At 37.3% G+C, this 72,089-nt stretch overlaps 2 protein-coding genes and 1 long non-coding RNA gene across 5 annotated transcripts in view; 2 read left to right on the top strand and 1 right to left on the bottom strand.

Annotated features, from left to right (window-relative positions):
* The window catches only part of LOC126585107 (protein CASPARIAN STRIP INTEGRITY FACTOR 1-like), a 1,701-nt gene extending 560 nt beyond the window's left edge, over nt 1-1,141 (top strand). Inside the window, exons 2-3 of the mRNA XM_050249498.1 lie at nt 507-562; nt 701-1,141. Coding sequence (XP_050105455.1) covers nt 507-562; nt 701-841 — 197 coding nt within the window. The 3' untranslated portion in view covers nt 842-1,141. The remainder of the gene's footprint in view (nt 1-506; nt 563-700) is intronic.
* Nucleotides 1,142-39,542: 38,401 nt separating this feature from the next.
* LOC126585108 (uncharacterized) lies at nt 39,543-41,307 on the bottom strand. Its single transcript, XR_007610312.1, has 2 exons — nt 41,151-41,307; nt 39,543-40,830 (listed from the first exon to the last, which is right to left on the bottom strand). It is a non-coding gene; the product is annotated as an uncharacterized LOC126585108 (long non-coding RNA).
* A 12,494-nt stretch (nt 41,308-53,801) lies between these two features.
* On the top strand, nt 53,802-58,311 carry LOC126585102 (uncharacterized). 3 transcript variants are annotated; one of them, XM_050249495.1, is made up of 7 exons: nt 53,802-54,014; nt 54,770-55,204; nt 55,407-55,511; nt 55,624-55,686; nt 56,627-56,673; nt 56,782-57,755; nt 58,014-58,311. In XM_050249495.1, exons 2-6 carry the CDS (start codon nt 54,889-54,891, stop codon nt 57,730-57,732), a joined length of 1,482 nt encoding a protein of 493 aa, XP_050105452.1. In that variant the 5' UTR covers nt 53,802-54,014; nt 54,770-54,888; the 3' UTR covers nt 57,733-57,755; nt 58,014-58,311. The 3 variants fall into 3 exon arrangements, with proteins under 3 accessions (XP_050105452.1, XP_050105450.1, XP_050105451.1); XM_050249493.1 differs by lacking the exon at nt 55,407-55,511 and having other exon boundaries at nt 53,815-54,014; XM_050249494.1 differs by lacking the exons at nt 55,407-55,511; nt 55,624-55,686 and having other exon boundaries at nt 53,850-54,014.
* Nucleotides 58,312-72,089: the final 13,778 nt, after the last annotated feature.

Raw genomic sequence — 72,089 nt, 5'->3', positions numbered from 1 at the left:
CTTTGCTTGATACTTATTACGTCAGAGCAGATCATGCAGAAGCATATAAATAAAGTAACTACTATAGTTTTCATAAACTTCCACTCTTTTGATTCTTCTAGGAATATTGTGCAACAAGATATTAATTTATGCAAAAGAAAGAATTTCACTTTGCTTGATACTTATTACGTTAGAGCAGATCATGCAGAAGCATATAAATAAGGGAACTTTAACAAAAAGTTCCAGATATTATTCACTTTAACGAAAAATCACATTTTTTTACTAAAAAATCAATCTTGATACTATTCACTTTACCCTTTATTTTGTCCTTAACGTTAAAACTCAAAGTTTTCAAGCATTTTTCATTAGTTTTCCTTATAAATAAAGTAACTATTATAGTTTTCATAAACTTCTACTCTTCTTTGATTCTTCTAGGAATATTGTGCAACAAGATAATAATTTATGCAAAAGAAAGAATTTCACCCTTACTAATCATAATGTGCATGATATGAGAACTGCATTTGCAGGTCGAAAATCGAAGTTTGTCAACAAGTTGGCCAAAGAAGTGGATGCAAACACAGAGGTTTGTAACTAGAAAGGCTTCAGAAATTCTGGTGTTTATGATCTCCTCCTTCTTCTTCCTCCTAATTAATTAGTATTACTTGTGTAAATTTATAAGTGTTGCATCTGACTCACGCCTTATCCGATTTTCACGTGGTAGGAAATGCTAGGGAAGCCATTGAACCACGAAGAAGTAGCTAGAATCCATGAAAGGCTTCTTAGATCTAACACCAAAGACTATGGACGATATGATCCAGCACCTGCTCTTGTTAAGCCTCCTTTCAAGCTCATTCCCAACTGAGATGATCGTGATGGCTTAGCGTTTTAGCCTTCGGCGTTTGCAGTCGGATTAGTGACTTAATTATATTAATTAAATAAATGAAGTAGCTTCTGTGTACCCACTACTATAAAAGAAATCCTAGCTAGTGTAATTATGTGAGATATATATAGACATATATACTAAGTTTTGAAGTGTAATATTGTATTTTAATTAAGTCATAAGAAGAATGATGTTTTATGTGTGTAGGGCATTTATTTTCACCTATATATGTCTGCGTGAACTGAATTATGACCAATCTATATGTGTAATTCTGGGAACTCATCTCCTCTTGCAGTTCTTTGTTTTGTTTGGAGTTATTCAGATCATACATTACGATATATACTTTTTTGTTTGTTTGTTGAAACTAAGATATGAATTACAATATTGAATGTTACATAATATAACTGCTGAAAATTGTCAGTAATTAATTAGCATGGAGTGACATCTAGCTTTTACTTTGTCAAACAAATTTCTGAATTTAAATATTATGAATGACAATTGTTGTATTTACAAATATAAAATAACAAGGTTCAAAAGGTAGTGCAGATAGTTAACAGTGCTCATTGTATAGACTAGTACGAAAAAAATATTTTCAATTGAATTTATCCTTTCAATTGAGCGGATTCGTGAACTTCAGAAGGGGCGCGAGTCTCTTTTGAGAGGAGCACGCATGCAAGAAGGAAGCTTGAGCTTGTTTCAAAGAGAGGAGGACGGGTTATTAGATAATAGATAATTTTTTATTTTATATACTATATACATATACTTTTATTTATATACTATTTAATAAGAAAGTCCAAATAAATCTCATAATTATAGGAATTGGTTTTATAAGCGATACAGGACTCAACGGAAACCATTCAAATTGATGAATAAAAACTTGTTTAAAAATTAGGGATTAAAACGTTAAATTTTTATTTTTTATTTTTGCAAAAGGGCTCGCCGAAGATAAACAAGCAACAATAGAGTCTAACATGGTGTTTTTAGAGTTTCAATTCTAAAGTAAAAACAGTTAAGTGTTTGGTAATATTAAATTTTTATAGAATTGTGAGTGATGAAAATAATATCATAGTGTATGGTAAGAATCGTGTTCCAGTCGTTATATTCATTCCAATATATAATTGCATTGAGTGGACTTTTGGAGTCTCATTCATAGAATATGTACCAAGAGAATATAATGAATAGAATAATTACATGGAAGTAATTACTATTAACCATAGTCATTAGTGATGACATGGTTACTTAAGAGTGAAGAATGTGATTAGTTGAGAAGTGTGGTTAGTTGTAATGTGTAGGCAGTTAAGGTGGTTATAAGGATAAGTTTGTTAGAAAGTGCCAATCTTTCTTGGATAACTAGATAGCAGTGAGTATCATTCTCACTTCAAAGGGTGAAATTCTTCTCCGAAGTATTTCAATTTGTGTTTCTTGAGTATTTCATCATGTCTACAACTACTGTTAAGGTTGAGAGTCTTTTCAGCATGCTTACAATAAAATGAGGGATGACAATTTTGCTAAATGGGCATTTCAGTTTAAGTCAGTTCTTAAAGGCTATAAAATGTTTGTTTATTTTGATGGTATTGATGTATGTCCACCAAAATTTGTGATACACACTAACATTGGGATCACAACTGAGATTACAACATATATTGAATGTGAATCAACTGATATGGCATTGCTCAGTTTGTTATTGGCAACTTTGTTTGATGAAGCTATTGAATATGTTCTTGGTTGTAAAACTGCATTTGAAGTTTGGTCAAATCTTGTGGAACGTTTTGCCTACATGTCTAAGTCCAGGATTAACGATTTAAAAATTGAGCTGCATACAATACAAAAAGGATCAGATTCCAGTGATAAGTATCTGTTGAGGCTCAAGAACATAAGAGAACATTTAACTATTGCAGGGGAGTTTATTTCTGACAATGATGTAATGATTGTTGGTCTTACTGGATTACCAAAGGAGTATGATATAATTCGAATAGTTATTCTTGCTAGAGAATCAGCTATTACATTGAAAGAATTTCATGCTCAATTGTTAGGTGTTGAAAAAGAAATGGAAGGATAAATGAATGTGCTATCCCAAAGCATGGTTACACTATATACTCAAGGATCATCTATAACACATTCATCTAATGCATATGGATCTAATCCCTTGGGTCACTGTCACATCTCTACTACAACAGGTGGTGTAATACACAACAACAATTCCCACAACAGCAATTTCCACTGCCACAGTATCCACAGCAGTAGTTTCCACAACAAATATATCCACAGCAGTCTCAACTCTTTGATTCACAGTCTTATAGTTTTGGTTTCATGGGCAATGGATCGAACTTTGGTGGTCCAAGACAGAACTTTGGTAAAAAATCTTTCAATGGTTCAAATTACAAAAGTAACAATTAGAGGCCAAATGGTGGTTATAAAGGCAAGAATTTCAACGCTGGTGGCTCTTCAGGCTTTCAATATGGGAATTCAAGACATAATGGCTTTAGTATGTGGTATGGTAGCATTGAAAATAGGTTCAATGTGGTAATTGAATGCCAAATATACAATAAGAGTTATCATATAGCTGACAATTGCTTCCATCGAAATTTAAATACATCATCTACAGGTTTCTTGCTAGAATGTCATATTTGTGGAAAAAGAGGACATTTTGCACTAGAGTGTTTTCACAGGGCAAATTATGCATTTCAAGGTCCACCTCCACCTGTAATATTGAATTTTATGGCAACACAACAAAAACCTCAATATGTTAAACAAGATTCCTGGATTGTTAGCGCTGGAGCTTATCACCATATTACTGTTGATGTGAATGCATTCAATCAAGTCACTCCATTTGAAAGTTCGAAGAAAATCACAATTGGCAATGGCACAGGTCTAACCATTAACAATATTGGTTCAACGATACTCAAACACAATTCTCATTAATTGATCCTTAATAATGTGTTACATGTTCCTAAAATTGCAAGGAGTCTTCCTTTTGTACAACAATATGTGCTGATAACCATAGTTAGTTTATTTGTGATGAAAGTGAGTTTTTTGTTCAAGATAAGAAGACAAAAGAGGTTTTGTATCAAGGAAAGAGTAAGCCTAGGTAGCTGTTTCAAATACCAGTTGTGAAAGGATCAAAATGAGTGCAATCCACAGTGAAAAATTCAGCTTTTTTGGGACAGTTGGTATAGTTAAAACTTTGGCACCAGAAATTGGATCATCTAACACATGAAATATTGTCGGCTATGTTAAAATAGTCCAATATAAGTATAGATATAGATAGTACTCATAGTCTGTGTACTCATTGTGTAAAAGGCAAGATGTCAAGGATTCCTTTTTCTGTTATAAGTGATAAATGTTCTCTACCATTTCAGAAGGTTCACTTAGATATTTGGGGACCATCTCCTGTAAAATCTATTGAAGAGTATAGATACTATGTAACGTTTGTTGATGAATATACAAAGTATGTGTGGGTTTTTCCATTGTGCAATAAATCCGATACAATTATTGTGTTTGTAAGGTTCTATAATTTTGTTCACACTCAATTTGGAACTGTAATTAAATATTTACAAACTGATAGAGTAAGAGAATGCACTAGTCTTGCATTTAAAGCTTTTCTTGATTCAAAAGGGATTGAACATATGATGTCTTGTCCTTATACTCCACAACAAAATGGAGTGGTAGAAAGGAAACACAAGCATGTTGTTGAAATTGCTATCACTTTGCTTATTGTTGCTGGTTTACTTGCTAAATTTTGGTATTATGCATGTGCACATTTAGTGTTTTTGATCAATAGGATGGCATTTAAGTCTTTGGCACTAGAATCCTCTTACAAAAGATTGTATACCAAGCAACCAGATTTGAAGTCTATAAGGATATTTGATACTGTTGTGTATGGTTAAGACCATATAACAGCAATAAACTACAACCAAGATCTGAAAAATGTATTTTCTTGGGATATTCAATGGGTTATAAAGGTGTTATCTATTACAATCCCAAAACTAGGAAATGCATTGTTTCGAGGCATGTACTTTTTGATGAAATGGTATTTCCATATATTCAAGACTCACAACAAAACATCTTTTAGCAACCTATGGATTTGTTTACATCATCTCATTTGGTTAGATTAGTTGTTGTTCCAGTTCCAATTCCAACACTGCTTCTACATCATGAAAATGCAACAAATCAAAATGGTCATCTCTATTCAGTTTCTTCTCCAAGTTACAATCCCAATCCTTCTAAAAACACAGAAAATCAAGATATCAGTAGTCAAGTGCATGGCTCAGCATCTACAATAGGCAATACTATTTCCTCCTCATCTGATACACCTCTTTTGCTTCTTGTCCTTGATCCTACACAACTCCAGGTAATACTCACTATTTCTTCTTCATTTGACACTCACAACACTACTCAATGTTTAGATCATGGCGTCCAAACTCGACTAAAGACATGAGATATTCAAAGACAAACCTATTCATCCATTGTTGTTGTTTTACCATAGTTACAATCATTACAATTCCAAGATCCTAGTGTATCATCAGAATTTGATTACATGTGTGGAAGATTCTCATTCATTAATGATATAACTGAGGTTGAAGAACCTAAACATTTATAGCAGCATCCACAATAGTACAATGGCAAAATGCCATGCAGGAGGAATTCGATGCATTGACAACTCAAAGAACTTAGAGATTAGTTCCCCCTCCAGCAAATAGAACTGTTATTGGGAGTAAATGGGTGTACAAAATCAAAAGAAATCCTGATGGGATAGTTGCAAGGTATAAGGCAAGGTTGGTGGCAAAAGGTTACAGTCAAGAACAAGGTCTAGACTACTCTGAGACATTCAGTCTAGTAGTTCGACACACTACAGTAAGATTAATACTTGCATTGGCAGTTCAAAACAATTGGAGTTTGAGACAATTAGACATCAAGAATGCGTTTCTGCATGGGGAACTTAAAGAGGAGGTCTACATGAAACAACCACAAGGTTTTGTGGATTCTAAGCATCCAACACATGTTGTTTGCCAGACCAACACATGATTCTTAGCATCCAACTCAGTACAAAAGCTTAATAGGTGCACTTCAATACCTTACATTTACAAGACCAGATATAGCTCTTGCTGTCAATGTTGTTTGCCAATACATGACAAAGCCATTTGAGTTACATATGCATTTAGTTAAACGGATTTTGAGATATTTGCAGGGAACCATTCCTTGTGGTTTAAGGTATGCAAAATCAGCTGACTCTACCATTTTAGCCTATCCCGACTCTGATTGGGCATCAGATATTAACACCAGGAGGTCTATCACTGGCTATGTGGTTTATATTGGTTCTAATCCAATCTCATGGCAGTCTAAGAAGCAATCCATAGTGTCTCGAAGTTCCACAGAAGTTGATTATAAAACTTGGCTCACTGTGCAGTTGATGTGTTTTGGATCCGTTCATTACTGAAAGATTTGAACCAGTTTATTCCCATACCACCTCACTTATAATATGGTAATTTGTCAGCATTAGCCTTGTGTTTTAATCATGTGTTTCACTCGAAAATTAAACATCTAGACATAGACTACCATTTTATATATGAGAGAGTACAAAAAAGGGATATTACTGTGCAATACATTCCCATTGAAGAACAAGTAGCTAATATATTCACAAAAGGTCTTTATAGTCCAGTCTTTCTTAAACACTGCAACAATCTTAACTCCCCACTAAAGAATAAGTAGCTAATGTATTCATAAAAGGTCTTCATAGTCCAGGCTTTCTTAAACACTGTAACAATCTCAACATTGGAGTTCTTCCTCAGCAGTCTACAAATGCATTAGGGACTTAGTGTTCTTAAAGATGTCTTGCTATCAATCTAAGTTCTGGCAACTTAGCTTGAGGGGGGGAGTATTAACCATAGTCATTAGTGATGACATGGTTACTTAAGAGTGAAGAATGTGATTAGTTAAGAAGTGTGGTTAGTTGTAATGTGTAGGCAGTTAAGGTGGGTATAAGGATAAGTTTGTTAAAAGTTGTTGTGGTAATAACCAACAAAGTTAGAGGGCATTATTGTAATTGAGCACATCATTTAGCTCTATAAAACCGAAGTGTAAATTGCCATTTATAAAGTATGACGTACTTGGGACTCCTGGTTTCCACAAGTGGAACAAGTTGATGGCTTTGTCAAAAGTCTATCTCTTCAAACCCCATTCCCCTTAAAGTAAGATGAAACGTAGTAGAGCTTGAGCTTGGGAACCAAGGAAAGAAATTGCTTAGGAGTGAGTCCTTTAGTGAAGATTTCAGCAAGTCGATGCACAAAAGGGACATAGCAAGTGTGAAGAACACCAAGGTTGAGCCGCTCTCAAATAAAGGATACTCATTTTCCAGGTGTCTTGTCCTTGCATGAAAAATATGGTTCACAACAATATGTAGGGCAGACATCTTGCCAACAAAGATGCAAGGAGGAACACGCAAGGAAATGTCAAGTTTGTGAAATAAATGACAGAACCAGCAAATCTCAATTGTTGAAGTAACAAGAGCACGACATTCAGCCTCCATGCTAGACCAAGAAACAATAGACAATTTCTTAGCCATCCATGAAAGAATATTATATCCAAGAAAGATGCATGCACCAGTAATTATATGACAATCCTCAACACTACCAGCCTAATCGGAATCAGAGTACCCATTTAAATTGAAAGAAGATGTATTGTGAAAGCAAAGACCATATGAAAGCGTACCCTTAACATAGTGGAGGATGCGCTTTGCACTTTGAAGATGTGTGGAGCAAGGAGCACGCATGTATTGACATACTAGATTGACGGCATAGGCTATGTCAGGGCGAGAGTGTGTAAGTAAATATAGGCCTTTAAAAATGCTTCGATAAGTGGATGGGTCAGTAAGAGGATCACCATTAAAGGAAGATGGTCGTGTAGATGAGCAAATAAGGACAATCACCGTATAAAATGGGTATAAAACAAATATAGGGACAAATGAATCTTCAATGGATCGGAAAGTGAGTTCCTAAAGTTGAAGGACTCACCAGATACATAGTATATGTACCCATGTATAGGGACTGTATAGAGACATAACCTTGAGTGAAAAATAAGGCTCACAATCTTGATTGAAGCTTTTAATGCTTTTAATTCATTTAAAAAATGTTTTTCTTTTGGGTAAATGAATTATTGTATTAAAAGAAAACCAAAAGAAGCAACAAACTACAACACAACAAAGGCAACAAAGTCCAAGCTAAAAGAAAACAAAAAAGGTAGGAGGCTGTATAAAACAGCAACAACCCAACCTAACAACCAGCACCAAAAGGAGAACTACATAGGAATTCTCCATTCTTGAAAAATACGTTCATTTGCAGTAGAATGCAGAATTTGCAAAGAACATAAATGTAAGCGTATAGAGTTCACAATGGCTTCAAAGACAACAACATAGTGGAGGTGTTCATTTCTGAACTTTCGGTTATTCCTTTCTTTCCAAATAGCATAGACAACAGCTTGGAGACACAAATTATTAATGCTAACATCCCACAACTTATTCGTCCAATTATTAGCAGCCCAAGTGATAAACTCATGTCAATCCAAATGAGGAGGATCATAACCACACTTAAAAAGCACATGAGACCAAATATTGGCACTATATGTACACTTAAAGAACAAGTGATTGTAAGACTCATTATCAGTCAAGCAAAAAGAGCAAATAGGCAAGGCATGAGGGGTAAAGATCATCACCTGATCCATGGTAGATAACTTACCCCTTATAGCAAGCTCCACCTTAGGACATGCTTACCAAACCATAAGAGACCAGCCCATGGAACCTTTGGGTGGGACTCCCTAATAGCATTCCAAGTGGATGAGGCAGAGTAGCTTTCATTGGGTGATAAGTCCAAGTAACAGAATTACGCCTAAACTGGTTCAGAGAAAGGTGTAACATAGAAACTCAAATTACCAATAAATCATTAAAGGAAGAAAAATGCCACCTCCATCCGGCACCATTCTTGATTGAAAAAATGTTAACATAAACAAAAAATGTACACCTTGAGTGGCAAGGGACCCATAATCTTGATTGAAGCTTTTAATGCTTTTAATGTTAATGTTTTTAATTAAATAAAAAAAAGGCCAACATAAAAAATAAAAAAAAATTGTGCACCTAATCAAATTATCACCTAAAATAAAATAAAATAAAAACTTCAAATTTAAGGATTCTACTATAAGGACTCTCTAACTAGAGACAATATTCCTTTAGGGATACAAAGTCCTTAATTGAGTACTCAAATGTGATGATGGGAGTCTCTAAATAAGGACTTCCATTGGAGATGCTCTCAATTTACAAAACTCCATGTTAAACTTTTTGAGAAGGTTCATGGCACATCAAGTTTAACTATAAGATATCATACTAGATATACAATGCATCTCAAGTCCAAGGAAAAGCTAAGGTGGCCCATTCATCGACTATTAGATGTAGAGCATAAGATATCGATAAACAAAGAAATTTCAACGGTATTATGACCTGTTATAATTATGGTGTCAACATATATAAACACAAAGATAGAATAATGTGAGCCAAGTTGAATAAATAACGAAGCATTAGAGTGGGGTTGTGAAAGAATCCTTGAGAGAGTAAAAATGAAGTAAACCACTAAAACTAAGCACAAGGTGGTTGCTTCATATAAACCTCTTCTTATAATATGCCATTAAGGAAGGCATTATGAACATCTAATTGTTTGAGTGTCCAACCCATTGAGATAGCTAATGAGAGAATTGTTTGAATATTTACAGGTTTAACTCCTAAAATAAAGGTCTCATCATTGTCCAAGCCTTCTTGTTGGTGAAAACTCTTTGCAATTAAATGCATGTTATGTTGTTTGATAGAGTCATCAACTTTACTTTTCACCTTCAATATCCACTTACACCCAATGACGTTCACAAAATGAAAGTATGGCATGAGTGACCAAGTCTTATTATGCATGAGAGCATCATATTCAGTTTACATAGCGAGCTGCCAGTGTGCGTGTTTGGAAGCTTGAGCATATCTACTCGTAGGTTCATGGAAAAATGGATGATTCATTGCAGCAATCAAGGCATGAGGGAGTTGATGTGAAGAAGTACCATAAACAAGAAAATTGATGCTGCAAAACTTAGTGTGATTTAAGGTATGATCAGGAGAGGCCAATGATATGATTTTTACTACTTGCAAAAGTAGGGATAAAAGCACTTAAAGTACTTGCAAGAGTGCAAGGTAATCGTAGTATAGTTGGCTCTAGCAAGGTCGTTCTCCACAGAGATTGAGTGAATAATTTATATCAAACCAAATCTTAATTAATTATTTAAAACGAAGTTTGAGAAAAGGTTGATTTTGAATTTTAAAATAATAAAAATAAATTTAATAGAAATAATTAAATAAATTGGCAAAATAAAATAACCTAAAAGAAATCAGTTTTTGAAAATTAAATTGTGAAAGCACTAAGGTTCCGTTGTCACCTTAACAATCATATGTAGATCTTTCAATTCCTTATGACCTATACATGCGTATTTTGAAGGTTAGGTTTTCCTTAAGGATGCCTACTTGGACCCCCCAACATAGAACGTATATCAAACATGCAATCCGTCTGTAGTATTCAGATCAAATCTAAACATGCAAGGCTCATTAAGCTTTGTGAAACCTTTTGAAAAACCATGCAACCCTTAAGACGTGGTATTCATCTTAAGTGAACTTGAACATATTAACCCCAAGAAGCCTTCGTCAATTTCAGGGATTGACCTCTGACCAAAATTGAAAAGAAACTACATATTCTTGCTAAGGCTCGTGGCATAGCCCTAGCAAAGTTTTTTTTTTTTTTTTTGTGACAAGGGAGCATTTATCCTTGAAAGTTCTCTCGTCCATGAGAGCTTTTTTCCCCTCCAGTGAGAGACATTCTCACCGTAGTGTGAGTTCCAGTTTTCAGTTTAGATTTTCTGCGTTGTCGCCGACCCTGCTATGGTCAGGGTCAATGGCAGACCCTTAGGGCGTGTTTGATTGGTTTCTCTAAGTTTCACTAGACAGCTAGGATACTTAGACTGTGTTTGGTGCAAGCAGGGATTGTGTTTAGTGAGACTAAGCCGGACTCGCTAGGATTAAACGCTTCGCTAAGGGGCTTTAGCGACACCCCCTGAAAATGAGAGGATTGCTAATCCCGTCTCCTACACTTACTTTGCTTCATCTCAGGCTCATTCAGGACTCCAATATGCTTCGCATCGTCCTCGTAGCCGTCTGACGATCAATGACAGACCTGCATTGTCGTTGAAACCCAAATCCCCAAAAGACGAGATATTTGAAAGAACGTTGCCGGATGAGCACTGCTGCAAGCACAACGACGGCCAGAAGTGTCCCCAATCTCTGCTTCAACAATGGCGCTGCAAGCACAAACCACCACTTCAATGAGGTCAAACCCAAAATCAAACGGTTCAAGGCCAACCAAGCTCACCCATTCAGGATTCCACGCCCACCGAACAAAAACCTGAAAAACCAAGCTCGATTCTTCGTTTTGCAGAAATTTTTTTGGCAATTAATCGGAAAAAATAGGGAAGGGAAGGAGAGCGTGGGACAGAGAGAATGAGGGAGATAAAAGGGAGAAAAAGATGGACTGATGGAGGCTTCCAGAGAAAGGGAAAGTTTTTTTAGAATAAAAAAAGGGTAGAATTAATTAATATAATAGTATTAGATATGAATTAAAAAATATAATATTGTAGCTTGGTATTATCCTTCTTTTTAGTCCAACATTGCACCAAACACTTCACTAAGTCAGTCCAGCTTAGTGTAGTCTAAGCCAATCTAGCTTAGTCCCTGAAGCTAGTCTAGTCCGCGATAGTCCGGCTCAACAAACACACCTTTATATTCCTGCTGTTTTTTCCTTTTTCTTACTGTCTTTTGCAATAAGCTCAACCCCGTTTCCCCGATCTACCCCTTTCTTGTAACTGATTACTTGAGCTCCATGTGTAGATCATCCTTTTTCTCTACCATATTCACCATTTTTCCACTAATTCCCAATTTGATTTGCTTATCCTTCCTGTGATTTCTCGCATTTTAACGGAAGGGTGTGTAGAGCTTTGGTTCAAGTGTTCACACCACCACCCTTGTTGACCTTTGTTGGTCCTCCCCGGTGTTAGCCTTGGTTGGCGATGTTGCTCATCGAATCTCTCTTCTGGTGGGCTTCTTTTGTTTCTTGGTGGCATTCGTTTTGGTGGTTCATGGAGAATGGTGCAGCATATTTCTTCTTTAACTTAGAGAATCTAGATGGTTTGATGTTTGGCGACAGTGGTGGGCGAAGATTTCTATGCTCCGTTATGGGAAGTGTCGGCGATGGGGAATGCAGTTACAGTAGTTCTGGGTGCCAAAGGTTTTTTCTTTTTTATGGATTGTACATGATGGGCTCCAAAGTAGAATTTGGGTTTTTTTGGGCGTTTTTTTGTCCATGTTTCTTTGTATTTAGTGTGTTTCTAGGCCCTTTGTGTGTACTGTTTTGTTGTTGGTAATAAAATTACCTCTGGATCCAAAAAAAAAAAAAAAACTCTCTAAGCCGAATTCTCCAAAGTAGTGTGGTCTTCTCCCCTCTAATGGCTAATAAGCTTTATTTATACTACTACAAAATAGAATCCTTACTAGAAAAGATCTTCCAAATAATATGAAACATAATAACTTAAGATGAACTAGGAAACATAATCCTAATTAAATATGGAAAATCTACCTGACCACAAATCAGCCACGTTTTTAGACTTTCAGGGTTCCAAAACAGGCCCAAAATGACTTAAATTAAAGCTTGAGATGTTCTGAACATAACTACAGAAGACCTCGAACCCAAAAGACATCTTGGACTCCAAAAAACCCAAATAAGCCCAAAATGTCACTTTGATAGCACTGCACGCTGCTTCTTTATTTCATCGCCAAAAATCAACCGCTTGGTAGAAAAATCCGAAACTTTTATACAAACAAGCTGAGAGACTCACGAACATCTTCCAATTGGAATCACTCCAAAATTCATCCATTTGGCCACCTTTTGCTCAAGAGGAATTTGAATGTCCTATATTGGAAATATAATTCAATGTATCAAAACTCTCACAAAATAACTAATAAATTAATACTAAGATTAGGATAAAATATATAGTATATTATCGACTCATCAGCCAATGTTGTTGTAGATGGCACTGATGCAGGGAGTGGTGATGATGAACTCACTGTTGGTGATGAGGTAGGTTGTAGTGCCTATTCTGTGTTGGTTGGTTGTTCAACAGCTACTGGCAAATCATGCATAGAATGTAGAGCGAGCGGCAGAAAAGAAGAAACACTTCACTGAGGCGTGGATAGAGGCTGCTCGTGATCAGAAGCTGGTGGAACTGTTATTGTATTATTGGGCTCAAAATAGGACAAAAGTTGTTGTGAAGAGCTTGGTCCAACAAGAACTGGTATTTATGTCATCAATGGAGGTGGAGAAGTTGCTTTGTCCCTGTATATAAGCTCAGGAAATGAAAATTTGGGTTCATCAAAAGTTAATTGCAATGAAATATACGGCTTGAGATGGGTTCCAAGCATCGGTAACCTTTGTAATGTAAATCATACCCATTGAAGACCTTTTATATATTTAGGCATAAGTTTGTGTTTATGTACGGAACCAAGTGCGGGAAAGACGGACAAACAAAAATTTTGAGCATCTTATAGTCCGGGGGACGCTGATTTAGTTTCTCATACAGAGAAATATTTCCAAGGTTCACTGCAGGCAAGCGGTTGATGAGATAGACAGAGGTTGAAAAACCTTCAATCCAATAGCTAGATGGAAGTTTGGACTGAGACAATAAGTAAAGTTCTTTTTCAACATTATGTCAATGTTTTCTTTCGAAGAAGCCATTTTGTTGAGGCGAGTAAGTACATGATATTTGATGACCAATACCATTATCTCGTAGAAACTGCATGAATAACCCACTTGAGAATTCACCACCACCATCCATTAGCAATGTTTTGATTGTTAAATTTAGCCGATTTTCAATCATCTTTTTAAATTCAACAAAGGTGGCAAGCACATCCAATTTGTTTAGTAATCGATAAAGCCAAACATAACGAGTATGATCGTCAACAATAGAGAGTTAAAACCTATATCCAAAATTTGACGAGATAGGGCTGGACCCCAAAGATCAAGATGCAATGATTCTATTAGTTTTCGTACATGATAAATACGATTAGAAAAAAGGAAGTCTACGAGATTTCCCCATAGGACAAATATAGCAAGCGGATTAATCAAGTAGGACCATTCATGTACCACTGCTACATGGACAGGAAATTCAACACACAACCTACCCACAACTCAACCCTTATGGGTTACAACGTAGTCACTACACCATCAACTTCTCATGGCCACCAACTCATACAGCAAACAATCATATAAATTCTACATAATACATCTAATAGGATTCTAAGATCACATAGTCATAGCATTTATCATACTTATCATTCACATTGCTAAAAAGAGATAATTAAACACATATATCACAACCATCATTAGTACACAAGTCAAATCATGTTTCATAAACATAGGTCTATGGCTAAATATATAAAAATCACATTTTAACATAAAACACACTTATAAAACCATGTCATATCCACAGAGGATATTAATATAAAGAATCGGGTAATCACCATATCACATATATTAAAGTAACTCACCGAGATAAGCCACAAAGCCTCACGAAGCCTCTATTAATACTAATTTTAACTTTATAAACGATTCGAGACATGCATCAAACAACAAGGACACGTCACCACAATGAGCCCATCAAGTTCCATGAAATCTCAACCACACTCTACGATAGCTGACACACTAGAAGAACTTGGACTAGTTGACTAAAGAGCCAATCGTCGATCAGGGATGATAGTAGGGTCCACAACCCTAGAAATCTAAACTGGAAGATCTGCCTATCATATTTCTGATTCGTAACTTCCCAAAATACACATTACACTTCTAAAACCACATACTAAAATTTCATTATGATCCAAAGGATGGATCTCCGCCAATTGCTAAAACAAGAGGCAGTCAATAATTAATTTTACTAACTTAGAAATCCAATTCAGGAAGATCCATATCGGATTCCCAATCTGTCAGTTCCAGCTATCCTCAAATATTATGTTCTATAACGCATTAAAGTTTGGTGACGATCCAACGGTCGAATCATCGATTCAATTTTTGAACAAGTAAGGTATCATAATGAAACTAAGTTCAAACAATCAAACCACTTCATACGGATTTCAATTATGAATTTAGAGCATCTAATTGGACTTAGAAAGAAATCGTCGGCCCACTGGCCAAGCGCCGCCGCACAAGCCGTCGCGGGTGGCGGTTAGCTGCCCCGACTCGCAGGAAAATTTATCTATTTCCAAAAATTACCAAATTTTACAGGCAAGTAGAGCTTAGTGAGTGGAGCAAGTTTCATACCTGTGGCCAAATCCAATTTGGCCGGGAAAAGCTCCAATTTCACTCAAACCACCCGAAAACCCTAAGATGGGTGTTCCTCGATTCGACTTCCTCGATCTTCCAATGCCCCTAAAACTGATTGGGTCTTGTTACTGGGTCCAAGGGGAGTTGGTTAAGGGTGGTGGTGGGTGTTGAGACTCACCGGAGCGACGAATCGCCATCGAAAACCTCTGAGTTCGCCAGTACGGTTCTACTCGAAATTGGCCTTAAAAACCCTTGAATTTGAGCAAATATGGTAGATGAGAGGTTGTGGAATAAGTTGCAGGTGGTGGAAGGGTGAGAATGGCCTGAAAAATGGTGGAGATTGGCCAGAATTCATCCAAGTAGAAGTCGGGTTTGTGGGTGCACGGGTTGACGAAATGGAAGGGGAAAAAGTCCCCCTTTTCTTTTTCTTTTTTTTTTCTTTTCTCCTTTTTTGATTGGCTGTTGCCTAACCTCTCTAAAATTTGATTGGTCCCCTTCCTCTTCTAACTGAGTGGTCCCTTAACCCAAATATCTTATTGGCCTTTTTTCCCACAAAGTGGGAGTTTAAATAATTCCTAAAATCTATAGTATCACAACTTCAAACGTCCGTAACTATACTGTTATAACCCGGACTCGCAAACGGCTTTGGCCTATGCGCTCATGGCTTCGAGACCTATTTTAAATCGTTACTTGTGACCTCGAAAGGTCAATGAATTTAAAGACTAATTACGAAAGTTCAAACCTGAAACTATTCGATTTAATTCCCAAAATTAACAGAATTAAAATTATCTAATAAAAATAACGTAACCGTGAAATACGGATTTAAATAACGAAATATGAATAGTGAAATTTCGGGGTCGGGATTTCGCATCATTCCCTCCTAAAAAAATTCCGTTCTCGTAATTTCAGTATCAATTCCCCATTCACCAATGCCACATATTAAACAGATAATGATGCCCGGACAACAATCAAGCTTTCATTATACTCGAATTTGGCTATCATCATGTTTGACAACATCGAACCACAACTAACAAATTCAATTTTCATCGTCTCAACACAATCTCAACACCAAATCTTTGTACAAGCACAACAAATGCCACCATTAATAAGAATTCATCAATATACTCATGATTTTGGCAACCAAACCAACCAAATTTGTAATTTCAAACTTTCCCCATCATTCCATTTGAAGTAAATAAAATAATAACCTCAGTCTACGAGTTTATTCAAACTCAAAATAAATAAGTCAACGAATAAATCATCATGATTCTCATCCATATACTCAGATTCCCAGCAACATTTATTGGTAGAATAAATATCAGAAATTATAGACATACACATTGGCAAAATAATTATCAAACATCAAGCCACAATCCTCATTGGCTAAATACATACCAGACTTTCAAACCAAACCATCAGAATTGGCAAATCAAATATCAGAAGTTCCAACCAAACTCATTGGAATTTCAAATCACAATCTAAGTAAAGAAAAACCATTAAATATATTTTCTATTCCATGACACAATTTCCAGCATCTAAAGGTAAAGGTTCTTGGACCTAATACCTAAGCTCTGATACCACAAAAGTTGTCATGCCCCGATCCCAACATACGTCCAGGATCGACACGTGACGTCACCAAGTATTTGTATCTTTAACATACCCTGCCTCTGAGATATGCACAGACACAATTCACGATCCAACTACGTAGTAATTTTTTTGTACACTTTATGGCTGCATCTAACCTCCTCGTTAAACTGCCTATGTACCCTACACAAGGATCAAGCCATTCGTAGTTCATCATTCACAACCCATCTACATTTACCACAGTACATTCAAGACGAAATATATAACACTCCTCAATCAATCATTAGAACTTGACAAGTATGGAAGTACTAGATTCAAGGCTACATGACAATCCAATATGACGATCAACATTTCCACTTCATCCATCATATAAATCACTATGTTTTCAACATTAAACCTTAATCCACAACATGTAACATGTCGAAGAACCAACAAAGCACAATATTATTCTCAAGCCACAATGAGCAACGAGACTAATCATAATAATAATAATCATATCCCACATCATTCCACAATCATTCTAATTAATCAATCCTAAAAATCAAAGAAGCATGATATCAACATTTACTATGTTATTCAAATTCAATCAATAAGGTCCCATATCAATTCACAAATTTTAATAAAGGATCCCTACATAATTCCTCACCTAGATTCCAACTACTAACTTGATAAGTCTAATTTATATACAATGTCTACTATGAACAATTCATATTCACTCGATTCTAAGGTCAGACTACCTTTATGGAAATGAGCAAGAGTAGGGATTCCAGACCACTCAACATAATCCAACCAAAATACCAAGCGACCTCTTGTAATCTTTTCAGACTTGACATCTGTACAATCAATGCCTACACCATGGGAATGGTGCATAGGCATCAAGAACTCGAATAGGCTGCAAAGCTCGTATGAGTGACAATAATACAAAGTATGTGATAATAATAATAGAATCAACCATCAATCACAGTTTATAAACCTCGAATATAAATCATTCGTAAGAAATCAATGTCGAGTCTCTGAAATCTCCAAATGAGTCATCCAGACATCCAATGGCTTTTCTAAATCAAAACACAAGGTTCCCAAAACTATAGTTCACGAAAACACTAGAAACTAGGGCTAGAGTGATGCAGTTCAGTCGAAGCCTACATAAGTAACCAAACAGGAAATGGCCCCCAAAGCGGATTAACCAAGCAGAGCTACCCCTGAGAAATTAACCAAGTAAGCAATAACCCCTCAATACGGATTAACCAAGCAGAGTCACTCCTACAGCTGTTAGGAAGTGATCACCCAATGCGGAATAACCAAGCATGATCAATCCTAGGCATACATGGTCATAACGATCGCCCAACGCGGATTAACCAAGCACAATCCATATATAGTATGGTCCCCTAATGCGGATTAACCAAGCAGGACCACTAGTGACCCCCTAATGCGGATTAACCAAGCAGGGTCAAGATAATCAGGTCGATAGTGACCCCCCAACCCTGATTAACTAAGCAGAGTCACACCTATAGAACTGTTAGGCAGTGATCACCCAACGCGGATTAACCAAGCATGATCACCCCTAAGTATAAATGGCCATAAAAATCGCCCAACGCGGATTAACCAAGCGCGATCCACACATAGTATGGTCCCCCAATGCTGATTAACCAAGCAAGATCATCCATGTACCACTGGTACATGGTACAGGAAATTCAACACATAACCTACCCACAACTCAACCCTTATGGGTTACAACGTAGTCACTACACCATCAACTTCTCATGGCCACCAACTAATACATCGCACAATCATATCAATTCTACATAATACATCTAATAGGATTCTAAGATCACATAGTCATAGCATTTATCATACTTATCATTCACATTCCTAAAAAGAGATAATTAAACACACATATATCACAACCATCATTAGTACACAAGCTAAATCATGTTTCATAAACATAGGTTTATGGCTAAATATATAAAAATCACATTTTAACAGAAAACACATTTATAAAACCATGTCATATCCACAGAGGATATTAATATAAAGAATTGGGTAATCACTATATCACATATATTAAGGTAACTCACCGAGATAAGCTGCAAAGCCTCACTGAGCCTCTATTAATACTAATTTTAACTTTATAAACGATTCGAGACATGCGTCAAACGACAAGGACACGTCACCACAATGACCCCATCGAGTTCCATGAAATCTCAACCACACTCTACGATAGCTGACACACTAGAAGAACTTGGACTAGTTGACTAAAGAGCCAATCGTCGATCAGGGACGATAATAGGATCCACAACCCTAGAAATCTAAACCGAAAGATCTGCCGATCATATTTCTAATTCGTAACTTCCCAAAATGCACATTACACTTCTAAAACCACATACTAAAATTTCATTATGATCCAACGGACGGATCTCCGCCAATTGCCAAAACAAGAGGCGGTCAACAATTAATTTTACTAACTTAGAAATCCAATTTAGGAAGATCCATACATCGGATTCCCAATCTGTCAGTTCCAGCTATCCTCACATATTATGTTCTATAACGCATTAAGGTTTGGTGACGATCCAACGGTCGAATCATCGATTCAAATTTTGAACAAGTGAGGTATCATAATGAAACTAAGTTCAAACAATCAAACCACTTCATACGGATTTCAATTATGAATTGAGGGCATCTAATTGGACTTAGAAATAAATCATCGGCCCACTGGACATGCGCCGCCGCACGAGCCACCGCGGGTGGCGGTTGGCCGCCCTAACTTCCCGGAAAATTCAACTATTTCCAAAAATTACCAAATTTTACAGGCAACTATATATTAGTGAGTGGAGCATGTTTCATACATGTGGCCAAGTCCAATTTGGCCGGGAAAAGCTCCAATTTCACTCAAACCTGCCGAAAACCCTAAGATGGGTGTTCTTCGATTTGACTTCCTCGATCTTCCAATGCCCCTAAAACTATTTGGGTCTTGTTCCTGGGTCTAAGGGGAGTTGAATAAGGGTGGTGGTGGGTGGTGAGACTCACCGGAGTGGCGAATCGCCATCGAAAATCTCCGAGTTCTCCAGTACGGTTCTACTTGAAATTGGCCTTAAAAACCCTTGAATATGAGCAAATATGGTAGATGAGAGGTTGTGGAATAAGTTGCAGGTGGTGGAGGGGTGAGAATGGCCTGCAAAATGGTGGAGATTGGCCGGACTTCGGTTGGGTTGAAGTTGGGTTTATGGGTGCACGGGTTGACGAAATGGAAGGGGGAAAAGTCCCCCTTTTTTTTTCTTTTTTTTTTCTTTTCTCCTTTTTTGATTGGTTGCTTCCTAACCTCTCAAAAATTTGTTTCGTCCCCTTCCTCTTCTAATTGATTGGTCCCTTAACCCAAATATCCTATTGGCCTCTTTCCCACAAAGTGGGAGTTTAAATAATTCTTAAAATCTATAGTATCACAACTTCAAACGTCCGTAACTATACCGTTATAACCCGGACTCGCAAAGGACTTTCGCCTATGGGCTCGTGGCTTCGAGACCTATTTGAAAACATTACTTGTGACCTCGAAAGGTCAACGAATTTAAAGACTAATTACGAAAGTTCAAACCCGAAACTATTCGATTTAATTCCCAAAATTAACAGAATTAAAATTAACTAATAAAAATAATGTAATCGTGAAATACGGATTTAAATAACAAAATACGTAATGAATAGTGAAATTTCGGGGTTGGGATTTCACAATTTGCAACCCTGATACAACATTAAAACTAATTTTTAAAAAGCAAAACCAACTTGAAAAAAAAATCGGTTTTTAATTTGGGCCATGTGGCCTATGTGGGTCTAGCCTTCTAGCAGTGGCCCAGTGAGTCGTGGCAGACAACAACAACAACAACAAAAGTTCTTTACCTTGCAAAACCAAAAAATGGGATACTGAACGTTTCGCACCGTCACGGTGTTGGGTGTTCGAATTTCGAATGGAATTGGATTACTGGAAGTCTAGAAGGAATGGCCGATAAGGGGACTGAACTGACTGAAATTTTGGAACTCGAATTCTGTTGAAATTCTGGAATTTGAATGACTACGGCACAAGCATATAATTCTGAAAAATCTGGAAGAAATTCTTTGTTCGTAAAGAACTCATTTATAATCCTTTAATCAAATTAAAGGCTTCAGGTTTGGAACATGGAATTTGATCCTTGGAACTGGAATACGCATTAAAGAACCAAGAATTTCAAAGCGTCCAAGATCGGAAGATGAAGTGATGGTGAACAGAACGGTGTGCACTGTATCATTTTTTTTTTTTTTTGCCTAAATAATGGGATTTTTTTTTTGGGTGCCCCCTTAAAAATTTGGGCCCTGGACAAGCACACTATTGGCATTGGGCCTAGGTCGGCTCTGTATAAGGTGACAAGACAATAGTTGAAGTTGCTATAATTCTTATCTTTTTATTGTGATTGCAGACAAAATGGACAGATAGTGAATACAGAATCAGAAGAGCTGTGCTGCTGAGTACTTGGATGAAATTGATGAGTTCATTGAATTTGCAAGTAGACACAACTTGGGTTCAACTCATATCTAGTGTTCGTGTAAAAGGTGTAACAACTCAATGAGGGAGACATTTGAAAATGTTCGATTTCATTTAGTAAGAAATGGGATGATGGAGACCTATACTACTTGGAATCATCATGAGGAACAATTAGACCATGTTTCGTCTTCATATGTGACACAAGTAGAGATTGTTGAATCTAATGTGGATCCAAACGAACAAGTTATGGATATTCTAAATGACTTTTATCCATACACCTCGACCAACACCAATCAAGAAGGGGGAGATGACCTCCCTCCAACCATGGATAGTGAGGCATTCAAAAACTATGAAAAACTATTGAAAAATGCCAAGCAAGAATTATATCCGGGTTGCGAGGACTTTTTGGTGCTCATGGCAATTGTGGAGTTGATGCATGGCAAGATCAAGTTTTGTATGTCAAACAAATGTTTTGATTACTTTTTGGGAGTCATCAAGAGGATGCTTCCAAAGAACAATTGTTTACCTCAAGATCATAAGAATGGCCAAAAACTGTTAACGGGTCTCGGATTAAGGTATGAAAAAAATTCACGCATGTGTAAATAATTGTATATTGTTCTATAATGAGAACAAATAGTGGCATAAATGCCCTGTATGAAATGAGCCAAGGTTTAAAATGACATCACAGATTCCCCAAAAAGTAATGTGTTATCTTCCATTAAAGCCTAGGTTGCAGCGATTGTACATGTCAATGCATACCGCAATTGACATGAGGTGGCAGAAGGAACGACGAGTAAATGACGATGTTATGAGACATCCTGCAGATGGACAGGCTTGGAAAGAATTCAACCGAATGCACCCCAATTTTGCAGCTGACCCGCGCAACGTTAGATTGGGACTTGCCACTAACAGATTTAATCCGTTCGGGGTTCTAAACCCAATCCACAGCATTTGGCCAGTCGTGTTTTCTTATAATTTGCTGCCTTGGAAGTGCATGAAAACAAGAATACATGATGTTGACTCTATTAATACCGAAGATCCAGGAAAGCCCATTGATGTTTATTGCGGCCGTTGGTTGATGAGCTAAAGGATTTATGGAAAAACGATGTTTGTACATACAATAAGTATACTAGGCAGATGTTCACCATTCGAGCAGTAGTGATGTGGACCGTAAACGATTTTCCCATGTATGCCATGGTTTCCAGGTGGATGACAAAGGGTTATTTGGCATGTCCAATATGCAAGGAGAACGTAACATCGTCTTGGCATACGAGAAAAGTTTATTATCTTGGTCATCGTAGGTGGCTCCCTTAGGACAACGCGTGGCATTAGAACAATAAAGCCTTCCAAGACACAACAAAGACTCGCCCAAGACCAAGAGAATGGTCTCGAGTTGAGATTTTGGATCAGATAAACCGTTTGGATTTTGGTCATTTCGATAAAGGGGTTAATACGACCAGACAAACTACACATCTGAACTAGACACACAAGGGTATATTATTTGAGCTCCTGTACTGGTCAAATTTAAAAATGAAGCACACGATCAAAGCTCGCTTCAATTTGGAATGAATGGGCGTTAGATCATCCTTGTGGATGAAGAGAATCGGTACTATAATTAAGAAAGGCCATCCGTTTTTTACAGTTAAACTGGATGGGAAGAAAGAGTTTTTCAACTTTATTTCTTCTGCAAAGTTTCCAGATGGCTATGTTTCCAATATCTCGCGTTGCGTGAATGTGAGGGGGTGTAAATTTTCTCCTAATTGATTAGTTTGCTGCTAATTGATTAGTTTCAAATGCAAGAAAGGATTAGGGAACAAACTACTTCAATTATTTAGGATGATATATATATATATATATGGGTCTCTAATGTTATATTTTTATGGTTCAAAAATTGTATAGTTGTTGCAATTGATCACTCGTCCTCAAGGTGTGAACAATGCACCTCCCGCATTTTCAGCATCTACTGCAACGGCTGTGAGTGATCCATCAATTGGGGAGCCTACATCGCTTACTTAGGCTACTCTTGGGGCATCCTAGGTGCTCGCATCATCGAAGTCATCAGTGTCAGTTCAGCCGCTCAGTGCACGGTGGCCTCACTGGTACCGTCGCCATCCAGAGCCTTCTGATCACACTTCCTCAACATTCACAGTCAAGGGTGGGGCTCCCAACCAAGTAGGTTTTTTCTAATTCTCACTATGTCATATTTTTTTTTCATTTTAAAACTATTAGTTTTATGATTGTGAAAATTTGTTAGATTGTGAAAATGTGTTGTGGATGTGAATTACTGCTATTTTACTGTGTTTAGGTTTTGGGAAATTATATATATACTAAAAGAGAAAACGGGTTACTGTTACTTCTACAATATTCTACCGTTTTTGCCCTTCAGTTGCTCTTCAAGTCTAGCTTTTTTTGTGTATTACACAGTAAAACGACGATTTTGGCCCTACTGTCCAGTAGAAATCTCTCGACCTCTTTGGAAACCAGAGAAACCTAAAACGAGAAAACTCAACTGCTCTGCAACGCGATTGGCAATTTCGATCATGCTTACCATGCTTCACTTTGCGATCTCTTCCATCTCTATTTCATGATTTCTTTGATCTCCACTTCCTCATCTCTTCGATCTCTGCTTCGCGATCTCCTCATCGCCTCATCTTGCTCCCAATCTCTCCTTACACAGGTAACTAAATCTCACTTCTTCTCAAATACCCAAAAGCCAAATATTAATTTTTCACTGTAGTTTGTCACTTAGATCACAAATTTAATCTCTTTTAGCAACCTCCAGTTGTCCTCTACTTTTATCACTCCCCAACGTTCATCAACAGCATCAAGTCTCTCTCTACCTCTACCTCTCTCTTTCTCTCTCTCTCTATATCTCTCATATGTTTATACATGTCGTTGTGTATCTATATATCAAGTTGAAAAGTTGTTAATTTGATTAATTTTGTTAGGGAAATTATTTGTTTTGGTGATGGATTTGTGTGTTTTTAATCATGTTTTGGATCTGGATCCATCTTGCTTGATTTTGTTTGCAAGTTGTGCTTCTTTTTTCTTTTTTTTTTTGTGACATGTGGATTTCAATGGCGGTTTGTTTGTTTCCCGAGAAAGCAACATATTAACCTTTTTTTTTTTAATATTCTCTACACAGTGATCTTAATGTAATCTTCTACATAGTGATCTTATTGGCCATAGTTACAAAAAGAAGCCAATAGTTTCTATTCCAAAATTTGGCATGTTTAGACAATCTCCAATGGTGGCTTATAACCTAAAAATATTTAGTCCAGAAAATTTAGGTTTTAGCCCAAAAATAGTTTTTCTGCTCCAACCATTTTGGCCTAAAATTTTAACCCAAGATTATCAAAGAATGGATTAAGGCTAATTTTTTTTTAAATTAACTTTAAAAAAAATTATGTAGACTATCCTAAATTAATTATGTGAACATTTTAACCTTAAAATATTTAAATTCCGATAAATTTTGAAAAATCACTAAATCAATGCATGAAAATCATGATAAACCACATAAACTTAATACAAACAATATTTAATAAACCACATAAACTTAATACAAACGATATTTAATAAACCACATAAACTTAATACAAATGACAATTAATAAACCAAATAAACTTTAAAAAAAAAATAAAAGACAATTAATAAACCACTTAAACTCTAACATGCTCTGTTGCCATCTTGAAAATTTTGGAAATGAGAAAATATGGTAGAAAGAAAAATTGGAAGAATTGTAGGAGAAAAGTGAGTTTGTGTGGATGTTTGAACAAATACATAGGTATTTATAGAGTTTTTGGTTGAATTTTAAGTTAAATAATTTTTTAAAATTATGTTAGCCGTTGGATTTAAATTTGGACCGTTAGATCTTTTTTTTTACCTTTAGATTTGATTATATTCGATTTAAGCCATTAGATTCAATAAATATATAAACATAAAAAAATATTTGAATGTGGACTGTTGGATTAACCAACGGTCCAATTATACTAGGCGTTGGATGAACAAAAGTAGTCGTTGGGCTACAATAAGGCTGACAGCAGAGGGGACCAACCCACGTGGGTGGCCTTCGGCTAGAAAAAAAAGGGTGCGTGAGGCGCGTTGGGGGGACTGGGTTTTGGGGTGTGGGCTTCATAGCCCACTTTTCACTCTCACCCGTGGGTCCCATTTTATTTTGTGGGCTAAATTGTGGCTAGTATTTGCCTTCCTTTTAGATTTTAAGTTTTAGGTTTGGTTTAGGTTTTGGGTTGGAGTGGGGTTTGGGCGGGGGGGGGGGAAGGGGAATTTTCGATTATAAGCCACCATTGGAGATGGTCTTAGTGTCTCATATTATTTTAGCATTTAGAGTCAATACATATCTAAAACTTTATCCATTTATCAAATATATATTTATGTTTTTGTAAATTCATACATTTATTGTATACATTTCTGCAATCCTTTCAGTTCTAACTTTGGTACTCCCAAAGTATTTGCACCACTATTTGCCTTGCTCTGATCATAGCTTGGCTTCCAATTTCTTAGGTATTGGAATACATCTTTTGCCATTTGAGGATCCAGAAAACATGCCCGAAAAAGCTAAGATTAATCCCAAGGATAATCATATTTCTTTCTAGCTAATTAATTATCAATTAGATTCTATTGTCTCCTCTCTTTATGCTTTGAATTCTTCTTGGATTAAATTGTTCTTGATGTTGTAGGCCTATTTGATTGAGCGATCTAGGGTTAGAGAGAGAAGGGTGTGGCAAGCTTTAGGGAGAAGAGAGATTGATTTAAGTGTGAGGTGTGTTTGATTCATCTCATTGTGCCTTTATTTATAGTAGTAGAAAGGGTAAAACCTTTCCCTTTAGGATTACAACATTTAATAGGTAATCTAGTCCTAATAGGAATATAAGATACATTCCCAGATTCCCTAGGATTTACACAATCACATTCCTATTCTAAATATGACTGCAACACTCCCCCTTTAGTGTGTAAATACTCAACAAACCATCGCATCAGATCTTCAGCAGATAAGGTAGAATAGTTGAAGTCATCGGCACAACGGGTGATCACGAGTCTCAAATTTACTTTGAAGTATGCATTTGTAAAAACTCGCAAAAACCTTGCTATGGTAAAACCCAAGGAATGGGGAAAACCCATAGACTAAGGAGAAAAGTAAGAAAATATGCATAATGTCTAAAACACTCGTCAAACTGGACGAATGTAGTGAACTCATCGGAGTATGATCATCCCAGGATGGATGCCTCATTAAAACCTCATGAAGTAGCAAAAACCCAATGGGAAAAATGCTCATAATCGTAGGAAAAAGAGTATATTAAGATCATGTGAGTATGCTTCTAGATACTCCCCCTAAGTTAGACATAACTTCTAAATAAGAGAACTATAAGCGATTCAACTCAGATAATTTACGCATACCGATTCCTTAAACGAGCTTCTAAAATGTAGACTTGGGCAATGACTTGGTAAAGAGATCGGCCAGGTTGTCCTGAGAACGGATTTGCTTGACTTCAATGTTTTGATGTTGCTGCTACTGGTATGAGTAAAAGAACTTTGGTGCTATGTGCTTGGTGTTGTCTCCCTTGATGTATCCCTTTTTCAGCTGCTCGATACATGCTGCATTGTCTTCAAAGATCGTCGTAGGAAAGTCAACAACTGATGTAAGACCACTAGTGTTTCAAATATGTTCCATAACTTCTCTCAACCAAAAGCACTCACGCGATGCGTCATGTAAGGCGAGAATCTTAGCATGGTTAGATAAAGTCGCAACTAGCTTTTGCTTGGTAGACCTCCAAGATATAGCAATGTCTCCAACAGTAAAGACATAACCCGTTTAAAAACGTGCTCTATATGGGTCAGACAGATATCTAGCATTTACGTAACCAACAAGGCGAGAATCAATCCGAGGGCCATAGGGGGCAGCAACACTTGGAGATTCATGGGTATAGAACAAGCCCGAATCAGTAGTACCTTTGAGGTAGCGAAAAATATCTTTAACACCATTCCAGTGCCTGCATGTGGGCACATTGCTGTATCTAGACAATAAATTCACATTGAATGAGATGTCGGGTCTAGTGCACTGAGCCAAGTACAATAAAGCCCCAATTGCACTTAGGTAAGGAACTTTGGGTTCCAAAATCTCTTCCTCATCCTCCTTTGGATGGAAGAGATCTCGTTTAGCATCTAGAGTCTGAACGACCATGGGTGTACTCGAAGGCTTCGCTTTATCCTCATTAAAATGTCACAACACCTTTTGGGTGTAGTTCGATTAATGCACTAGGATTCCATCCGAACAATGCTCGATCTCCAGGCCGAGATAGTATCGAGTTTTCCCAAGATCCTTCATCTCAAATTCTGATTTCAAGTGTGTAGCAATTTCCTCAAGCTCTACGGGAGTCCCAATGAGGTTCATGTCACCGACATAAACTGCAACGATTGCAAATCCGGAATGTGACTTTTTTATGAACACGCTTGGGCATAGTTCGTTGTTTACATAACCCTGACTTGTCAAATATTCACTCAGATGATTATACCACATCCGCCAAGATTGTTTTAATCCATAGAGTGACCTCCTCAACCTAATTGAGAAAGTGTTCCGTGGTCTAGAATTATTTGAGCCAGTCAATGGAAGTCCTTTTGGAACTTTCACATAAATTTTCGTATCTAGATCCCCATAGAGATACGAGATTACCAAGTCCATAAGCTGGATATTCAGTTTTTCAGAAACTACCAAACTAATTAGGTAGCGAAACGTTATAACGTCCATTACGGGGGAATATGTCTCCTTGTAATCAATCCATGGGTTCTAAGAGAAGCCTTGCGCTACGAGGCGTGTTTTGTATCGCACTATTTCATTATTCTCATTACGTTTCCTCACGAAAACCCACTTGTAGCTAACAAGCTTCACGCGTGGTGGTGTAAGAACGATAGGTCCAAATACCTTACGTTTTGCGAGTGAATCAAGTTCGACCTAGATTGTTGGATTGCTTGTTTCCAGTTTGACCAATCGTTTCTACGTTGGCATTCATCGACGGAACATGGTTCAATGTCATCGCTAAGCATGATGTCAGTCGCTATTGAGTACGAGAATGCATCGTCTACGATCATCTCATTCCTATTCCAAACCTAATCTAATACTATCTAGTGGACCAAAATCTTGCGATTCTCGGAAGGCCGGCATGTTTCATCTGAAGCATCACCATACTCTAGAATAACCTCATGCGTTGGAACGGATGAGTGAGCAATGATCGGATTCAAACTAGGGTCACTAGTTGGTGCCATTTTCCTCTTTCGGGTTGTGAATCCTTTGAACCAAAGGGTCTACCATGCTTCAGGGTCGGAGTAGATGATTGGCTAGCTACTAATGTAGCTTGCCGCGTGAAAGGTTCAGCCTCCCCTCCTTCGGGGATGGTCCAACCTTCCCGGGCAGGTTGTTAACTTACACGGAGTACATCTATCCTTGCAGGTATGTGCAGCGGGTATATGTGATCTTGTCACCTTTGCTAGATCATTAAAACATCCGGCATGCTTTAAGCAATGCTCTGAAGATCTATAATTCAACGCACCTCAGTTTCAGACTGGGTAGTGCGGGGATCTAAATGAGACATAGTGGGAGCATACCATGACAATTTGCGGCGTTTTACGGGAACGTTAGCATGCTTATCTCCCCCTAACAACGGGAAGACTGTCTCATCAAAGTGACAATCCGAAAAACGTGCGATAAAGAGATCTCCTGTCAAGGGTTCTAAGTATCAAACAATTGATGACGAATCATAACCGACATAGATTCCCATTTTTCTCTTATGACCCATTTTGGTAAGTAGCGGCGGCGCTATTGGCACATAAATGGCGCACCCAAACACCCGTAAATGCAAGACGTCAGGCTCGTATCTAATGACCAACTGTAACGGTGAATGTGGTTAGGTAGCAGCAAGCCTCAAGCGGACCAACATAGCTGCGTACAATATTTCATAGCCCCAAGCAGATAGCGGCAGTTTGGTTCGCATAACCAAAGTCCGAGCTATCAATTGAATGCGCTCTATGAAATCTTATGCCAGGTTGTTTTGGGTGTGAACATGGAGTACAGGATGTTCCACATTTACCCCTACTGACATGCAATAATCATCAAAAGTCTGTGACGTAAACTCTCCAGCATTATCCAGTCGAATCGACTTGATCGGGTAATCAGGGTGGTGAGCCCTTAGCTTAATGATTTGAGCTAGGAGTTTAGCAAATGCGGCGTTGCGTATGGACAACAAGCAAACATGTGACCATCTTGTCGATGCATCAACCAACACCATAAAGTATCTAAATGGTCCGCAGGTTGGTTGGATAGGTCCACAAATGTCCCCTTGAATCCTCTGAAGAAATTTAAGGGGGTCGTGAATAATCTTTGTATATGAGGGTTGAGTATTCAACTTCCCTAAAGAACACGCTTTGCATGATGGGGGTCCAACAAAGGGATGTAACTTATGCCCGTGTGAAGATTTGAGGATACGGCGCATCATGTCACAAACGATCATGCCAAAGCAACAAAGTGTCCGGGAACTCAGGCATAGGGCAGGCCACACTGTGGGCTTTTATGCCGCGAATGGTTGTGATGTACAACCCACTCAGCAAGCATTCCAACTTCTCGTGAATATGCTTCTGGCCATATTCATATGAAGTGATACAAAGAAATTCAAAACCATGATCTTCAGTGGTTTCAAGATGATATTTATTATCTTTAATATCTCTAAAACTCAGCAACGTTCTTCCGAAATGTGGAGAATAGAGTGGCTCCTTAATGGTCAGAATTGTACCATTAGACAACATGATACGTGTTTTTCCGTATCCTTCAATCAGGTTGGATGAGCCTGAGAGGGTTGTCAAATGAGCTTTCTTGGGTATGAAGTTAGTAAAATAGTGGCGTTCACGCAAGATGGTGTGTGTGGTTGCACTATCTGCCAGACAACTAACTTCCCCACTAGACATACCTAGAAATAAATTGATTGAATTGGTCACATGCATAAATATAAGTCCATTCATTCAATTAAGCAATTCGAGAAAATAATATCCATTCAAATAATAATCCATAATTCAAAACAAACCAAAACCAAACAAATTATTCCAAATACTTAGAAAATTTGTTCAAAATTAAACCATAAACCTAGCAAAATAAGGGGGTAAGGCCGGCCACTCCTAGTGGGTTCGGCCACTAGGGGTAAACACCCTAAATACATGTCTATTTTATTCATCCATAGGCGTTAACGCCTCTTGGAAATCCGATATCTCCATTGATGTAGTAGCATCCTCCGGATGATCCACATGTGCAAAGTTAGACTCACAACGGGAATGATACTTGGCAATAGCCTAAGGAGAAGCTCGACATACCCGTGATCAATGATCCCTTAATCCACAGAGATAGCACATGTCCAGTTCAGTAGAAGCAGCCTAAACGGGAGCTTTGCCCTTGTTCTTGAAGTTTATGACCTTAGGGGCGAGTGGTGGACGCTGCTGGGTCGCAATTCTTCCCTTAAGTGCGACACTCTGTTGACCTTGGGCCCGTGGTTGGGCTTGTCGCCCATTGCCACAGCCACAACGGTTCTTTCGTCGTTTATGGCTGCTAGAATAGGTCGCATACGCTTCAGGCGCGACGTTCGAGCCAATAGGTCGCGCTTGATGATTCTTCATCAAAAGCTGGTTCTACTTTTCAGCGAGAAGTAAAACAGAGATCAAATCTGAAAATTTGGTGAATTTTTGTGCTCTATATTGTTACTGCAGGACAATATTGGTGGCATGGAAGGTCGAATAGGTCTTCTCCAGGAGATCTGATTCGGTTAGTTCCACTTTGCAGAATTTCAACAAAGAACGGATTCTACAAATCAAAGTTGTATTCATTCATGGACTTAAAGTCCTAGAAGCGAAGATGTTGACAGTCGTGTCTTGCTTCAAGCAAGCGTGGGTCCTTCTCAGCGAGATACTCAATCTGTAATGCATCATGAATGTGCCTTCGGATGAAGATCATTGCAGTAGCCTTCTGAGCTTCGCCAACAAGTTTGTTGGCGATAGGTGTCTCAATGGTGGCTCTAATACCCTTTGCAGTGAGATAGAGCTTCACGTCTTGAACCCACTTCAGATAGTTTTTTCCAAAGACTTCTAGAGTGGAGAAATCAAGCTTGGTCAAGTTCAACATGTCCCTAAAACTGAGGGAGAAAACGTGATTAGTCATATGGTAAGCCATAGAGATATATCGTAGAACATACAGGTTCTTTCGACATGTAGTGGTTTAATTTATGCATGAAAACTATGGGTTTCATATGGTATGTTTTGAATGAAAACTTTGGGTTTCAAAGGCACTAAATTTGAAACTACAGGTTCAATTTAGTTTTATGAACAATTAATTCATAATGAGAGGTTCCTGCAAGAAACACAGAATGCAATATACTAACTAAGTGTAGTGGATTTGAGTTTTTCTTCAGGAAGTCAAGTGTAAGAGCTTCGTTTCTACAAAAGTATGTGACGGTTCAAAGTATAAAAATATATTATTGAATTGTTAATGTCCAAAAGTGATCTTCAGGTCAATAATTTTGGATTCATTATCAGATTAATGGACTGCAGGTCACTTTTAATTAATTCAATAAATCGAGCCATAAGGGATCGATTGTAGAAGCAAAATAATATTAACATACGGGTTAAATTATTTTAGAATGCTAAAATAATAGCATTAGGTCCAAAACAAAATGCCCCAAAAAATAATTTGGGCATGGGTGGGTGTCTTAAGCATAAGACACGGCCCAAGGGATTAAGGGGTGGGCTACAGGCCACGCGAGAAGGGTGAGAAACCCTCAGCCAAAGCTGGGTTTCATATATAGGCCAAGGGGGGCCGTGCAAGTTCAGCAAGGCTGGCCTGTTTGTTGTTGCGCATGGAAGCCCAGCCGCAAGGTTGGCGTCAGTGTGCAGTTGATGCGGGCCAGGGCAACAAAGCCCAGCAACCAAAAAAAAGGTTGCAGCGTGCGGGACAAGAACCCAGCAAGCAAAGCTTGCCGTGGGTTTGGTCTAGGTCCAGGAAAGCTGCAGGTTTTGCACAAAGAAATAACTAAGGCTGCAAGCCTATTCCAATCAACACACCGAAGGCCTGGGGGTCCAAGTAGGTGCAGCAAAGCCCAAGGGGCTACTGCCCAATTTGTGCCGCAAGGATGGTGTCCAACTTTACCAAAATTTTCGAAATTGTTAGGGTTCTACAAACCCTAATATGCTTCTAATTTAATTTTATGCTTTGACTCACAAATTCCACATAACAATTTAATTATGTGATGCATGAAACAAATATATATATTGACAAATATATGAACATATACAATATATATATCGAAAGGAAAATATAAACATAGAGGGGCTCATGCATCATGGGGAATGTTTTCATGCTTCGTGGACGTTTCAAATATCTTCTTTTATTTTAAGCGTACCTGATTAGCAGAAAACGAATAAGCCTTTAAATTTGGTAGATGATAGCCTCCTCCAAGGATGCGTCAATTCCTTATCTTTTTGCAAGAGCGTGCTGATAACGTGTTGTAGGCCTACTTGATTGAGCGATCTAGGGTTAGAGAGAGAGGGGTGTGGCAAGCTTTAGGGAGAAGAGAGATTGATTTAATTGTGAGGTGTGTTTGATTCACCCCATTGTGCCTTTATTTATAGTAGTAGAAAGGGTAAAACCTTTTTCTTTAGGATTACAACATTTAATAGGTAATCTAGTTCTAATAGGAATATAAGATACATTCCCAAATTCCCTAGAATTTACACAATCACATTCCTATTCTAAATATGACTGCAACACTTGCTTCTTATTTTCTTTTTGGGGTGTTCTCTGCTGCTTAATTTGTTTATTAATCTTTGAATGTGGAGAAGATTTGTCGCTCCTTATTCTATTCAAATAGTCCAAGAAGAATGGAAGAGTTTTTTTTTTTTTTTTTTTTGGCTTTGAATATGAATTTTGATGACATAAGTAAAGGAGTTACTTAATATAACATGGGGTTTCAAAATTTAGGGAAAGAGTGTGTTATCAGTTTTGATTGATTCGTTTCATATATATCTAAATCCAGATAATACACCTTACACTTTTAATTGTTTCAGGGAACTTACTAGCTAAGTAGCTAAATATATGTCCTTTATCTACTACTCCAATTCCTCAAATTCCTTAAAAGTAGTTATATTTAGTAGTAACTAAGATGCAATTAGGGTAGAACTAGGCAATAATTTGCATAAGTCATAGACATTGTGATTTGAAAATTGAATTTACATTGGCTATGCTAAATTTCTAGCTTGATCTGTTTTTGAAATATTTGATTTGGGTTCTTAGTCACTTGCAATTAAGTTTTTGGGTCAGCATATCCTTTGCTCTTTCTCCTGGTATTTTTTTCATCCCTATTTTTCCTATCCAACTTTGTTTTTATTTATATATCAAGTAGGGAATTCAGTCGTTTTGAAAGATCAGCTTAACCTGTAATTATATACCAAGTTTTGTTTTCCTCATTTTTTACAAGTGAAATCATATGTTGGAATTTTCTTGATTAATGAAAGTGTAAATTTGTAGATAATGTCAATTGAAATTTTCATTAATTCTATCATCAAGACGTCATCTTTAGCATATTTTCTAATAAAACCTAGTTAAATATTTTCAGTTTATTATTCTATTTTTGTCATTTAAGTTCAGTATCATAGCTCTCTCGATCGATATGCTTTTTTTTTTCTGATTTAGGATTTGCAGATGGTTATTCTATTTAAATTTGTTTTATTTCCATGATTTTGAAGGTTTTCTTTGTACCTTCCAATCTTGAATGTTGGTGTATAATTTGGTTCTGTCATTGAGACGAGAAATTTCAACTGCTTCCTTTGTGTTTTTTTCTCAAACAAAATGCTGAAATATTTGATTTATTAATGTTATTACGTTAATTGTTGTTCATATTATTTGCTTGCATTTTCCATCCCTATGAATTATTCAAAAAGATAAAATTTCTGCAATTAGTTTGGTTACTTTACAGGAAAGCTCATATAGATTTTTTATCAACAAATTACAGTTTCCAACGCTTCGCTTTCTTCAATTGCAGGTATTTGAATGTTGCATGTAAAAATAACCTTTTGATAACTGGGCAAAAGCCATATTGTTTCTATGGCATAAAACTATTCTTACACAATCAAAGTATGCAGTGGATATATATATGCAGCAGATACGTTGGAAATCAAGTACAATATAAATTATTTGTGTTTAATTGATTAAGTTCATGATGGTCATTTAAGGCTATATAAACTAAATTTGTTGTATGTCAGCTTAATTTAGGTAAGAACCATGAATCTCTAATCCTTTTCAATTTTTGTTTATTCCAGCTTCACATTATTCTAAATCCATATTTATGGAAGAAAAAATGGAGTTTCCAACTATGACACCGAAGAAACGTAGTATTCTCTTTCGTTGTTAACTTATTAAAAAATGATTTCCTAAGCATTGTTGTTCTCAATGTATTCATTTGCAGTGTAGAAGTTAGTTATCTCATTGAGCCTACCTTTTATTGCCCACACAAGTGATCAACATTCTGAATCACATTCTGTAAGTAATCTCTCAGGCTTTGTACATATTCTACACAAATGATTGTATGTGCTTAGTGAATCTGCTGAATTTCATAATAATATTCAACAATGCGGTCAGCGTTTTCATATTGCATTATAAAATTTAATATGTAGGATCAAGCATTGTAAATTTCAATAATCTTTTTCTTTTGAGTGTTGATTTCAGATATTGTCTCCTCCAACTAAGCTCTTGAAAAGCTTTTCTATAAAACTTATAGTTGTCTGAAGTGTTTTATTCATCCTACAATTAATCTCATACATTATACCTAATTTGTTAATCCTTTACCAAAATAAGCAAATCATTTTAATTAGTTTAGGCCAAATTATATGAATTTTGAGGTTACGATTTTAATTGTTCATTACCCATGTTTCTAACAGTGCATTCCTCTTTTTTAATAAATGTGTTTCGTTCTTAGATCTAAAATGTAGTTTACAAAGGAAAATTCATGTGCCACTTATCTACCACAACTCAAAGTTAAAGATCAAGAAGAGTTGATGAAAGAAGCAGTAACAAGCATCTTACAAACGTCTCTCAATTTTTATTCAACAATCCAAGCGTATAACAGTCATAGGCTAAAGATTATAGGTGTCCCATATTTCTACTCCCTAGTTTGGTAAAGGAGAAACTTATATTTTGTTTTACAGTTAACTTGGTTTAAATTTCAGGCGTTGTAGCTTTAGTATTTCCTAGTCTGAGTTCTATATATATCAGAATAACAATAATTTTTGTATGTATTGTGAATAATTGTTATTCTAGCATGAACTGCAATGGTGGAAGAGAAGAAACATAAAAGCAATGTTATTCCAGACAAAAGCCTTATTCCCCCAACATGGGGCATGATTGCTAAAACTTTCAATTCATTGTACCTAAATTGAAACAATGTTCTAAGACAATCTTTTATATGTTTCAAACATAATCTTTCATACAATTTTTAATACTGTTGCAACACGTGGGTAGTAATTTCTAATCATATACTATTAGGCGAGGTTCTGCCGAATTTTCGGTAGAAATTTAAGATTATGGTTTTTGTCCTTTTAATTTTTTATGGGCAGCTAAAAAAAATAAACTAGGGGGCCTAATCGAATGTTGAAGCTAGCACACAACGTATGTGTGTCCAACGAATTAATTAAGATTGCGTATGACCCACGACATCATGGAGTGGCTACTTCACAGCAGCATAGCAGCATCGTTAACAGTGCTCATTTTGTTATTCGATGGCATTGTCCTATGCAATGGGAGTCTTGGGCAAAAATTCCCGAGGAGACGAAGGCAGCGATGCAACATGAGTTGTCAGTTTGTATTTTCATTTTTAGAATTTATCATTTTTTTAATTTTGTCTACAAATATTATAAACAAAAGTATATTATCTTAATATTATTAATTTCTTACTATTATTTTGTTATTTTCATATTTGTAGTTCAATTATAATCTTAGGACATATACCCAAGGACACCACCTACTTAGAGGAGAACTTAGCAACTCGATTCAAACATTGGAAGTGCGAACTCCACGGGCATTTTAAGAAATGGGATGATCGAGATTGCTCGCCTAGAGGGTTGCCCAACGGAGTTGTTGGAGTAGCCGGAGGATTGGGAGTAATTTTGCAAACATTTTACGGACACAAAATTTGTGGCAAGTATGTACATAATATGTTAATAATAATTTAATTATGTTTTAGTTATTTAAAAAAATTAATAATTTCTTTCAAATAGTCGAACTAACACGTATATTGTGTGTTTAACAGAAAAAATTTGTTGCTAGCAAGAAAGCTTGGGAGTCAAAGACACTTCTCCACCATTCCGATTTGGTGCCTTTCTCCTATAGGGTTGAGGCGGGACGTCAGGTAAAAGTATATTGATTTTAAATTTTATACAATTTTTTTTTTATTATGGTTAATAAAATTTCTTTATTTTTTTCCTTCAGGAGGGTTCTAATTTCCTAGAGCTCAACATGTTCAAGGATGTTTATATTCAACTCGGCAATGAGACCGCTAAGCAACTCCATGTAAATATATGTAATTGTTATTATTCTTATATTTATAACTCGTTCAAATATTAATTACATTTTTTTATTAAATATTAAATGTTTTTTCTTATTATGCTCTTCTCCAACAAGAGCAGCTTCCTTCAGAGACCCCTTTCAGGGATGTCACTGTACCCGAGGATGCAGGTCTTAAGATCCTAACTAAGACCCTTGATTAGACGCTCGGTCGTAGTCATGGCAAGGTTGTTGGGGGGGGAGATGGGGAAAGCACGGGTTCGTGAGACAGGTGCCTCTTCTTCCAAACCGACCACAGGATAGGTCGTCACCCCGGACGAGAAGTTAAGTGTGATCTTACGGGCCTTCGAGCTGTCTAAACTCCAAATCTCAATGCCAGCACCTGATGCTGCTCCACCTTTGACCTCCCAGCCGTTTCAATTAGCCGATGCCTAGTAGCCTGATGGATCAAACTCGGATGACTATTTGTTGTAGTTTTTTTTTCTATTCGGACAGCTTGTACGTACATTTTCATATATTTTATAATGAAATACTTTTTCTTCGTTTATTAATTATTGTTTATTAAAATTATATATAAAAATATATTGTAAAAAATAAAATAAAAATAACAATAACTTTGTGCAACGACGGTGTAAGCTACGTCGCGCAAAAGGGCTTTGAGCGATGGCAGTAACCTACGTGGCGCACCTATCTTTGCACAACATGAGAGTAAGCTACATCGCACAAAGATTTCACACGACGTAGGTTATTGTCAGCCAGCGAAGACCTTTTGTTCGACATAGCTTACGCCGTCGTTGTGCAAACCCTTTTTTTACCACCTTTGTGCATCCGGATCCGCGCAACGAAGGTTTTGTCATGCTAATTCTCAAACGAAGCTTTTTGTCTTTGAGCGACCAACTATGCTTCGTGGCGCAAACTGGTAATTGTAGTAGTGACGGATGTGATAAGGACCATTAGAACTACTGCCAACTAGAAGTACCCTTCCTCTTCTTGTTGTCCTTAACAAAAAACCATAAACATTCATGACGAAACTAACAGTCATTGTCATGACAAAATTTCCTAATAGACAATAGATTTTTCCGAATGGCAGTAACACATGATAACATCTTCCCGTATTTTTCTTGAAGAAATGGTTACAAATTCCACTCAACTGATCAGTCATTGCTTTGAGAATTATACACGGGAAAAATATAAACGTACTGATAAACAATTAGTTTGCTATATGACGATTAAACTCCATCCATGAAGAAATGGTTACAAATTCAACTCATCTGATCAGCCTATATAGCTGTAGGAATATGAATGGGAAAAATATAGATATACTAAGTTCGAGTCAATTGGATGTTAGAAGAGTCAGCCAATTGAATGTGAGTAGTGAGTACCTAGGATTATAGGTCATGTTTAGTGGGTTGGATGGGATATGTTGTGATCAATTAAAATGGACTTGAGTCCAATCTGTTGTTTGTTGTATCAAAATGTGAGATGGACAAGACTGATGCTTATGAATCCACGAGAGTGGATAATATAATCTATCCATATACATGGGTTACAAGTACTGTCTTAAAAGTCTCTGCCAATCGAATCCTATCTCTAAGGCTCAATCTCATCCAGCCCACCAAACGGGTCCTAATTGTTTATGAAGGGTTGTTAACCTTCGGTGGTTCCAATTATGCTCAGTAAGTTGCTAAGTTCAAGAGTCTCTCACCATTTATATGAGCTTTGTATCATATATGATCAGTCATCTTAAACATCATAATCCATACGGCCAGGGATTGATGTATTTCTCAAACAACATAATGTCAAGAAAAATTATGGGGAAGTGAAAACCAGTCTGTATTACGTGTTTCCAAATAGAAAATTGTCGAGATATTGTGATATACTGAGAAGGATCTGTTCCAAAAATGCAAACGAACTTCATAATTAATTTTTTATCAATGGCAACAAAGCGGGATCAGCTTTATCTTTAGACTAAGTCAACTATCAAATTTGTGCTTGATGCATCTGCAGAGAAACCGTTCTCCACCATTTCACAAACAAGTCCCACCGCCCTTGATATCTCATTATTCCTAAGAAACCCTCGGATAATTTTACCTCTAACACTCCTTGTTTCCACATCCATCCCCTCCTTACAAAATGGATTACCCAAGACACTCAAGGTGTGTGCATTTGGAAAGATATTTTCTCACCGTTTCTTTCAACAGCCTTGTACCTTCTTTCCACTTGCCTAGCATGCAAAACTCCATGAATCAAAGAGATACGAAATGGCGACAAGGGAACACCATTACTAATCATTTCCAATAAAACCTTCAATGTGTCTTTACAACTAGCTTATCCTTACAGGGACGGTGTCGGGCTTACAACCCCTTTCTTTCATCTTTCTGAGCAACTGAATAGCTACACTATTGTTACCCGTCATGTAAAAGCCCTTTATAAGTGTATTGAAAGTAATCACATTGGGCTTACAAGGTCCCCCTACCACTTTTTGAAAAGTATTAGGGCCTCAAAAACTCTACTTTCAAGAAGTAACACATGGAATAAAATGTTGAGGGTCGAGACATCTGGTTCAAAACGAAATTTGAAGAATTTTGCCAAAAATGAGTAAATTAAAAACCCATTTGGTTCATACAACAAAATCAATTAAGAATAATATGTTCAGTGAATAAACATCAAGAACAATTTCTCAATTGACACATTTGGTTATACAAAGAAATAACGGCCGAATAATGTTTCAACTTTGGAAGCGGACTCATTAGTTGATTAAAGCGGACAACCAAAGGCAGATGCCACATCAGGCTCAATATATCTCTTTATCATCATTCCAATCACACTCCTTGCTTCCACAACCATACCCACTTACAAAATGCACAACCAAGACATTGAAGGTGCGTGCACTTGGAAATATATTTTTAGTCACCATTTCATTCAACAACTTGTGGCTTCTTTCCACTTGCCTAATCTCCGAAATCCATGAATCAAAGAGGTATACAAAATGGTATATGGGGGAGACCCATACTAATAATTTATGAGAAGATGTTCACTGTGTCGACAACTACTTACTGTCGATGATCGTGCTATAGGCAACGGTGTCGAGCTTACAACCTCTTTGATCAATTTTTCTGAGCATCTGAATAGCTGCACAACTGTTACCCATCATGCCAAAGCCCTTTACAAGTGTGCTGAAAGTGATCACATTGGCTTACAACCTGCCCTCCACCATTTCTTTGAAAAGTCATGATGCCTTAGAAACTCCATTCTCAAGAAGAAACCCGTGCATTAAAGTGTTGAGGGTCGTGACATCTGGTTCAAAACCAAATTTGAAGAATTTTCCCAAGACGGATGAGCTAAATCACACGCTTCACGTGTTGAGGGTCGTGACATCTGGTTCAAAACCAAATTTGAAGAATTTTCCCAAGACGGATGAGCTAAATCACACGCTTCAAACGACAAAAGCAATTGATGATGATAGCTAGAATATAAACATCAGGAACAATCCCAACAAACCCATTTGGTTATACAAAGAAATCACGGCCGAGTAACGTTTCACCTTCCCAAGTTGACCCAAAATTTGGGTGAAACAGACAACAGAAGGCAGAGAGCGCAGTCGAAGCCTCACATTGAACAAACTCAAAGCGTCCTCGAGATTACCAATCTTGGTGGGTGGATTCCTCTCCCTGACAAGCCGCTGCTTCTTGGGATGGGTATTTGTAGATTCATTGGGTTTAGGGTTTGAAGATTGAGAGTGAAAGAAAGCCAAGTAATTGTTGAAGAAAACAACACAAGATTGAGGGCAAGGAAGCATCTTTCTTGCTGCTAATTGCTAAAGCATGCGCTGTGTAGCTTCCTTTCGCACCTGCAAAATTAATGGAATTTCAAATTATGATTTCCATAGATCAATTGCCATGCTCAATTAGTTTCAACGATCAACTTGAAATTAAAAAAATAAAAATAAATAAACAAATCACAACACAGAATAAGACCTAAATTTAAATCTGAATTACAAACCATAATTTAGGCACAGGAAAATTAAAGGACTTTTAACAAAACGAAAAGCAACCCCCAGCAAATGAACGTACAATTCGAATCAGAACCCAATCACTTTTAGTACCTTTGAACTTCAGAAAAATTCCCAAATCGATAAACCCAGGATTTTCAAGAGAAGGAAACCAATACCTGAGTTCACAAATATATCTCCGAATCTTTTTGCTCGCGATTGGGAATTGAAGCTTTGGCTCCTTTCTTCAGCGTCGTGCACTCCTCTTCGCGTGGCGGCTCGTTCGCAACTAGGGCAAGGAGAAACGGCAAAAGAAAAAGGAAGATTTTTTTTACCTATTTAATCTCAGCCGCACAATCTCATTAAATACAATCCAACCGCTGAACCACGAGATTTTTATTTGAAAAATGGAATTCCTGGCCTAAAAGATGTCATCTTTGTTGCAGTCCTATTAGATTAGGAATATGAACGTGTAAATCCTAGTATATTTTGAAATATCTCTTATATTCCTATTAAGAGTAGATTATCTATTAAATGTTTTAATCCTAAATGGTAAAAAATTAACATTCCCTACTACTATAAATAAAGGCACAATGAAATGGAATAACACACACTTTACAATTACAAATCTCTATTATCTCTACTATTGCCGCACCTTTCTCTCTCTCTCTATGATAACTCATTGTCAACTAAAATTTTATTATTTTAATTCTTTAATTAAAATTAAAGAATTATTATTAACGCTCTAGAAATTTTATTTTTGCATTAGAAACTTTTTATAATTAATAAAAAAACAACTTGTGAGCAGCGTCAAATAAAATATTTAGAATATTAAAAACAATTCCCTTAAAACTAAACATGAATAAAAAAAAACATGGGCACTAACAAAAAAAACCACATAATATCTAAAAAATATTAAATTTACGAAAAACCACATAATAAAGCTATAGGTATTTGATTTTTTTAGTTTTGAAATAAGTAAAACAATAAAAAATAGAATTGACACAACTTTAGGTGTGTGGTATGAGACTAGTGATAATTAATTATGACACACTTTAGTGTGTGACATGAGACTAGTGGTAGTTAATTATTAAACTGTTTGCAACTCAAGTGATCGAAAATGAGAAATATTTTTGCTAATCACCGTGGAGTAAGTTTGATTTGATTTAAAAATGACACATCCCGACCCGGGATGTCCACTAAGACTCAGAATCGAGCTGTGCTGGCCGACACCTAGAGGGTGACGAAGCCATAAAGTATGATGTGGAAAAATGTGAATAAATTTAAACCTAAGAGTGCCTAAATACCAAAATGCGCTGGTGAGCGAAAATGAACCCACTTCACACGTGACGTTAGAGCATAAGCAGATACAGTAGAGTGAATTCAGAATCGTACCCTTGAAATAATCTCCAATACTAAGAATTGCCACGAATCTTCAACGATAAGAAAGCTCAGCTAATAAAACCTGAATGGTGAAAACAAAACAAGGGTGAGTGGCCCTGTAAATAAAATTTTAATATAAACAATATAAAACATTATAACCTCTCGCTACAACACCTGCATAGTTTCCAGAAAGATCAAAAATATACCACAACACAACATCTCATTAGCAATATCAATAATCATGTGATTAATAACCCATACTAGCACGGAAGTCGGAGTCACCTATAGTGACTTGTACGACTTACCCATATCTCATCACATATGCTAGCTCATCTCATATCTCATCACATATGCTAGCTCATCACATATCTCATCACATATGCTAGCTCATCACATATCTCATCATATATGCTAGCTCATCACATATGCTAGCTCATCATTTATCTCATTACATATGCTAGCTCATCACTTATCTCATTACATATGCTAGCTCATCACATATACTAGCTTATCACATTTCTCATCACATATGCTAGCTCATCACATATGGCTCATCACATATTTCATCACATATGCTAGCTCATCACATATCTCATTACATATGCTAGCTCATCACATTTTTCATCACATATGCTAGTTCATCACATTTCTCATCAAATATGCTAGCTCATCACATATCTCATTACATATGCTAGCTCATCACATATCTCATTACATATGCTAGATCATCACATTTTTCATCACATATGCTAGCTCATCACATATGCTAGCTCATCACATATCTCATTACATATGCTAGCTCATCACATTTTTCATCACATATGCTAGCTCATCACATATTTCATCAAATATGCTAGCTCATCACATATCTCATTACATATGCTAGCTCATCACATATTTCATCACATATGTTAGCTCATCACATATTTCATCACATATGCTAGCTCATCACATATTTCATCACATAAGCTAACTCATAAGTCGGAGTCACCTCTAGTGACATGTACGACTTATCCATAGCTCAATAAGTATACCTGCATACGAGTCGGAACCACCTAAAGTGGTCTGTACAACAGCACTGGGTGTAAATAAATATGCTCAAGTGTTATGATCACGTGAAAACTGTGCGAATAATCGCGGGTCACCTACGAGTTGGAACCACCAATAGTGGTCTGTATGACAAGACTATGCACCTACCTTGGATCTAAGGTGAGCGTAAGGTGCGGGAGGTGAACATCACATGAAAGACTGTGTCCTGGCCACGGGCGGGAGCACTAACACCGGGTGCAGGTTTATGAGCTCTAACTGTATCTATTGTAACATATACAATTCATGAGCAACTTGTACGACAGTGTCGGAGTTGCCTATCATTGCAACCCATACGACAAGGTCGGAGTTGCCTAAACATACATGTAGTCATACCATAACCCCATCATTTCAACTAATACCATAAACTCACCTGAACTTACCTGGGTGTTCTACGTTCACCTTTGCACTTCAAAACGTTCATAATAATTGTGTGCAGGTAATATACATATAGATAAACCATGATGAAATCTAATACTCAACCACGTTATAGCATTTCCAATTATATATATATATATATATATATATATATATATATATAATGTGGCATAAAAATGCATAAGCTGCAAAGCCCTACTCCTGAATTATTCATTTTCGGGAATAATTATAGGTGATAAGCCCAACTTTACACTAGTTTAATTAATTATCATTACTTACGTTTCCTTACTTCAAATTCTTGATTCTTTACACATTGATTTATGACCAACATTTAATCACCAATTCATAAGGTTAAATCTCACCTTTTTTTACCAAATTCCTTCACCTTGCCCAATTCCCCAAACAATTCCCCAAACAAGGCTTTGTCTCAATTGCTTAATCTCAATTATTGTATGACTGCATCTAACGTCTTGTTAGACTGCCTACGTACCCTAAACAGGGATCAAGCCATTCGTAGTTCGCATAAGTACTTCAAAGTATTCACAGTAGTTATATGCAATAATCAATTTATAAACATTTGTGGAATTGTCAATCATATATATATATATATATATATATATATGATAAGAAGGAAAAGATCCACTCATTTGGAATCTGTGCTACAATTTCCTAGCACAACCATTGAAGCATCCCAAACGATCAATGCCTAGGACAATTGTCAAACCACATCTTAGAATTCTTATCAATAGATCAAGTAATTCACGTAAAACACAACCCTAAAAACGTTTTAGAGTGATTTAAGCCCCATTGACCATCGGTCAACGATCGACGGTAGGGTTCACAACCCTACATAATTCAATCCGGAAGATCCGCTCCTCGGATTTCCGATCAGTAACTTCCAAAGATCCACATTATGCTTCTAAAACATTATCCTAAAACTTCATTATGATCCAACGGTTGGATCTCCGCCAATAGTCAAAACAAAGTGGCGGTTAACGTTATTTTTCGAACTTACAATTCCATTTCAAGAAGATCCGTATATCGGATTTATGATCCGTCGGTCCCTATGATTCTCAAATATTATGCACTATAACATATTAAAGTTTGGTGACAATGCCACGGTCGGATCGTCGTTTCATATTTTTACCAATTAACGCACCTTAATCAAACTAGGTTCACATAATCAAGTCATAACATATAGACATCAAATCTAAAATCAAGATATCAATTTAACATGAAATGACATTGGCAGCCCACTGGCCACGCACCACCGCACGCGCCGCCGTCGGTGGCGGTCGGTTGCCCCGACTCACCGGAAAATCCAACTATTTCTAAAAATTCTCAAATTTCACAGAAATGAAGATCTCAATGAGTGGAGAAACTTTCATACCTGTTACTAAGGCCAATTTGGCCAAGAAACGCCTCAAATCACCATGAACCGTACAGAACCCTTGAATTTGGGTGTGCTCAATTCGACCTTAAACGAACTCCGACGCCCCAAAACTTGTCTGGGATTTATTCCAGACCTCAAGATGATGCTATAGGTGGTGGTGATTGGTGAAAATCGTTTCAATAATGGGAGAATCGACGGCAAGGGTTTCCCGCACCCACCGGTGCTGTTTTCATGGCTAAATTACTACAATTTTGGGTTGTAATAGGTAGAGGGAAGGTCGTGGAACATTTTCCAAGGGGTTAGATAATGTGATTCACCGGAAAAACCGATAAAAAACCACTGGAGAAGATGAAAAAGACCGGGTCGGGTCGGAAAGTGGAACAGGGTCGAAGGGATCCCCCGCTCCCCTCTTCTCTCCTTTTTCCTCCTTTCGTTTGTTTCTAATTGGGCCATCCTAACTCTCTCCTCTCCCTATTAGTCACACACTTCCTCTCATTTTTCTTTTATCTTCTTTCCTTTACATCTCCACCATCCATTCCTCATTTCCTTTAATCTGGGCCACCCACGTGGCACTCCAGATTTTCCCCTCAACAAAATCTGAAATTAATTAATTTACTAAAATGTTCTTAACTTTAAATGTTAATAACTCTTTCGATATAGCTCCAAATCACGTCCCGTTTGCACCCATGCGTCCGTAGCGACGAGTAAAACGAGAATACGCCAAAAAGATAAGTCTCACATGACACGACGCGGTAGTCAACAAAGTCAACACTTTGTCTCGAAGGGCATCTTCATAAACTCACGTATTAAAATTATAAAATCATCATTTTTAGAGAAGTGCTGTTACAAAAAACTACACAAATCTTAAAATTTAAAATAATCTAGTGATAATTACTCTCGCAATGATAATTACTCTCATAACTAGTAAAACGATGGTTGCTAACTGGAATGTGGTGTGTGGACCAAATAAAATTTCGTGGAATGCCAAATAAATGCTCTTATTGACATTAACAAATGGGTATATCTATTAGACCCGAATGTTCCATAATTTAAATAGAAATATTTATTTAAGGTTTTAGGTGCCAATTTTATTAGTGATTAATGGTGCAACGTGGAGGCTTGAGGTGGTGCATGCTTGTTGATTGTTAAAGCATGGAACCTGGAGGTGGCAAGGGTAGATACGTTTTAAGTGCTTAGCCACTTATATTTCCATACGTGTGTGAAATTATGGCTTTGATGAATAAGCAGTGTGGGGTGCTTATTCTTCATATGGGGTGCTTATTCTTCATCCAATAGTGGCTACGTGGAAGGTAGGACGGCAATTCAACCTTTTTGCCTTTGTGACGCCAAAACCATCCATTTAGAAATGCTCCTGTTTAATATTGTGCAAAGAAATTAGCTACTTTGCATGCAGTGCATGCAAAGTGCTATAGTCTTATATGTGTATATGGAAATGTTAGTTGAGTTGTCTTGTCAAAACTCAGATTTTGGGTGAGTAGTTTATTTTATGTGTTGTAAAACTTCTTATATTTTGATAAATGTGAAAAGTACGAACTATTGTGTTTTTTTATTTATTTACAAGTATCTCTCTATTTACAAGTCAAGAATGTTTGATTTGAAAAATGTTTAGATGAGTACATATACATTAATGTGGAATTGTTGGCATTGTTTTTGGAGCATGAGAACTTTACATCCGAGGGATAAGCGTATAGCACACGGAGACATTAGGATAGAATAGCCAATATAAATGGCACATGGTGAGCTGTATATTATGAAGGATAACCAATATATGAAGGGATGATGTAATGTGGCTAAAGCTTTGATGTTATATATCATATTTTATGGTGGTAAAACAACACGTTTGACTGCATATTACACATTGATGACAGTGGTTGTTGCTCACCCCTCACTTTTTTTATTTTACAAATGAATTATTTGGTAGGACAAGGGTTAGACAACCTGAGGTTGTGTTAGACGAAGAATTTAAGAGTTTTTATTATCTTTGTACACCCTGTAAAGATTTTGGAATTAGTTTTACAAGAGAAGTTTCTTTTTTCTTTTTTTTATTTTATTTGTACTCGCGCAATGGGCGCGGGTTAATCCTTTCACTGACATCGACAATATCTCAGTGTGTGACTATAATTTATAGGCTCCTGAGAAATGGCACTCTAGGTGGCAAGAAGGACCGGAATACCTATAGCCCATAACTCTCAGACGATTGGACTTAGCCTTAGTTAGATGATCGGACTTTGTCGATACCTTATTACTTGTCTCCCAATTAAGGAACACGTAATTCAACTCAAATGGGGGTTAGGCAAGTAATAATAATCCTAAGAAGATTAGATATCTTATACTAGATTTCCTCCTAAATAGTCTTCCAATTTAATTACGATTACTCTCTTAAGATCTATATATAAATACTCTTAACTTAGGTAGTTATCTCTCTAGTTTCTGATGTTGAGAAACTCAAAGCTGACACTCTGGTCATATAAAGCCATGGTTACGGTTTCTTTAAGAGGTATATATTATTAATTCATTCACATTAACTATCTGAATTTGTTTTATTTTTAATGGTTTGTGATGGATCAAATTAATTAAATTTGATATCTTCTTGTAATTTTAATATTTTGTTACAGGATTATTCTTGAAAATGGAAGTGTGAGTGAGTATTGTGTGAAACACATAGAGTGTCCGGTGGTAACCGTGAAGAAATCTTAATCGCGGAAAATGATCGATGGACGTCCATAATCATGATCATTTTCTAAATTAACAAAAGGCAATGGATTGGGGGTGGGATCAAGGGAAGAGGGATCGCATTTCACAGAAGTCTGCATGTGTCAACACTCAACAAAATGAATCATTGAAAAAAAAAAATGAAGACTAGGAAAATGAAATTTAAATAAGAAAGAATTCTGTAACATGTACCCGCATGTCCTAAATATGTATGATCATGATTTGTGATTAATTACGACCTTTCTCTCTTTGTGCCTTGGGGCCTAGTAGGAAAAGAATATCAAATTGCTGAACAAGATAATTGAAGCAAATTAAAGAAGCTAACTTAAACATAAAAGGCTGGCTAATTAAGTAGCTCTGAGAATAATAATAATTAAGGAAGACAAATTAACATGCAAACACTAACAAGATCGATCAATTGATCAACAATTCCAGCTTCTAATGCTAATTAATCGAAATATTGCGGCATCAAGATCCACAATTCCAACAGCAAGAATGAAGCATGTACCACCACGTAGTCTTCCTGATTGTGTCAACAAAGGTATTCCTTAAATTACTTACGAAGATGACCCTAAATGCAAAATTAGATACCAGTGAATAAATCCAACCTTGATTGTGTCAACTGAGGTCGACTAGTCATTTGTCAGAATCAAATAAATCATTTGTGCTTCAATTATCTATTGTATCTATTCTTGATAGTGTGCAAGAGGCTTTAGCTGATCCACGTTGGCAAGCTGCAATGAATGAAGAATTGAAGTTTTTGAAGAAGAATGCTACCTAGGAGATCACATTGTGACGTACAAAGTTGATGGAATGATGGATCACTTCAAGGCAAGACAAGTAGCGAAATGGTACACTTAAAAATTTGGAATCGACTATACATATTGTTGATGCACAAAATCAGATAGGACTTTGGTACAACAGAAAGTGTTAAGTTTGTGACCTTCGCTAGATTGCTCCAGTCACTAGTGTGGATAAGTATGCAAATGGATAGAGACAGGGAAGCAAACACAAGATGTACGTGGTTCACCCAGATTGGCTACATCCACGGAGTAGAGGAGTTCTCATTAATTGTAAAGGGTTTACACAAGTACATAGGTTCAAGCTCTCCTTTAGTGAGTACTAGTGAATGATTTAGTACAAATGACATTAGGAAATATTGTGAGAGAATGATCTTTATTTATAGAAGAGAGTTTCTAGTTTCATTCTGATATTGACATGTGTCATGTTGTGATTGGCTTCTGATGTTGACACGTGTCGTGCTATGATTGGTTTCTGATGTCAACACGTGTCGCACTGTGATTGGCTTCCTGGTTGGAGGGAAACTCTTCTGGGTCCTTGACGGTATAACGTTGACCGGTGCTCAGTAGTTTCGGGATTGGTCAAGTATGGTACAAACACATATACACAGTGTTCTAAAAATCGGCCTAGGCGGCCGCCTAAGCGTTCGGCGGTGGAGTCCCGATCCGATTTGGGCTAAAGCGTTCAGGTAAGGCGGGAAGGATTTAGGCGGCTACCTAGGCGTCTCTAGGCGCTCAAGGTGGCCTAGGCGGTGCTAGGCGGCGGTCTAGGCGACGGTCAATGCTATGCAAATCTCCCCTTGCATCTGTACAATCCACCACCCACAACCCAAATCTTCAAACTTGCGCTCTTGCACCCAACAATACACATAATCCGTCCGTTGGGTTTTTCTGCAGAGGGATAAGGGGATCTGTTGAAGAGATCTGTCCGTTGGGTTTTACTATAGAGAGAGAAGATGATCTGTTGAAAAGGTATGTCTGTTTTGTTAAAGATAAGAGAGAAAGAGAGTCGAAAGAAAAGTTGAAAATGGGAGATCCGTCCGTTTTGTTGAAAAGAAGAGAGAGAGAGAGAGAGAGAGAGAGAGAGAGAGAGATAGAGAGAGAGAGAGAGAGAAGAGAGAGAGAGGGAGTCGAAAGAAAAGTTGAAAATGGGAGGAAAAGAAAGGCATAACTAAAGATAGAGAAAGGGATTTCTCTGCAGAGAGAGAAAGAAGAGATCTGTTGATAATAAATGCAACCCTAGAGCCACTAAACAAGTGATGGTTGATTGGGACTAGCTTTGGAGAAACCAAAAAAGGTTGTAGAAAAGTTATCAGTTCAATTGAAAAGAAGGGCTTTTCTTTCAAGTTGGGTCCATTTTGTAGCCCACTATTTTGTTCAAAGAAAAAACAAACTAGGCCCAATATTCTTTGTATAAAATTAGAAAAAAAAAGTCCTAAAATTATACACAAATACTCATAATTTATAATATATAGTGTAAATTTATGTAAATCCGCCCGACTAGCGCCTAGCGTTTTTTTAGAACCTTGCATATACATTTGCTTTTGTGGCCAAGATCAACACAATCTGTGTTTTGTTGTCCTTGGCTGTAAACTTAATTGGCCCTTACAACAGTTCGATGTGAAGAACGCCTTCTTGCATGGAGATTTGACCGAAGAGATTTATCTGGATCTTCCTATGTGGTGTAATGCTCTAGATAAATACAAAAAAGGTGTGCATGTTGAAGAAATCCTTGTATGGTTTGTAACAATCCCCTCAAGCATGGTTTGGAAGATTCACAAAATCTTTGGTTACAGACAAAGTTCTTGAAAAGACAAAATGGGACTGCACTAATTGTGTGTGTAGATGATATGTTGGTGACAAAGAATGATCCTGAAAAACGTGTGGCTTGCAAAGATACCTGTTTACAGAATTTGAGACGAAGGACCTTGGATCCTTGAAATATTTTATAGGGATTGAGGTATCAAGAAGTAGTTCTTGAATTTTCTTGTATAAGAGGAAGTATATTATTGTTTTATTGCACGAAACCAACATGTCATCTTGTCAATTAGTAGCTACACCATTAGAGGAAGGATTGAAGCAGTGTTGATCCTAATCAAGTATTGGTTGACAAGGGGAGATACCAAAGGTTAGTAGGTCATTTAATGTACTTGGCACACATAAGACTAGACCTTGCTTTGTCTTGAGTGTAGTAAGTCAATACATCCATGACCCTGGAGAACAACATATAAATGCAGTAATGAGGATTTTTACGATACCTAAAGGGAAGTCCAGTCAAATGAATTTTGTTTAAAAGGAATAACCATCTTAGGGTTGAAGGTTATACTAATGCAGATTGGGCAGGTTTGGTTGACGATATGCGCTTAACATCAAATTACTTTACATTCGTTGGGGGTAACTTGGTTACATAGAGGAGTAAAAATAGAATGTCGTTGCCCATTCTAATGCAAAAGTTGAATATTTGGCGTTGGGGGTTTGTGAAATTTTGTGGCTTAAGCTTCTGTTAAGTGATTTGGGTACAAAAGCACGATCATCCCATGAAATTATTTTGTGATAAAAAAGCTGCTGGTGACATTGCACATAATCCGATACAACATTATAGAACAACACATGTTAAAGTTGATCAATTCTTCATCAAAGAAAAAATGGAAGGAAAAATAATTGAGGTACTGACAATAAGAACAGAAGATCAGTTGTTGATATCCTTACCAAGATTGTTTCGAGTCATAAGTTTTCAAGTTTCGTACACAAGTTGGGCATGTGCAATAGATAAGCACCAACTTGAGGCGGAACGTTGACTTTGTGTTTTAGGTAGGATTCTTAATTGATATCAATCCCATGTAATCTCATGTAATCCTGTGTAATTAGTTTTCTTTCTATTTACGTTAGGGTTGTATTCTTATAAATGCCTCTCAATGAGAAGAATACAAATATATTTCAAGCATTCTCTTCTGATTATTGCATTGTGATTTCTTGATTGAAAACGAGTTAGTATCATGCCTCCTATTAGAAACAGTAAGCCTACTAACAGATAGTATCTCTTTGAGTCTCAAAAAAAGAAAAAAATAATCGATGTGTATCTTTCTTCTTGATATTAATTTTTAATCATATTTCATGTAGAAATTGGCTCTTAGGATCAAAGAACTCTAGAGTCCTACTTCGAATACTCGCTTAGGAACTCCAAATTTTCTTAATCAATCATGTTCATATAACATTTCAAAAAAATTCTTTTTCCTTAGGCATAACACGTTTTACCAAAAATACATTACTCATTCTATGACCCCACCCACACACCTTGCAAAAACATCTGATACAATTCCCACTGTCAAAATCGTGTGTTACCTAACATTCCAAACCAAAGTGGCAAAGGTTGCTCATGACTTTTGCTTGTAGCTTTCCCATTTGGTGATTAATCATCTATTAAAATGACACTAATCCCCCATTGATGTGGATGTTTTTTTCTTAATTGCACGACTCTCAAGTCTTAACCACACACGCTTCTTCTTGACAAAATCACGTTCTGCACTTTAAAGTGGCCACCTCACCACAACTGAAAAAGACATCTCCACCCTCCTCCATAAACTCTCAAGATTCGACGTGTTTGGTAAATACAACGTTAATATTACATTAAGTGGTAAAAACAGAAGTTGAATTAAACCACACAGTTGATCATTCATAATAATTTGGCTCAAACTCGTTATAAACGAAAATCGAACTTAAAATTTTTCATTTACAAATAAAAAAAATATTATTAAACTGCAACGCTAAGTAGCTAGTTTAAGCACAATTGACGAGGATGTTTTCAATAACCGGATCCCTTCCACCAAATTCATCCAATCAACAAATCTGGGTCCTTGAAATTTGATTCAATGGCTAAAAACATGACCCGTTTAAAAGTTATAATAACTTTAGCCATTTGATCAAATTTCAAAGATCCGAATTAAAAGATTTAATGGATTTGATGAAAGGAATCCGGAGAGAATTTCTTTCCTAACGAATACAGCATCCACTTTGACTCCACGGAAAGCAAAAGGAAAAGAAGAAATAAAAGGCCAACTGCAAGTAGCAAACTTCATTTATTTATTACTCGAATTTACGTACAAAACTCAAGTGTCCAAATTAGTCATCGTGTCTACACTTGCACCGTCCAGCTCTCATCACCTAATAAATTGTTGGACTTGTTAAACCCTACCTTATATTTTATATATAGACGTCGACCAAAAAAACAAAAGGTGGCTGCAGTGGTTACAATTGTGGTGCAACAAACAAACTTAAAGATAACATAAGTAATGAGAAACCATCTACCATAAATTTTGAATGTTGCCATTTAAATTTTAGGATTAAGTACCTGAAATTTTCTAATATTTTAGTGTTATTTCAAACCAGTTTCAATCTTTTTAAACATTCTAAATAAGCACTCAAGTTATTGAAAATGTCAGTTAAATTCCATTTTTATCTCAAAATCATTCAAATGTTATGGAAGCATAACCTCCATCAACTAACGGCCACACACAACCTCCATCAAGCCATCATCTCCAAACCCAATGCACAACCACTAACTTTACTCTACAACTCAAGGCGGCAACATCGAGAGGGAGGTGTAACCTTCAATTGCAGCAGTAAGCCAATATCGCTTGTTTAAAGTATGATTCAAGCCCCTAAGTTGGACAACTGAAATTAAAATTACACGGTGTAACTTTGTACCTCAGTCATTCAATTTGATTTTGTCATCAATGCTAATAAAATTAATTCACAGGATACTTTGCTGGAACGTGAAAAGCACGGAATGCGTACTACGCACTCTGCGTACCCCATAAGTCGACCGCCGCCCAAAATCTTTCCAAAAACTCTAAAGTACAACACTCTCCAGCGTAATCCATCGGGAACTGTTTACTACTGTGTCATTGTAGTACAACCCCGTAAAGCACGCTTTAATTTCCCTAAATTCCCACCAAAAGCAAACACAATTTATTATTTTTTAATTTTTAATTTCTACAAATCGATCGGTGAATAAACAAAGCGCTCGTTTCCACGCACTTTGCGTCACCAAACGCCGTTAGTCCTGCTACGACGTCGTAGAGCTCAACAGCCACCAACGACGTTACCAAAACCGTCTAAAACGACCTCGATTCCTCTCTCTCTCTTCTTCTGCAACGAACAACAAGCAGCGGCTGCAGCCTCTCACTCTCTCCCTTTCTCTCTCTAGAATTTTCTCTCTCTGCAAGTCTCTTTTTCCTCTCTCTCCAGCTTCACCTCTCCGGGAGCAACTCGTAATGCACAGCTTGCTTTCTGCGTGCTTTTATTTATTTTTTATTAAAATTAATTTTTGATTATTCTGATTATTTGTTATCCAGTTTCATAATTTAGGGATTAATTTTTTTCGAAATATTTGGAATTTTGACTACGAATTCGATCTTTTGGGCATGAAATTCGGATCCTCTGACTATTGTAGTTCCTCAATGTTTACTAATTTTAGGGCATTTTTGTAATCTGATTTTCCTGAATTTTTGGATTTTAGACTCAATCTTGAGTTCCCTAAGGAGTAGCAGATTGAATCGATATCTAGAGCTCTATATATTTGCCACTCACTGCCACTGTGCTTGTTTGTGTGCGGGTGGGCTCAGTTTTGGTGGCGTTTGTGAGTGGAAAAATATGAAAAATGAATATGCGTTTGTCTAATTTTTGAAGCTGTGCTGAAATCCAGAGATTTATTTGACTGCCTATAAATTCGAGTCGGGTTTGGCCATATTTTTGCATTCACTGTGAATCCCACCTGGAAAAAGGAATAGATGAGAGATTCGTGAACCGTTTTCATTTGGGTAAACTTAGTTTTGAATTTTTGTGGTGTCTATGACGAGATTGGTTTTCTTCTTAATTTTTCGCGGTTTGTAGTTTCGGATTCGTTCATGTTTCGTGCTTTTGTGTAACTGAACTAGGGTTTATTAAACTCAATCACTTCCTTTTATGCTCGTGCCTTGTTACGATAGAAATGATGATGGTTTGTTTCTTCGATTGCAAATGTCAGAAGGAGCAACTTTTTATGGGGTCAGGGTTGCTGCGACTGTCAGTTGAGCTTGAAGTTTGAGGATGCGAGCTGTGGTTGAGGGGTTACAATTGTAAGTTAGAGTTTTGTGTGTTTTGAGGATGGGTTCTGCTTGTTGTGTTGCTGCTAGAGACAAGACTATAACAAACAGAGCTAATAGCGAAATTCTGCATCGTAATATGCGGTACTCACCAACTTGGAGCTTTCGGTGGGATAACCGGGTGGGGGTGGCAGCTGAAGAGACTTCTGTAAGTTGGTTTTCTGATGGTGTTAGCAGAAATGATGGATCAGAAGTTAAATTTGAGTCGGCATGTGTATCTGAGGAGGGAAGTCCACTGGAACATTTTCGAAGACATACGGCGCAAAAATCTTCAGTATCTGAGGGAACTGCTGGGCATGTCCGGACTCCTGCTTCAGGTAGTTTTTAGTATGAAAACTCTTCTATTCTATTCATATTTCAGTAGTTTTGTAGCGTAAGTTTGAAGAATTTTCTTCTCTTCTGAAAGGTTTTCATATACAATTCACGCGTTTGGATTGGAGAGGTTACTCTCTTGTTTCTTGTTTACGGGATTATGTCTTGCTAAATTGTATTCTTAATTCTTATGGTTGTTCTTGCAAGGTGGCCATGTTTTTTGCATGTACCATATTTGCTTTAGTGTCACATGCATTATGAGACTTTGTCAAATACGAAGACAAGACTTTTGCATCCAATTAAAGTATTTAGGTGGGTGAATGACAAAAACAATATACAACTTCATAATGTTTTTAGTTGCCTGTAATCCAAAAGACAATGCTGATGTAGTTACCTTGTCTCTACGAGCTCATATTCCATGAAGGGCCACGCTCTGAACTGAGGGTGACTTGGATGGCTATGCATTACACATATGCACTGATGGAAGGTGAATAGTAATTTGAAAGAAAGGCATTGATGATTTGGATTATAAGTTTTATCTACCTCATGTATGTAAATATGGATTGAGAAAGGCACTGATGGTTTGGTTTTCTTTAGATGTTATTACTTTTCCAGTAAATGGCTGTTGGGTATAGTGCCTGAAGATAAGGGTGAAGGATGAGTTTCTTCTGTTGTGCTGTTATGTTTTCCAAAAGACTTTTTCCGTTGCCAGAGTTGTAGTTTTAATGATAATATCATCATTCCTTATAAATTTCAATGCCAATAGTGTTTCCCATGCTTAAATACAATACTGGAATCTCTGTGACATTTCTTGTCAAAACTGTGCACTCCGTCTTTTTTCTTAGCTTCCATGTCATGACAATCTCCTTTTCCTTAGTGGGCTTTTTTCATTCCTGTAACTGGCCTATGGTTGGGGTAGGCAAAGTGAGAATCTTTATGCCTGTTGCCTTGGCCACATTGCAACTAGGGGTGGTGTCAAATCCTGTGGTTCATTACATACTTTTAATTCAATATATTACTTAAATGTTATAGGTTTTTATTTTTTTTTTATTTTTTATTTTTAAATCTTCTTGTAATTTCCGGGAAACTGACTATAGAATCATAAAGCCTATGTTGTGAAGCCCTTTGGACTGGGCAGTTTCAGTTTATTTCATGTTAGCTTGAGAGCTTAAAAGGGCACATTCATCTTAATTTGTCAATCGTGATAGAAAATGAATAGATCGCGTTACTTCCTGCTTAACATTGAGTTAAATGTTTTTCATTTTTCCTGATGGTTTATAGGGAAATAGAATAGTAAAGTAGTTAATCTTTTTTAAATTGATGATCTCCTTAAGATTTCTCTTTAGTTTAATTTTTCTTTTCTATGTAAGCTGTTTAACATGACATTGACATGTTTTATCTGATATATATGTATGTTTCTATTGCAGATCAATCCATTTCAAGAAATATTTCCATGGATGCAAGTCTTGAGCAGGTAGATGTTAATGCCAGGGTGGCTCTTTCTGCTATGATTTAAGCACCATTACTTTGTATAATCCCATGATTGTGGCATTTACTCCCTTATCTTTCATTATGTCTGTAGGTAAAAGAGTCAGAAGAGTCCCCTACTGTTTCATATCCATCCCCGACAAAATTATCAGTTTCGTTGCCTTCTACTTCATCCTTGTCGGCATCCCCTTTGTCATCCCAGAGTCACCTGCCTCCTCCTAGCTCAACTCTATTGAGGTGGCCCCGCTGTTCTCCAGGACATCAGTTATTAAGGCAAGTATCTGATGGCCGAGTCCCAGGAAACAAGTCACCCAACAGCTTCTCAATTTCTGAAGATAAGGCAAGGCCTCCCTCATGGAGCAATGAATCTGCTAGGGGCTCCCGTGGTGGTTCTTCTGATAGTTGGTCTATGAATGCATTTTCCGAGCTCATGGCCACATCTAATAGAGAAAGGTGGTCTTTTGACAGCGAGTCCTTTGGCTTTAATCGTGAAAAGATAACTAGATCCAGTAGCAGAGTTTCAGCTACACCCTCTGTTGATTCGCAGACGTGTGGGGTTTGCTCAAAGCTTTTGGCTGAGAAATCTTCATGGAGCAGCCAAAAAATTATTGCAACCAATGAGCTTTCTGTGGTTTCAGTGTTAATTTGTGGACATGTTTATCATGCCGAGTGTTTGGAGAATATGACACCTGAAATTAACAAGTATGACCCAGCTTGCCCGGTTTGTACTTTTGGGGAGAAACAGATCCACAAGTTGTCCGAAAAAGCATTGAAAGCTGAAATGGATTTGAAAGCTAGAAACAAGAGATCGAGGAACCGGGTGTTAGACCTTGATGGTGAGTCTGCTGTGTTTGATCGCTTGAAAAGCACTGGACATCAAGGAAAGGATCCTAAGTTGGGATCCAGTTCCAGCATGAAAAGCTCCTTGGGAAAGCCTTTTTTGAGACGGCACTTCTCATTTGGCTCCAAGAGCGCTCGAGCCCTATCAGAGAATCATTCTACTAGAAAGAAAGGGTTCTTCTGGGCCAAATCCAGCAAGATGTGAGCTCACACTAAGATGTTTGGGAGGTGAGGACAATCGTTTCTCATCTAATGTTGCATGCATCGTTAAATCAGCAAAAATAAACTAACATACTCTTTGGCATACCTTGACAAGTCCTACGCCTTTCTTACACTAGGACCATGATTTATCCCCCTTGTATGTTCAGGATTAGCTTCTATTTCCACTGAAAGCCATAAACTTCAAAGCCTTCAAATAGGGTGCGATGTTTATTGTTTTTATTTTCTTAAGGGTTCTTACAGACTCGGTATTGTTATTTTATGCAGATTTCGGTCTTGGTTCTTCTTTTGCAATCTCAGTTGGGCAAAAGGATTGGGAAGAGTGCATTTATCAAGGCATTGTAAACATCTGCACAACAGCATCTTGACGTTTGACAAGGTTAGCTTGTGAAGTTGCACTGTAAAGAAGAGAAGAACGAATTTATATAACAGTTCTTTATAGAAAGAAAAAGATAGTAGAATTGAAACGCTGAAAGGACCTGTGTCTGATTCTTACTGTTGTACAGATTTTCTTCTTTGCGTGAATTCATACTTGAATTTATCGAAATGAACTTATGTTTGTCAATTGGATCCTGGATTTGCTTAAAAGGCAACATGGTTCCTTCCTACAAAACTTTATGTTATGTTGGTGCAGTAATTTTTCTGCAGGTGCTGCCCATTTTAGTTACCAGATCTTTCTGTCAGTTTCGCCGTTTCGGATAGTGACGGGCGAAATGGTGTGGAGCGAAGTAACATGAACACGGTAAAATGGTGGAAGAGGCGGGCATGGGTGAGCTTTATAATCGAGTGTTGTTGGTCTGAACTTGTCCGTGCTGTTTCGGGTTATAGCACGTAGTCGTGGGTGTAGTTTTAGGATTTTGTACCGGGCAAGGGAGGGCGTTGTGGGGATTTGTCTTGTTATCAATGAAGAATCATAAAAACTTTAAAAAGTTGGTTGATGAATGCTTAGAAAAGTATTCCGAATAAAGGTTGAATCAATATGGGTTCATGGTCCTAGTCGAAGACAGCGAGACTTTGTGGTGGTAGAGTTTCGGTTGAGAATAATTCTCAGTATATTTAGAGAACATGTTGAGGAATTGGAATATTACTTGATTTTACAACTTAGCACACGGTCATCACGAAATTCACTCCTATAAATAGAAGTGGTTTTGCAGTGGAGATTCCCTTCAACTCGGTCATCACGAAATTCACTCCTATAAATAGAAGTGGTTTTGCAGTGGAGATTCCCTTCAACTCGACCGAGTTTTGTTGATGCATTCATGTTGAGAGAGGTTTTTATTTTTTCTCCATCTCCGGATGAGTTTGGCCCCCCGGCGACTCATTTTATTCTCTGTGAGGTCGGTAGGTGAAGCCTCTAGCTTTTAGGGGGTGCGTCAACTCCTTCTCACACCTTGAGAAAAGTACTATCCTAACCCTCTTGTTGATACATCTTTAGTTTTGGTCAACACATCTTCAGTTTGGATAAGTAAACAATATTGGAGTCGTAGAATCAGGCGATTTAGGAGCACCTTCAATTGCTTTTGGCTAGTTGGGCAGGGAAAAAGTTTCTAATTATTTCACCTAAAGAGGTCATTCATTAGCTTTCTAGCGAAGTGTAGTGTTTTATGGTCTGTTACTCTTAGGTGCACTTCATAGTTCGACATTCAGACAACCAAACCATGTTCACTATAAAAACACTCATTTTCTTTTAGTATCTTTGTCCGTACAGCCTGATACCAATTCAACGCACTTATATTCTCACAAATATAGTTGAAGCAATTAGACCAGTTGCAGAAGATCCTAAATTTATAGTGAATTAAGCAACCTTGTATTTATGTTCTAGAACCCTAGGCCAACATACATTCCTTCCACGATAGTAGTTACTCAAGTGCAGAAACGAACAATGTATTTGCTCAACTAAACTTGGTTGCGAGTTGGCACGCCTGCATTCACAAGAACGTAATTAGCTAAATAGTTTCTTGGCCTATGTGTCATGTAGGCTTTGTAATTTTTAGGGTCAATAATAGTATTGAAAATTGTGTGATATTTTATGTATATTCAATGTAGAAAATACTTACGCCATTTAGTACCACGGTCTAGTGGTATTCCTCTTCACTTGTAAGTGAAAGGTCTTAAGTTTGATTCTCGCTAAAGATAAATTTGAAATTATTACTAATCCATTATGAGGCTAGGCCCATAATTTAAAAATATATAGACGAATATGGAATATTTGGAAAAACAGCCAAAATTTTGACTATGAATAGAATTTTAACCAACCATTATTAATTTTTATAGTTTTAACCAAACATTGACATGAAAATACTATAATGCCCTCTGCTGTGTAGTTCACACCCATTTGCTTTGCTAGAGTTGGCACCATTTGTAAGGCTATCAACCATTAAAGCTTCTGACCCAAATGTAGCTTTTCGTAAAGAGCCGGAATTTCCAACGGAGCTCTGAATATTTTCAATTTCTGGAGCTTTAGAGTGCTGTGCTACTTCTGCGACTGGGTCTTGCAAAGAAACATGGTGTATTTGCATAGAGGTTTGTGACTGAAATTGCAACGAAGGAAGCTAAGTCTTGGGGGTGTTAATTGGAGTTATTGTACGAATAGGTATTGTCTGTTGGGCACCCTCGCAGCTTCGATGGTTTTAACTTACCCAGGGCCAAAGAACTGCCTTCCTCCTCTCCAGCCCCTGCCCCCGCCAATATATTTTTAGTCTTTAAATTTTCAAATTGTATGCTTTTCTTATACAACGTGATGCAACTACAGTCATGTTTTCTAATGATCCTTTGCTCTTCTGTGATTACTTATTCAGCAGTAGTAGTAGCAGCCAACCGTGCCCGATCTTTTCGAAGTAAAATATGGGTTTTGAAAATAAACATGGTGTATTTGCTTAGAGGTTCTCGACTGAAGTTGCAGTGAAGGAAAACTGAGTCTGGGGGTGTTAATTGTAGAGATTCTGAGTCGGAAATTAGTTGGGGAAGAAGAAGTGAGAGAGTGGGAGGAAGTTTGGGGGTTGTGGAAGAAAGATGAGGGTGAAGAGCACAAGTGATAAGCCATTTTCTTTCTCTGTAACCGTGTTTAACTCGCTTTTGTTCATAATTTTCCAAAGCAATTGCATAAAAAGCAAGGCAAATAAGGACATGAGAAAAATGGGGAAGAGTTTTTACTTGAAAAAGGGTAAGGCAAAGAACAAGGAACCGTGAACTCCAGTAAAAGGCATTATGATATTTTCATGTCAAGTTTTGGTTAGAATTATAAATATTTATAAAAATTGGTTAAAATTCAATTTATGATTCAAAATTTGGCTATTTTTCTAAATTTCCCGACGAATATGTACATTACATTATACACGATGTTACCAACTAGTGAATGTACACGTAAAGCTGATGTGTTTATTTTTGCAGTATTCACAAAGAACCTATTTATTTCGTAACATAATCATAACGTGTCTAATCCATGAAATTGACATTTTCTTTGGGGCATACCATACATATCTTGTTTAACAAACATCAACGATAAGAGCATGAGTTTTACAGGGACTGGACCTTTTTACTTTAAAAATAAGTTGTACTTTCTAGAATTGATTTAACCATGCAATAAGTACAAAAAATGAAGTTTTAAAGAAAAACCCATGGAACTGTTCACTTTAACGAAAAATCATATTTTTACATTAAAAAGTTAAACTTGGTACTATTTACTTTACCCTTTATTTTGTCCTTATCTTTAAAACTCAAAGTTTTCAAGTTATTTTCATTAGTTTTTTTTACAAAAAATTGCATTCAATGCTCTATACTTTAACTATTGAATTGAAATATAGTGAGATATTGAAGGAAACTAAACATTTTACCTTTTTCATTATAGCAATGACCCATGACATCGGGAGAAACAACCACTAGAGATGTCAAATCCACCGAAAAAATCTTTTTTTTTTCTTCTATATGGTAAGTTTCACTGAACCATTGTTTTAATTTATCAAAACCTAGTAAATGAAATTGTATTAAAGTTGGATTAATATGTTTTAATCCTGGAATAAACACGTTGGAGGGAACTTTCGGCTTTTGCCACTTTTTCCACAGTGATGACCCGGATTAAAACATTTGCTAGATTTCAAATCGACCCAGGATTTGATGTTGCATCAGTTGCAATCCCTTATGGCGCGATTGAATGGTGGGTCAGTGGGGGAATCATCAGAGGCCACTCGCACCGATCCCCAATTTCAAGAAAGGCTGAATCTTAATCCTAATCATCAAGAAATGGGGAACACTTTCATTCAACCTAATCGTCCTCCATTCTTGAAGCTGGATTTTCCGAGATTCAACGGTATCGACGATCCAATGGAGTGGGTTTATAAGGCAGAACACTACTTCGATTTCTTTAATGTTGAGGAGTCCAAGAAGGTAAAAATGGCGTCTTTCCCTCTGGAAAGGGATGCACTTCAATGGTTTCAATGGGCGCGGTGCTTAGAAAACTTTCCGCACTGGAGTGATTTCACAAAGGTCCTATGCCAAGAATTTGGTCCTTATGAGTTGGATGATTCTGCAGAAAGTTTGGTCAATTTGAAGTAGACGGGAACCTTGCGTAAGTATGTCAGGGACTTCAGACGATTATCCAATCGAACCCGGGACATCAGTTCGGCATTTCTCAAATCGTGCTTTATGGGGGGTCTCAAACCGGAGTTGCGACATGATGTCAAAATCTTGAGACCCAGAGATGTGCTTGAAGCTTCGGCCTTTGCTCAACAACTGGATGCTAAGATTACCAATCTTAAGGTGAAATCTTTTCCTAAAGCTCATTCGGTTCAATCCACTTTTAGATCTCCTTTGCAAACTGTTAATCCTAATACAACTTATGAGACTCGGGCAAAACCTAGTAATGTTCGGAGATTGACACCTGAAGAAGAAGATCACTGTCGAAGAAATCATCTTTGCTTTCATTGTAGAGAGAAATATTTTCAGGGTCATACATGCGCGAAGAAACAACTGTTGCTAATTGATGTTTAGGATTCAGTATGTGACGATGTTGACGGTTTAGACACTGAGGAACCTGAGATAACTGCCTGTGCATTGTTTGGTACCCCTGCACCACCTTCCATTAACACTATAAAGGTTGGGGGTTCGATTAAAAATTTCCCAGCCACTATATTGATTGACTCTGGCAGTTCTCATAACTTTGTAGACGTTGGATTGGTGAAACGGTCACGGGCACAGTTGGTTACTGAGCATTTGTTTAATGTCAAGATTGCTGATGGGGGAAAAGTGGTGACCAAGTGTACCTTAGCTCAAGTTTCTGTCAAGATTCAGGATTTCCAATTTGTCACGGACTTGTATGCTATTCCATTAGGGGGGTGTGATATTGTACTAGGAATTCAGTGGTTGAGAATACTCGGTTCTATTCTATGGGACTTTGATAAATTGTATATGCAGTTTTCCAAGGACTCTAAGACCTTTTGCATCACAAGTCCTACAAATGTTAGTAGTTTTTTTTAGGATATTTCAGCTTTACAAATGCATAAATTATTGCAGCAAGAGACTACAGTGGGTGCAGTACTCTACCAAGTAGAAACAGAACCCTTGGTCTTGCAGGATATGAGACCAAATACGGCAAGTTCCAATTCTGTGAATCTCACAGATCAACAACAGTTGGAGTTAAAGGACCTATTAGCCATATTTGAAGAGGTGTTTCTTCCACCTAAGACACTGCCTCCTCATAGAACTCAAGACCACAGAATTCCCTTGATTGAATGCAGCTCTCCACCAAACAGTAGACCCTACAGATATGTACCTATGCAGAAAACAGAAATAAAAAAGTGTGTGAAGGATCTTCTGGAATCAGGGTTCATAAGGGTAAGCAACAGTCCCTATTCGTCTCCTGTTATTTTGGTTAGGAAAAATGATGGTACATGGAGAATGTGCATGGATTATAGAAGGCTCAATAGTATCACAGTTAAAAACAAATTTGCTATTCCCCTTATTGATGAATTGTTGGATGAGTTATTTGGTGTACAATTCTTTTCCAAGTTAGATTTACGGGCAGGTTATCACCAGATAAGGATGCACCTTCAAGATGTGGAGAAAACAGCCTTTCGAACACATGATGGGCATTATGAGTTTCTGGTGATGCCCTTTGGACTTACGAATGCCCCGACCACATTCCAATGCCTCATGAACGAAATCTTTCGACCCTACTTAAGGAAATTCATTCTCGTATTCTTTGATGATATTTTGGTTTATAGTACGTCTTGGTCTTCACACTTGCAACACTTGAAAGTGGTATTTGAAACTCTACAGCAACATGCCTTATTTGTTAAGATGTCCAAATGTGCATTTGGCAAGGATCAGGTGGAATATTTGGGTCATATAGTATCTAAACAGGGGGTATCTGCTGATCCTGCCAAGTTAGAAGCAATCACCCAGTGGCCTATGCCTACATCTGTCAAGGCATTGCGGGGCTTCCTGGGGTTAACAGGTTATTACCGGAAATTCATACCTTAATTTGGAAAAATAGTAAGTCCTCTCACAGTTCTCACGAGGAAATATGGGTTCAAATGGTCTCCTTAAGCTACGGTAGCCTTTAATACTCTCAAACAAGCCATGCTTTCACCTCAAGTTTTAGCCTTGCCAGATTTTAGTAAACCTTTTGTCATTGAAAGTGATGCTTCCGGGCATGGGATTAGAGTTGTGTTACAACAGGACGGGCGACCAATTGCATTTACCAGTGAAGCTCTTTGCCCGAGAAACTAGGCTTTATCAGCTTATGAGAGGGAAATGTTGGCAATTGTCCATGCTGTACAAAAGTGGCAGTCTTACTTAGTAGGGAATCATTTTGTTATTCAAATGGACCACCACAGTTTGAAGTATTTTTTGGAAGGAAGAGCTCATACTCATTTTCAACAAAAGTGGGTCACCAAGCTTCTTGGTTTCGACTATGAGATACAATATAAGAAAGGGTGTGACAATCAAGCTACCGACGCTTTATCTCGGGTGTCCCCTGACATTGTTAGTTCTCAGACTGTCGGTTCTATCAATGCACTTTCTTATCCATACTCATCTTGGTTGGATGATATACGACGTCATATCGAGAATGACTCTTGGATTATTGCTAAGTCTCAACAATTACTCCAATCTCACTGCGATGATGTTCCCATTGGTCTCTTACGCTTTCATCTGGATAATGGATTCCTGAAATACAAGCACATAATTGTATTAAGCCCATCAAGCCATTGGAGAGATAAGATTTTCACTGAATTTCATGCTAGTCCTGCAGCTGGCCATGAAGGTTTTTTTGAAGACATATAAGCGGATTTCCAGGGCATTCTATTGGGAGGGAATGAAGAAGGACATTAAAAGGAAAGTGGCGTGTTGTACTATTTGTCAGCAAAATAAGTATGAGACCATGTCGCCTGCTGGACTCTTGTAGCCATTGCCTATTCCATCTAAGGTTTGGTCTGACATATCAATGGATTTTATCACCAATCTTCCTTCCTGCAAAGGCAAAACTGTGATTTGGGTAGTTGTCGATAGGCTATCTAAATATGCACATTTCACGGCTTTGAATCACTCTTACTCGGCTTCCTCGGTAGCTCAACTCTTTGTGGATAACATATTCAAATTACATGGTATGCCACAGTCCATAGTCAGTGATAGAGATCTAGTGTTTATGAGCAAGTTCTGGAATGATTTTTTTCACCTCAAAGGTTATCAGCTTTGTTTTAGCTCGGGTTATCACCTATAAACTGATGGGCAAACTGAGGTTCTTAATCGGTGTTTAGAAACTTACTTGCGATGCTTTTGCACCCTGCAGCCCAAAAGATGGGTCCCTTGGTTATCATGGGCAGAGTGGAGTTACAATACTAGTTTCCATTCAGCCATTAAGATGACACCTTTTGAAGCAGTATATGGTTATGTTCCTCCTCTTGTCCCTGTGTATGAAACTGGCACTACCAAAGTTGACTCAGTGGAGCAATGCTTGAATGAGCGGAATAGCATTTTATCTCTACTCAAAAGTAATTTGGAGGCGGCTCGTTGTCGAATGAAGGTTCAGGCAGATAAAAAAATGACTGAGAGGGTTTTCACAGTGGGGGATTGGGTTTATCTCCGCCTAGTGCCTTACCAACATAAACCTTGGCAGCACATCCTTTTCACAAGCTTCAACCTCGTTTCTATGGACCATTCCAAATGTTAGCTCAAATCAGTAATGTAGCTTATAAGATCAAACTCCCAGATCACTCTAAGTTGCATCCGGTATTCCATGTGTCCTGTTTAAAAAAACATTTGGGAGATAATGTGCAAACCACAGTGCCCTTGCCAGTGATTACGGATGCTGGTATATTGCAAGATGTTCCCATTCGGATTTGTGCTCGATGAATGGTAAAGAAAGGCAACTCTGCAGTGACCGAAGTTCTTGTGCAATGGCATAATCACTCCACAGAGGATGCTACTTGGGAGAATTACAATGATTTGAAGATCAAGTTTCCCGAAATTGTTGATCTTTGAATTTGTGTTGTCTTTCTTTGTGTGTGCAAATTGTTTGAGTCTTGTGTTGTACATTTATGCAGAATTTTGTATGTGATCTGTAAGATCAGTTTTAAGGGGGGGGTATTGTTAGGATGCTCGGACAGGTGGCATCTTGTGATTGATAATTGTGTAAGTAGTTGGTTAGTTAGGAGGTTAGTAGAGAACCGACTACAAATAGCCAGCTTGTATCAGAAGGAGGATGTTATGAAATATATGAAGATTGTTAGTATTCTCTCTGTGTTAACAAGGAAGACGTAGAGTAGATCTTAACAATTCAACTCTCTCTAAAAAAAAACCAAAAAATGACTTTGGAGCACTGAAGACGAATTGAAGTATGAGTGCTCTGATTTCAATAAGCCCTTGATTATGGCTATCAAGACTCTGATTTATGAATCCCGGGTTTTAAGTTTGGGTTTTGGCTTTTAATATTCATTCTTAAAGGTTAAATCTTTGCATGAATTTTTTTTTTTGTGGTCAACGGGTATTTTAGCTTCAAAGTATATGAATTTGTTATAATTTAACTCTTGGATTGTTTAATCATATATATATATATTGTTTATCTCATCAACTACTAATTATCTGCTAAATTAGCTTCTGGGCTGTGAAATTTTGTATTCTTTAATTTTGGTGCTTATGTCCTCTGTCATCATCAATTTTGGTGGTTATTTTGAGCTTTCATTTTTAATTTTTTTTTTCACAGGACTTTAAGGACATCCTCAAATCATCTGGTATTGTCTTCATCACGTGTCTCTCTGTAATGACCCGTCCTTAAATGTTTCAGTTTTTATAATTTTATAGTGTGAATTTATGAAAATGTCATTCGAGGAAAAACGTTAACTTTTGTTGACCATCTTGTCGTGTCATGTAAGATTTGTTTCCTTAGCGTATCCTTGTAGTACTCGACCTTACAAACACGTGGATGCAAGCGGAATCGAAATTGGAGTTACAATGAACGCTTTATGGAACTACGAAGTCGAGGGGCAAATTAGTCAATTCACTATTCTAGATATTAGGGTTATATATTTTTATTACTTTATAATTTTGTGGTTGTGGGGCCACACCTCTTTCCCTTCTTTCCTGTGTCATCCCCTCCCCTAATCTCTCGGACTCTATCAAACCTTTAACTCCCTCTCATCTCTCATTCATCTTTCTCCTTGTTTCCTTCTCCCCATCTTTGTATTCCTCTCCTCACCAAGCACAGACATACACGCACGCACAAACACCACAACAACGATTGGACCACCACCATCATGGGTTACATTCCGGCAACCCCACCACCCTCGCGACCTCCCCATTGCGACCCATACCGGCTGAATCTCATCCTCATCTCTCTTTCTCACTGTACAAGTTTCTGTGGCAAATCATCGCCGTTTCCAATGACGGTAAGCTTCGAAAACTATCCCAAACTTCCTCAATTATCTCTTAGGGCGATTAGGATAGTTTTGGACGCAGGAAACAACTCGGGGGAACCTTCCCCAGTTTTTCGGCGAGGGCCACGACTTTTACATGCGTTTTCCAGCCAACTCCGGCCATCATTCGGCCTCCTTTAGTACGAATATATTCCTCTCATTCCTAGCTTTATTTCCATATGTAGAACATCATTTTTGGTGGAGAAATGAGCTTGAACGGAGCTATCCAAGCTCTAGCTTTCTTTTTCGGGAAAGTCGGCCGACCCATGATCTGAAATCAGGTGGACCTAACCCTCACCTAAAACCAGGTCCAAACCTAATTTGAAATCTGTCCTAAATCCATGATCAATTAACCTCAACCCAGCAACCTGGACTCAAAACCAAAACCAGGCCTAACCCAATAACTAGGCCCAATTCAATAACTCGGCCTAACCCAGCAACCCAAATCCCAGATCGGACTCAGCCTGGTCCCAATACCCAGCTTCCATGGTCGGCACGTGGGTGGGCGTGGAGGGCTATCATGGCTGGCGCATGAAGCACACCTCCACGCGCCTTAACCGAAGGTACTGTGCTCCGCCGCCGTCCACTACGACGTTGGTGACTTTTCTGGCAACCCATCTTGGCACGTACGGTGGCGCGTGGCCTCCTGGATCGCCGCCCCGTGGTGGCTCATGGCGGCGCGTGGGGGAACTAGATGTTTCTCATTCGGTTTTTTGACGTGCCGAATCTGAATCCGTTATTCGTTTTCTCAAATTCTATCGTTTTAGTAGAGTTTTATAAAATGGTCTTTATTTGTGTTTAGGTGCGTCAGTGGGAAGTGACCCGTCCTCTCTCATTCGAGCGGTTCTTGGCAACAAAATATATGTGAATGGACCCCTTCTTAACTTGCGTGTTTTTATAAAATATTAGGCTTGCATTTACGAAAAGCATGATTTCATGATTTTATGTTTTATGCATTATTTATGACTTATCGAATTTACGTTTTACGAAAGGTTATGAATTATCATATTTTTGTATATAAAATACTACGAATTTACAAATATGATTTATTATGGATTTATGAGATGATGCTTTGAGCTTTTGAGCTCCGGATTTGATATGCGATTTTTGAGATACGTTTTCAGTGCTTATCTGGTGGGTTATCAGACAACACATACACACAACCGAGTATGTAGACGTCTATGGCCATAGGACACAGTTGATGATATTTATGACATACTCCTAGCTTCACTAGCCCGGGGATAGTGTCGGTGTGTTATTTATATATATGTATATTTCTCTAGCGTAACCTAGAGTCGTACAACTTCACCTTTGGGTGATGGACCCTATATTTCTTCTCTGGCGTAACCCAGAGTCATACAGCTTCACCTTCGGGTGATGGACGCACTATATATACATATATATGTTATATTCTCTTCTTTGGTGTAACCCAAAGTCGTATAGCTTCACCTTCGGGTGATGGACCATGATTTCTTCATTGGCGTAACCCAGTGTCGTACAGCTTCACCTTCGGGTGATGGTTATGCCTTCGGGCCACTATGATACCCCTAGTTGAGTACATCATTGATGTAATTTATGGATGGTTTACGGATTTGCCTTCGGGCCACTAGATTGCCATTATTGAGCATTGTTTTACATGTACATGTTCTACGAACGTTTTTCATGGCATGTTAGAGTTTTCAGAAAATCTATTATGTAGTACTATATATACATTTTCAAAACAGGGGGTTAATATGTTCAAGAGTTAGAATTGAGGTATACGATCCCGGCGTCAGGGCGCTTCCGCATAGGTATCTTTGAGTATTCTCTGTGTAGGATCGATTCCTTTGTTTGTAAATTTTTATAATAATTCTTTCACATTATTCTTGATTAGTTGTATACTCTGAACACGGTTCTACGTTGGTATATTTCTTTATAATTACATATTTTATATGTATGCATGTTTAAAATGGCTTCATCACCTTTGGGTGTCGGCTTGCACGTGCCTATCCTGATATTTGGAGATATCGGAATCGGGGCGTGTCACTCTCCCTTTCTTCGACAGCAATACCTCTGATTTTTCTTGGTAATTATAGAATTGCTTTTGTGTTTTGTTGGTATTTAGGTTCTAAGATTTTTGGTTTTTGAAGAGCAGTTGTAGGCGAAGTATGAGGTACCCTTCTTTTTTTTTTGTATTTTTTTGTTTATTTTCTATTTCATGCGTGGTGGATTTCTCTTTGGTAATTATTGAATTGCTTCTATGTTTTCTTGGTATTTAGGATATTTTTTTTATATTTGGATTTTCAAGAGATGGGGCAAGAGGTACTTTTATTTTTTCTGTTTTTATTTTTTTTATTTTCTAATTTGCAATATATGAAAAGATTGTATGAATCTCATGTATGATTATTATCAAATGTCTATATCTTTCTTTGAATAATATTGGTGATTACAGTTTCATGTCTTTTACCATCACAGCTGCTGAAGAACTTGGACTCCCTATCGCAGTGCTGCTTACTAGACCTTGGAATGTTTGGATTTTTATCTAGTTTCTTGTTCAACCAACTTTTTGGTGAATTTGTATTCCTACTAAAGATATGAGTGTTGGGTATGAAATAAATATGCAAGTTTTCGCATAAGTAAAATACCTTTTGCTTCCCTCTCACATAAATGAACGACCATAACTTTGCCTTCCCTCTCGCAGCTTTGTCCGGTAGCTTCCTCCATTGACCTCTATACCTACATCTATCTTCATTCGAAATTTAGGTGAGTACATCACTGACGGCATGTTGCAACTAAGGTATATCATTGAATTTTTTTTTTGCAACAATTTAGAAATTTAGCAAAGAAAAATGATTGCACTCCTCCTTTGTTTTGTTGTACTGATCCAATTTTTTCTAGGCTTTTAATTGAATAAATAAACCGAGAATCAAGGGATGGAAATATGAGAAGTGGATAATTACTTCAAAGAAATGCAATCAAGATTGAAAATAAATCCCATGAAAGCATCGATTTAGTTGTTCAAAACACCAAACAGAGCCTTTTATTTTCATTTTCTGTAGTTTTTCCCTTAGAAAACATAAAAAATCTCTCTTCAAAATTTCAAATGTACATAAAAACTTAAAACTTCATATCTCACGCACCTCTAATCTCTCAAATTAATTATGTGAAAACATTAGTACTGAAGCTATGTATCAGTCTAAGAAATATGGTTCGCATGATATGATGATACTATGAATCACATATATGACGAGATCAAAAGGTAATGATTTTTACACTCTCGTCATCTATATTATTCAATCACTTGATTCTCCTATAATTTATTCAATCCAAAAGGATAATTCAATTAAGATATTGTATTAATGTATGGTTTATTATATTCTCTTAATTGAAGGAATTTTTATTGGGTGAGCTCAAATCAAAGAAAGTTTTTTTGGTCTATCTTATTTTATTTTTTTGTGAATAATATTAGTAAGACCACTTTGGTAAGCGAAGTTCGATTATATAGGCATGGTTGCTCAAAAGACAAAAGATTTGTTCTTTGCTTTATGATTCACATTTAGATTAGAAATGTTAGCCTCAATACCTTGGTATATGATCGAGTACAAGATTGGGATATGGCATTTATAAAAGCTGGGGTTGTAATAATTAACTTTTTCTTCATTCTTTATCACAACACTACGGATTCAAATTGGATTGGGTGCTTGGTGCTATACTCTCCGTGGTTATTTTGGAGGCGTCGCGTGATTTATAGCATCTAGGTCGGCCTGGCTCACCAAGATCTCCTTCGATAGTAAACTATTAATCCCTGAGATATCTATTTCTTTTCATTCATTTCACATGTGTGGCTGTTTATTGAAATTTAATTTGCCAAGAACCGGAGATGGTCTCAGGTTTTCGGTTAAATTGAATCATTAATGATTTTGAAAATATGGTATTTCTACTGAAACCTATAACGATGGACGCATAGTTTATACATCGACGTAATCATGGTGTGCTTTAGGCAGTGTTTTTCATGATTAGATGGTCCGTAGGAGCGAGCCAAAGAGCCATGGAATCCACGATCGGGAGGTATTTCCATTTGTAATGCTTTGAGCTTAAGTCTTCGAATGAAGATCATGGCGGAGGCTTATTCAGCTCTTCCATGCCATTGTTGGCTTCAATGGTTTCTCAGCTTCTTGATAGTCAAGTGGAGATTCACGTCTTGTACCCCACAGAAAGTGGTTTCTAATAGAAACATCCAAATCCAGAAAATCAAACTTGTGATGGTTCGATAATCCATTGAATTGGAAGGAACAAGATTGTGATTGTTGCTATGGGAAGGAATCATCCATAAGCATCAAAGTTAGAACATTCAAGTTCTAAGACATGGTTTTCATGAAAAACGTTGGGTTATCATGGGTGTATTGTTTTATGAAATCTTCGGGTTTCAAAGACATTAAATTTGAAACTACAGGTT

The sequence above is a fragment of the Malus sylvestris genome, chromosome 10 (genome assembly GCF_916048215.2).
Source record: "Malus sylvestris chromosome 10, drMalSylv7.2, whole genome shotgun sequence".
NCBI lineage: Eukaryota > Viridiplantae > Streptophyta > Magnoliopsida > Rosales > Rosaceae > Malus > Malus sylvestris.
The sequence above is the reverse complement of the archived record's forward strand: the minus strand, read 5'-3'. Positions and strand labels throughout refer to the sequence as shown.

Bases quoted from the DNA above. Each gene is read 5' to 3' on its own strand.
- LOC126585102 (XM_050249495.1), top strand. From the start codon at position 54,889: ATGGGTTCTGCTTGTTGTGTTGCTGCTAGAGACAAGACTATAACAAAC. The intron at 55,205-55,406 runs GTAGTTTTTAGT...TGTTCTTGCAAG, and splicing joins TGTCCGGACTCCTGCTTCAG to GTGGCCATGTTTTTTGCATG. The intron at 55,687-56,626 runs GTGAATAGTAAT...TTTCTATTGCAG, and splicing joins CACATATGCACTGATGGAAG to ATCAATCCATTTCAAGAAAT.